The sequence below is a fragment of the Mytilus edulis genome, chromosome 3 (genome assembly GCF_963676685.1).
Source record: "Mytilus edulis chromosome 3, xbMytEdul2.2, whole genome shotgun sequence".
NCBI classification, from domain to species: Eukaryota; Metazoa; Mollusca; class Bivalvia; order Mytilida; family Mytilidae; genus Mytilus; species Mytilus edulis.
The window spans coordinates 78,217,059-78,289,147 of NC_092346.1; the positions used below are offsets into that span (position 1 = coordinate 78,217,059).

Consider the following 72,089-nt stretch of genomic DNA (forward strand, 5'->3'; position numbering starts at 1 on the left):
ATAACAAAATTCATAGTTACTTGTAATTAACAACACTATTAAGAAAAGAAATTTTCATTTGACCAAGTAGGTCATCTTTTGGGGATTTTCCGTTACTTGTTGCACCCCTCAGTTTCAGAATCGACTAAGCTCCCTATCAGGATATTTATATGTAAACCATCAAGGTATTATATTACAAATTTGCTTTAAATAATGATGGAAAGATTTGAAATATTAATCCCAACAGGTTTTCTTTCTAGTTCTGTAAACATTTTCGAAAAATTCCCTTTTGACCAATACAGACGATTAGCACACCCTTCAATTTGAGAATTGACTAAACTCTCCGTCTTGTAATATAATAAAAGAAAATCCATCATGTAAATTGCTATGATTGTTTGTAAAAATAACGGAATTTGATGCGACTGTCATAAAAGTGAGAGGTTTAGCGCTATATAATCTGGTTCAATCCACCATTTTCTACATTTGAAAATGCCTGTACCAAGTCAGGAATATGACAGTTTTTGTCCATTCGTTTGATGTGCTATATCCTTTGATTTTGCATTTTGATCAGGGACTTTTAGTTTTGAATTTTCCTTGGATTTCAATATTTTTGTGATTTTACTTTTTTTTATTAGGACATATTTTTACTGTTGCCACAAATCAAGATTGATATGATTGTTTTTTATCAATAAAAAAATATTGATCATTCTCTGATGAAAGATGATATGAAAGCAAAAGGACTACTTTTTAATTAAAAAAAGTATATCTTAAATATATCAACTAATTTAAATACTACGTATGTATAACGTGACCGGGTTAGTATACTTGTATTTTTGATGTTCTACTAGCAAATGCCAAAATTTTCTATAACGTATGATACAATGAAAAAACCCTTCAAGGATTTATAAACAAGTGTTTGTAGTTTTAAAAGTTGGAACGAAGAGAGCGGGTGAATTTATTCATTATACCAAATTCCTTCACGAAAACCATGATATTTAGACAATTAGAAAATGAGTAAAGCATATTTGTTTGAAACAAAGTCAAGGAAGTTTAGCTTTTTAACACATTACATGACTTTGCGACATAGATTAATTGTCATCTTCCCACGGAATAGCCTACGTAATACACAATTACCTTCTGTAATAACTGATTGAGTGTCCTGCAGACTAAAAATATAAAAAAAGGTACACAATTCAAATTTGTTTCTGAAGATATCGTTTAAATTTATCTAAAATTCTAACAAACGATTTGAATAATGTTTGAAAACCAATTATGTAAAACCATTATTACTAAAGAAGATCTAACCATGATGTTAAGATGTTTATCCTAATTTCCTAATAATCCTTACTGTTGTTATTATGCCTGTCTTTTGTCAGGATTTTCAGAAAACATTGGTTGTCTTTGTTTGATGTCTGCCGTATTTGTATTCCTTAATTCTTTTTTAACTTAAATCAGGCTGTTAGTCAAGTAAGGGTCTTTTATCACTTACTCTACGGTTTTGGCGTTGTTAATTTTGTAAGGTCGTACAGTGACCGAGAGTTGTTTACATCGTTGTATTTTGGGTTCTGGGGGCTGATTGTCTCGTTAGCAATAGTATTACATCTCTAGTTATATGTCTTAAATGGTTATTTGTAATTTTTTTAAGACAACATTTCCCTTTATACCAACAATATGAAACGGGTATGTAAATATAACATTCATATCTTAAGAAACCTGTTTCCTGCAATATCAAATGTAACAGAGCTTACAAAAATGTTTTTACAGGAGTTGTATAGGGGTTTGTGTTGCTAATCATTAGGTCTCTGTAGTATTTAGTTTGTTTTCTTGTAATTGTTCATTTCTTATTTCGAATGCACTAAACTCGCTTATACACTTGGTTCTGTTGTTTCCTTTTTTTTATCTTCTACCCTTTAAAACCGTTACGATCTACTGATATTAATAACCCACTGCTGTGCATATATATCATAACTACTCTACCTTTCAGTTGTTATAAAATCGCAACCATAACCAACACGACATCTCAAACACAAGTAAACCAATTTAAGAAATATTACCAATTCTTAATCGTTTTTTTGTTTATGAATTACTTATTCATGTGCCTAAGTAATTATTTTATGTAGAACAATTCAATTTTTATCGATTTACAGCATCCATACTTGATTGTATGATTAAAAGTACCTTGGTTCCTAGCTCAACCATACACTTTTTTAACCTTCCAAAACATAGTAAAAATAACAAAAATACCGAAGTCCGTGGAAAGATCATTACGAAAGGTCTTTTATTCAAATGACATAACCACAGTCACCTTATTGTTACATTTAGGCTTAACTATAAGAATTTTACTGTGTTTTACATTTACGACATATCATTGTTAATATCAGTTTTCCGATGTATCATTTATGTTATCTGAAACATTAAAAGAGGGACGAAAGATACCAAAGGGACACTCAAACTCATAAATCTAAAACAAACTGACAACGCCATGGCTAAAAATAAAAAGACAAACAGAAAAACAATAGTACACACGACACAACATAGAAAACTAAAGAATAAACAACACGCACCCCACCAAAAACTAGGGGTGATCTCAGGTGCTCCGGAAGGGTAAGCAGACCCTGCTCCACATGTGGCACCCGTCGTGTTGCTTAAGTGATTACAAATCCGGTAAATAGTCTAATTCGGTAGGTCATATTCATGAAAGGGAAGGGGATTGTAGTTACGACGTAAGGAACATATCCGATATCATTTGTGAAACGGTTATTCCATAACGGTCAACCAACTCGTGATGGCGTCCGTAAAATTTACGAAGGGATGATTTCAACTTCACCATTTGGAACTCTTGGTTTAATAGCTTCATAGTGTGTTTTTGCATTTAGAAATTATGTCCCCAGTCTTTGGTTTGGTTCGTGTTGCTCAGTCTTTAGTTTCCTATGTTGTGGTTTGTGTACTTATGTTTATCTGTTTTTTTTTTTTAAACAATTGAGTTTGATTTAATTCCACTTTAGTACCTTTCGTCTCTTCGTTTCTCTGTTTCTACCTATTGTATGTGTTGACGCCGTTATATTATAAAAAAGTTAAAATCTGTTATAAATAAAAAGTAAAATGACAAAAGTACTCAACTCCGAGGAAAATTAAAACGGAAAGTCCCTAAGCAAATGGAAAATACATAATAGCTCAAACGCATCAAACAAATGGATAACAACTGTCATATTCCTGACATGGTACAGGCAATTTCTAATGAACAAAAGGGTGGATTAAACCGCTAAGTAAAATTCATTGTAAATTTGTACATTTTATATATTACGGATGCCATCACGAGTTGGTTGACCGTTATGGAATAACCGTTTCACACATGATATCTGATATGTTCCTTACGTTGTAACTTCAATTCCCTTCCCTTTCATGAATGTGACCTACCGAATTAGACTATTTACCGGATTTGTTATCATATAAGCAACACGACGGTTGCCACATGTAGAGCAGGATCTACTTACCCTTCCGAAGCACCTGAGATCACCCCTAGTTTTTGGTGGGGTTCGTGTTGTTTATTCTTTAGTTTTCTATGTTGTGTCATGTGTACTGTTGTTTATCTGTTTGTATTTTTCATTTTTAGCCATGGCGTTGTCAGTTTATTTTCGATTTATGAGTTTGACTGTCCCTTTGGTATCTTTCGTCCCTCTTTTAAAGGAACAATTACAACTGCTACAACCAACATTATAATAGACTTCTTTGCGTTGATGTTCGAAGTTGGTACCAAATGTTCCTAATGAACATTCTGAATTAAAAATGTATGCAATTATGGTGCTTGTAATGATTTAATGTTGCTTAAATATAACAAATGGTATATGCATTTTAATTAACTGCTTGTCCATTAAAGCATGAAATAATGCTGATAGAAGGAATCTTATTTCTTTAATTATCTGACCGATTGTTTTTGCAGGTAAACTACTTGCTCTTTCCAAGTGAAGTTATATAATTGTAATATCATTAAATTGGTATCAATCATTGTGTTTTTAAATAAATTGAATGGCTTTTTGAATTTCAACACATTCTGCGGATTCATTATCAATGCATATATATACTATTTATTTACACTAACCTGTGCAAACATCCTTCTTTGGATTTTCAATGTAACCTTGGCAGCAATAAAGAAGTTTCATTCATTCGGTCTGAAAAAACACCCGGGAAAAGTGAAATAACAAAAATAACGAACTCCATAGAAAATTCAAATTGGAACGTCACTTATAAAATGCAAAATAAAACGATACTAAAAGCACGGAGTAAAAATGTATTTTCAACATTCAAAAGCACAACAATAAAATCCAGAAAAATAGGATACGATGAGCTATAAATCTGTTCTTGCCGAGTATATATATGCAACACATCTAATGTATTTCATCCTTGTTATTGTTTCTTTTCATTACATGTTGTACTTGTCAACAACTAAGTCCATCTTTTCTTTCTCTGGCTTGCGTACAATGCGGCCATTCTAAGAGTTCTCAGTTTGAAATAAGTAACGGCCTCGATTTTCCTTGACGACATCCATAAAGACATGTATGTTAGGGTGGTGTGAATATAAATGTTCGTTGAAATACGAATGATACAATTCTGGGCTGTTATAAGTCCTCTTTCAATTTTATGTATGGCCATTATTAATCAAATAATTGACTCCTCGGCCTTAAAGATATTCGTTTGTTGTTTAATTCTGTTTAAATATGAATGTGTATTAAGTGTTGATATATCATAATAATATTTGTTCTTTTAATTTTCTTTAAAATTATTATTTTGTAGACAACTTTGGTTTATTAATTAAAAAAACTTACAAAATTTTGTCGCAAACACCTACACCAATTTCCTTGAGACTATACATCATTAACTCTATTGATATATGAATAAGCAAAAAGACAACTTTTTCATTGAAAAACATAATCGATCTGAAGTTTTAATTTATAATTTTCATTTTACTGTGATTCATAAACGATAACAGAGATTAACAACAGGATTTATTCTTGGTAGTTAAACTAGGGAATATTTCCTTGGTTCCAAACAATTGTCACACATATTAGTGTGGCTACCTAATTGGTTGACCGTGTGTGCCAGTGTTTGTTTGGCCGAAAAATCGTTCTACGAGTATTTTTCACATCAGACCTGTACCAAACACTTAAAATTAACAGTGTCGTTATTTGCTTTTTGCTTTAAATGTTCAATGTTGGCATATTGGATACACTATTAGTATGAAACACATGAAACACATTCTGCATGATGTGATTTAAATATGCGAGATGAGAAGGTTTCTGAGAACCGCTATGTGTGGTCTTTTTTCTAGTTCTTTCTATGTTTTAATGTGGTGACCAATCCTAATATAGGTTTGTCCATAAAAACAGTAAATCTAGGAGCATATTTTCATCAATGTATCATGAGTGAAATATTTCTTTAAATGTTCGTAACTGCTTTTTAGAAGATATCTTATAGTTTCTATGTGATGAAAATGTCTGACATGGTGCTTGTGGCTAGATGAAATAGAAATTACACTATTCGAGGTCTTGTTAATTAAACAAATAACCTTGTAAATCCAATTAATTTGACTTAAGTCAAATAAGAATTATTTACACAGTATTTGAATGGGAACAGGTTTTACAAACTTATTCTTGTTCAAGGGTTTTATTATGTGGATAGAACATAATCGAACCATGTACGATTAAGTTGTGTTGCTGTACGAAAATACAAATATAAATACAAATTAAAACAAATAACAAATGATTGATAAAAGTTGTCTAGGCCTTGTGAGTTTTGTCCTTTTCAAAATGAGAAACACATGCATAAATGGATCACCAAGCTTACGCAATTCTATCTAGTAAGCCGTACAGATGTTTTGAAATTGTTTTGCGAAACCACTTATTGCTAGTAGAAAAAAATTGGTATATTTGAATGTGTCTTTTTTATTTGAATATCTTGGTTGAAAATGTTTGGTTAAAATGTAAATAAATTTATCACCATTTAAAGAAAGTTGAGAATGGAAATGGGGAATGTGCCAAAGAGACAACAACCCGACCATAGAAAAAAACAACAACAGAAGGTCACCAACAGGTCTTCAATGTAGCGAGAAATTTCCGCACCCGGAGGCGTCCTTCAGCTGGCCACTCAACAAATATATACTAGTTCAGTGATAATGAACGCCATACTAATTTCCAAATTGTACACAAGAAACTTAAATTAAAATAATACAAGACTAACAAAGGCCAGAGGCTCCTGACTTGGGACAGGCGCAAAAATGCGGCGGGGTTAAACATGTTTGTGAGATCTCAACCCTCCCCCTATACCTCTAGCCAATGTAGAAAAGTAAACGCATAACAATACGCACATTAACATTCAGTCCAAGAGATGTCCGAGTCTGATGTCAGAAGATGTAACCAAAGAAAATAAACAAAATGACAATAATACATAAATAACAACAGACTACTAGCAGTTAACTGACATGTCAGCTCCAGACTTCAATTAAACTGACTGAAAGATTATGATTTCATCATATGAACATCAGGCACAATCCTTCCCGTTAGGGGTTTAGTATCATACCATCATAACATATATGAGAAGAACATAACCCGTGTCATGCCAACAACTGGTTTTTCAATAAATGTGTTTAGTTCCGATGCAAAGACCCTATAAGTGAATCAATATTAACGCCAAAATGTGCAATCTTTAATGAAAGAGGGACGAAAGATACCAAAGGGACAGTCAAACTCATAAATCTAAAACAAACTGACAACGCCATGGCTAAAAATGAAAAAGACAAACAGAAAAACAATAGTACACATGACACATGACACAACATAGAAAACTAAAGAATAAACAACACGAACCCCAACAAAAACTAGGGGTGATCTCAGGTGCTCCGGAAGGGTAAGCAGATTCTGCTCCACATGAGGCACCCGTCGTGTTGCTTATGTGATTACAAATCCGGTAAATAGTATAATTCGGTAGGTCACATTCATGAAAGGGAAGGGGATTGTAGTTACGACGTAAGGAACATATCCGATAAAATTTGTGAAACGGTTATTCCATAACGGTCAACCAACTCGTGATGGCGTCCGTAAAATTTACGAAGGGATGATTTCAACTTCACCACTTGGAACTCTTGGTTTAATATCTTCCTTGTGAGCAGTAACCCCCTATCAAGAAATGACCTGACAACATAAAAACTGTTTACATGGATGATGCTTCAAATCTTGGTGGTGATAGTTTCAATAATCTTACATTAAAAGTTTATATATAGATGTGAGTTGTCTGTTTACTCATCTTCATTTCACAAAGAATGCATATATAATTAGGCTATAATCGTTTCTCATTTGAATATACTACTTGTAAACTACATTCAATTTCTTATCATTAACATTTAATTTCTTTGTGTGGCTTTATACTTAAAATAATTGCCTGATTGGTTTTCAGTTTTAAGAAGTCAAATATACGCTTCACAATTTTGTCTTGCTCCAGAACTATCTAAATAGAAGTTTAAATATATAAGCTCTGCTTATGAACATAGAAAATAAGAAAATTTCAAACTAAGATGGAAAGAATACAGTTTAAAAGAAGGTTATTTTAATTATATAACACTAGATACACCCATCAAGAATGCTAAAATACACATTTTACACACCAGACGAGCATTTTTCTAGAATCAACAGCTCACGTCCCTGCATTGCAAACTGCATCATATATTCCGGTCATTTCATGAATTTGGATTAATATAATATATGGTTCAAGGACAACTATGCCTAGGTATATCTATATTTTATATTGGATGGTTTTCTATCAGGATGTAATTCCTACGTCATAACTGAATCATTTTGTTTGAAAGGATGAGTTCAAGTTTAAAAAAGGAAATAATTTGTGTTGTATGTTATGTTCTCTATGCAAATTATTATTGGAAATACCATCCGTAGTGAAAACATTGTGACTATATCCTCTTCCAATTCAGCTCTATTATGATAAGGGTGCAGGAATTTTTTAATGTCACATCAAACAATAATTTTTAGAGAAATAAATGTATTGTCTTTGAATTTTACCTACGTAAAAAGTGGGTTTTGCTGTCTCAAAGTGAGTTAACCTGACGATGCTATTGTAATTATAGATCGATTCAAACAAAATATTGTACTCTGATACGCATTGAAATTAATCTCTTAAACATAATTTACACGTGTTGGGCTCTTTTTTGGTATTTTCCTTTATCAAAGTTATTTGATTGTGCTATTCGTCTAATTGTTGGATAAATGACTGATGAAAGGCATCACATAGTCTAATCCTATTAATAATACTAGATCATATCGTAAATAAATTTCCCTTTTGAAAGGTACCTGAAAGTGAAAAAACTGTACTAATCTCAATCAAGTTTATTCCATATCTCATTAAAATTCATACTGTAAAATTAGAACCGGTGGTCTTTTAGCAAATCACGTTATTTTAAGTGAACATTTTTGCCTTCAAATCCGAGGCTAGATTTTATGAAATTTTGTCACCTGTTTTTGTATATATGAAAGGAACTAATAAAATTGAGATTAGAAACGGAGAATGTGTCAAAGAGACAACTGTGTAACTCGACCATAGACATACAACAGCCGAAGGCCACGAATGAGTCTTCACTGTTACGAGAAACACCCTCACCCGAAGGCGTCCTTCAGCTAGCCCCTAACCAAATATGTATACTAGTTCAGTGATAATGGACGTCATACTAAACTCCGAATTATACACAAGAAACTAAAATAAAAAATCATACAAGACTTACAAAGGCCAGAGACTCCTGACTTTGGACAGACGCAAAAATGCGACGGAGTTAAAAAGTTGCAAGAGAACGCACTTACTTATCATTATTTGTTTTTGTTGTTGGACATTTTTGAATTAAATGGTTCTAATAGTTTTTTGAAACTACAAATTTAATTGATTTTATGGTTTTCGTTTAAGAGTGTTTTAGTTAAAGAGATTAATAATATGAATAGAATAATCATTTACAAGCAAGGAAAGTTAGGAAATAAAATCTTTAACCCTGTTTAGCTAGTTTAAAAACAATTTAGAATAAAACAACTTTCAAGTTGCGATAACTCCATCTAAAATGGTCAATATTATGGTTTTAATTCAAGTCAATTACAACAAAAAACAGACATGTATTTTATCGTTTCTATTTTTAAATGAAATTGTCGAATACCGAATGTCTTTTTGGGGACGCCGAGTAGTGTCATTGATTCACCTTTTCTTTAAAATTATATATGCAGCTGTAAATAGAAGTTCTTTCATTTTAGAAATAAAGGCAACAGTATTATACCGCTGTTCAAAACTCATAAATCTATGGACAAAAACACAATCGGGGTAACAAACTAACACTGAGGGAAAAGCATTAAATATTAGGGGAGAACAACGACACAACATTAAAATGTAACACACACAGCAACGGACTAAGCATTAGACAAAGTCCGATGAAAATAATCAATATAACAACAAAACCAAATACATGAATTTGGGATATAAAAGTACCGTGACACGTCTTATAGTAATGTGAATTCACACTCAAATATAGGAGAAAACAAACGATACAACGGAAACACAAGGTAAAAATGTTACACACACAGAAAAGAACTATGATATAACAATGGCCATTTTCCTGACTTGGTACAGGACATTTTTGAAACAAAAAATGGTGGGTTGAACCTGGTTTTGTGGCATGCCAAACCTCGCACTTTGATGGCATTGTTAAATATAACAATATAAATATAATATATAAACTCGTTATCAAACTTATTTCGATGATTGATAATTTTAATTTAAAAAAACTAGAAAATAAATATATGGTTCTTTTCCTGCCAAATTTTTTTAAAATATTTTGCCACATATTTCATGTTTATCAAACGCTCAAAAATACTCACTCACCTTCGTTTGTCAAACCAATATAGAACAAACATAGTTTACAATTGTCTCTCAAAGCAATCTAGACCTTGAAATAACATACTTTCGTTAATCAAACAAATTTTATGCGACTGCCAAACAAATGAGAGAATAAACTAACTTCAAAACCAGGTTTAGACCAACATTTCCTGCATAAGAAAATACCTACACCAAATCTAGAATATGACAGTTTTGATCCATTCGTTTGATGTGTTTGAGCTTTTGATTTTGCCACTCGATAACAGACTTTCCGTTTTGAATTTTCTTCGGAGTTAGGTATTTTTTTTATTTTACTTTTTTTCTAGAACATAACAAACAGTACAATCGTCAGCTAAACAGACCTATAAAATAAACACTGTACCAACATATCTCAAAGCAATCTAGGACTTAAAATGATATTCTGTCGTTTGTCAAAGCAATCTCCAACTTAAAATAATATACTTTCGTCAATCAAACCAATCTAGAGCATCAAATACTGTATCATTATCTGTCAAACCAATCTTAATATGAAATACTGTACAATCTTTTGTCAAAGCAATCTAGAACTTGAAATAATAAACTTTCGTCAGTCAAACAAATTGATACATTATATCATCTTCTATCGTCTATCAAAGCAACATGATTTACTGTACCATTGTCTGTCAAAGCCGCCTAGAACTTGAAATAATATACGTTCGTCAGTCCAACCAATCTAGAACACGATTAACTGTGTACTCTTCTTTTTCAAAGCAACCTAGAACTAGGAATACTATACCATCGTCAGTTAAACCAATCTATAACATGATATCCCGTACCATCGTCTTTCCAAGCAATCTAGAACTTGACATAATATATCGTGATCAGTCAAACCAATCTATAACTTGAAACAATATACTTTCTCAGTCAAACCAATTGATATCATGAAATCATATACTTTCTTCAATCAAACCAATTTAGAACACGATTAACTGTGTACTCTTCTTTTTCAAAGCAACCTAGAACTGGGAATACTATACCATCGTCAGTTAAACCAATCTATAACATGATATCCCGTACCATCGTCTTTCCAAGCAATCTAGAACTTGAAATAATATATCGTAATCAGTCAAACCAATCTAGAAGTTTAAATGATATACTTTCTAAGTCAAACCAATTAATGTCATGAAATGATATACTTTCGTTAATCCAATCAATCTAGAACACGAACAACTGTGTACTCTTCTTTTTCAAAGCAACCTAGAACTGGGAATACTATACCATCGTCAGTTAAACCAATCTATAACATAATATCCTGTACCACCATCTGTCAAAACAATACTATACCTTCGTCAATCAAAGCAAGCTAGAACATACAATACTATTCTTTCGTCAGTCATAGCAATTAAGTATATGAAATACTATACCAGACGTCAAGGCAGTCTAGAACATGAAATACTGTACCACCGTCAGTCAAACCAATATAGAACTGGGAATAATAAACTATCGTCAGTTAATATAATGGAGAATGTGTCAAAGAGACAACTGTGTAACTCGACCATTTTTAATAACAACAAATGAATTCCATGTGTGAAACAAAATAATGGTTTTTTAATAGTGTTGTTTTATGTACAATTACATTTCTATGGTAATGTTTTGTTTAATAGACAACTCGTTTGTACGTTGACATTTTGACCATCAGCAATATATCTATATAATGTCTTTTTTGATGATATGAAATGTTAATACTTCTTCTGTCGTTGATTGTTGTTTAAGAATCATGACATTGGTTTTTCACAATACAAGTGGTGTACTGACAACCTCTGTTCTGCCAATTTTCCTCTAGAGTATTGTACGGATGGATGTAACCGTCAGTATCCTCAGATGCCACTCCGCTGGCATTAGATGTTTTGCTGTCATTGCTTGAACTAGAGATGTTAGTTTTGCGTATTTCAGATCTTTCATCACCTATTCCAACGTTTGAGATTTCCATCATGTTTGATTCGTCAACTGTTTCATATTGGGACTCGGGAAAAGCACTTGTCTGTGTAATTCTAAGATGTTCTTGAGGAATTGATGCCTGTGCTCTTATGTCATTATTGGTGAAAATGACTTCGTTAGAAATGCCTGCACTTTCAGAACGTTGTTTTTCACACAATAGTCTTCGAAGTATCAATACGCATATAATAACAATTACCATAGATACCACAGTACTTGCTGATGATGCTACTATTATAACTATAACATGCTCCAGAGAAAATGCAGCTTCCTTTTCTTAAAGGAAATTAAAAATAATTATATATATATTAACTATATGATTAGACTGCTATTAGTGCTTTGTTAATATATGTATCACTGTCATTTTACGTAGTTTCTTCTGTTAATTATCATGAATTTTACAGTGCGTTTTGCCTTGTGTTCGTTTATTTCACATTCGCTAGAGGTATAAAAGGGGGGGGGGTGAAATCACACAAAACATATTTTTATATATATTAGACCGTTAGTTTCCCCGTATGAATAGTTTAAACTTGTAATTGTTGGGCCCTTTATAGCTTTTATGTGTAAACCTAGGCTCCGTGTTGAAGACCGTGCCTTGACCTATAATGGTTTACTTTTATAAATTGGATGTCTTGGATGTAGAGTTGTCTTATAGGCAATTATACCACATCTTCCTATATCTATTAACCCCGCCGCATTCTAGCGCTTACACAAGTCAGGAGCCTCTGGAATTTGTTAGTCTTGTACGTTTTTAAAAAAATTTATTTGTGTTCATTTATAAGCTTCGGAGTTTAGTGTGACGTCCGTTTTCACTGAACCAGTACAACGTCCTGATACGGGAATTTATCGCTGTGTTGAAGACCTATTGGTGGCCTTTGGCTGTTTCGTGCTCTTATATCGGTTCGGGTGGTTGTCTTTGTTAAAACTATTATATTGAAAAGTCTCCAAAAGTGACTGAAGGATCGAAGTATGGTCTTCTGAAATTCTACCAACCGTCAATAACACCAGCAGTGGGGCTACGTCCCTTTGTAAAAATAACACGGTGTTGGGTAAAATCAGCAAGGTTCAATAAACGAAGAAATTGATGAGGATTTATTGAAATACATTTATAAAACATATCTAAAGCTGACAAGTTGTTATTGTAGGCATTTGTTTTAGTATAGACTAATGGATGTAGGTTCTTGGTATTACGTATTAAAAACTTGATCATTGTGATATGCCATTAGTCTAAATATCACATGTTAATATTGTCGGTAACATAAATTCGTTACACTGTGTACTTGTGATCTTATACGACATAAATGGTGTTAGTCCATTCCATATGGGGATTCGATCATCACTCGCATCCAATATAAAAATAACTGACCTCATATATATCGTATTATGTCACTAGTACAGTGTTTAACTAATAATAACCAACGTTGTGTCAGAAGAGGACGCTGAATTCAATTGTATGTTGGCTGGAACTGGATTTGTTTTGAAAACAGTCCACGTTCCAACACATCTAAAAGTTTCAATGTTTTTAAACGTCCAAATATCATGGTACTTCTACTTATGCGAGGCTTTAGATTCAACCCCGTATTCGACAGGGCATAGCTGTGAATTAAAGGATTCTGCACAGCCAATGTCACGCTTCTATTCAACATGCAGGTGTTCAGATGACACTGTTTTAATTCGAATCAAGCTTTTGATCTTAATGAAAATAAAGTATCTAAATATTGATAATTTAAAAAAAAAAACAATTCCTGCATAAAATGGTGACTACCTTTTTCATATTTTGGTGAAGTAACTTCTTTATTCCATTCTTTCGTCATTTCTGTTAAAGAAATGTCTTGTATCAATTCTTTAGTCACTGTAGGTTTTCTGTGAATGAAACTAAAATTTTCTAATGTAAGTCTTCGATCGATTATTTTGTTCAGCCTAACCGTCTTATTTTTTTCTTAACTTATTTTGAACATCAGAAGCAATTTGATCATTGTACTGCCCGGTCAAGTTTATCTGAAGTATTACAATAAGTAAAAAGTAAAATAAAAAAGCTACTGAACTCTGAGGAAAATTCAAAACGGAAAGTTCCTAATCAAATGGCAAAATCAAATGATAAAACACTTCAAACAAATAGACAACAACTGTCATATTCCTGACTTGGTACAGGCATTTTCAAATTTAGAACATTATTTCTTAAATACATCTCTCCGTGTTTTTCTTTCAATTGTGCTCGTGAAATAGTGGTGAAAGGTGTGGAAATTTTTTCGGGGGATACCAAAGGGGAATTTAAAACTCATATGTCGAAAAGAAACTGACAACGCGAACGAAAGTCGGAGAGCTAACAACAAACAAGTGCACGATACACAAAATAAAAAAATAAAGCCTGAGCAACACAAATTCACTAAAAACTGGGGGAATCTAAAGGATACGAATATACTGCTGGAATCTGTCATTTTGATCGAGATACAGATTCGGCGATAAGTCTTATTTGGTGATGTCGATAGCAAGAAATTGAAGACAGAATTGAAATATATCCGTCGTCATCTTGGACTCTTATATTCCAAAACGGTCAACCAACTCGTGAAGACGTTCTTAAACTTTTTAATGTACGACTAAACTTTTTGGAATCCCTTGATGTTATACCTTTTTTGTTATTAGCAACACTCAATCTCAAGTAAATTATGGTAAGGATATATGCTCCTTAAGCTATAATACGTATGCGCTTCATGGATGTTGCTACATAGAAATGGAAAGTTCACAATTTGGAATTTGAAATAATCCCTTTTGTCGGCTTTTTTGTATCGTTACATATTATTTAAAGATTTATAATGAGGATTCGACTTGTTTCTCCATTTCAAACTAGAATGCATATCAATGTAAAAAAAAATAATAAAAATTTCCAATGTATTGTCAGTTCATCACCTTAAAGAGTAATGCGTACATATAAACATCGACCTCATAAATTTCGAGGAACCGTACGTATTCATATGGAAATAAATGGATGTGCACTTGTAAGCAAATGTGAAAGTTTGTGGTATAAGCCTGAAATTTAAAAAATCGGTTTTGGTCCTTATTGGTCCTATATTCCAAACCTTGCACCGTGTTTACACACCAATGGCTTTTAGATGTTAAGGTTTGAGCGTTCCTGATAAAAGAAAATTTCAGAACACACGAAATTCTCCAAAAGGTATGGATATAAAGTTCTAACAAACAATCAACTAAATGTAAACGGATTTATTTTAAAGGTAGAAAAAACTGTTATGCAAACCATCACGAAGGAATAAGGAACAAAGAGGTTTAAGATGATATGGTAGTAATAGGAATAAGGAATTGCTATACAAGCTGTACCTTTCTGTTGTTGACAATCCGCCACAGCCGAAAATATAATGACACCTGGAACATACTAAAACTTATAAATTAAAGGCAATATGCCAGCGAAAAATCTAAAATGATTTTATGTTTTATATAATAAAATATTAGGAAAGTCTGAAATATAAACAAGAACATATTACATATCAATCCCGATGCTTAGTATATTCTTTTGAAGCTGTTGGGATAAATCCTATTCAAGCAAATCGGGGTTGTATGTAAAGAATTTTAAACTTAATGTGAAATATAAACAAAACAAAACAATATGATATTTATAGCTGCTGTACACTTCAACACTACACGAGTTAAAGTAACGATCAAAGCAAAGATGGATAATCGTACCGACTTTAACAATAAATGTAAAATAGTCAGCTATAAATTAATGGCATTGTCATGACAAAAGTGAAACAAAATAAATGTGACATGTTTCAAGCGATCGACTCTCTCACTAAGTGGTGTAACAGCTAATCATAAGAACAAACTGTCAAATTCAGTAAACTTAAATGAGTTTCAGTTTTGGTAAAGAATATTACTCGTATTAATTATGTCTTCTATTTTTTATCAGCAAAAACAAAATATCGCAATAACTCTTCATTTCAATATTGAGTCGAAACGAATAATTGAACAAAAAACAGTATTATAACTATATCTAATACTTTTAAAAACCACATTGAATTGAATAAAAACTTATGCCGTGTTCACATCGACTTAAACTCGGTGTTGTGTTAGTGTTATTCACACGTAAACTAAACACAATTGCGTTCCCATTGATAAAACTCAATATTTACATGTAGTTTAATGTTCATCATAACAAACGAACAAACATGGCTGTATTTACATGCCAAAAACTACTCTGAGTACAGACTAACCTGTGAAGCTGGAAAAGTTTTAATGCCTAGCATCCACTAGTTATATTAAAGTGAAACACATTTTGTGTTTCAGAAAGATAAAAACTCTTTTGGATTTTGATGGGCATTTTTTACCTTCATGCAGAAGGTGTGAAAATTAACTTAGTTGTGGTACAACTTTGAGGTGCTCCCTCAGGTAAAAAACCGGTTTGTATTGTTTTGATTGTCCTTAATTAACATGGACTAGAGGTATCTTTAATAGTTATCCCACTCGGACTTGGTGTGTCAGTGTTATTATTTGGTATTGACTTTTTCAAGGACAGGTAGCTTTGCAAGTACCAAAAAGATATTAGTTACTAAGGCATACCGTGCCATGTACGATGTACTTAAGCAGGGGAGAGTTCATAACCTTTCGGTGAGATGTCAGTATGATTTGTTCGATAAGATAGTGAAGCCGATTTTACTTTATGGGTGTGAAATTTGGGGGTTCATTAATATGGATATTATAGAGAGAGTACATTTGAAATTTTGCAAGCTACTACTGAACTTGAAGAAGTCAACTCCAATCTTTATGGTATGTGGTGAACTTGGTGTGTATCCCATGGTAGTCTATGTTAAACTGCGTATGGTAAATTATTGGTGTAGAACCGTCAACGGTAAAGAAAATAAGTTGTACACATTTTGTATAACTTTATGTTTTTAAAATATTCACAGAATAATTGTAAGTCTGAATGGGTTATGTTTATAAAATATATTCTTGATACATCTTAGCACAAACTGGCTTTAGTTTCTACGATATTCTTTATCATTTGACAAAATACTATGCATCTGAATTAAATTGTTTACTATTTGAAACAGTGCACCTTCTTAAACTTTAATTTACCTCCCATTATTTCACATAGCAACAAAAATTAAAAGCTGCCAATCTTTTCTGCATATCAATTTTTTTCCCCGATAAAAATATGTATCATGCAACATAATCAACTTTACAAATTGGGAGAACAATCAAGGTATTCCGACCATTGGATAGTATTTAAAAAAAATAATGAAAGGATGGCATGATTATAAGTTTGATCCCTGACGACACTAAAAATCGAAAATTCACACATTTACCTATCATATGATGATACAATGAGGTGATAAACTTAACAAGAACTAATTTACCTGATTCGTTATCATATTCACATTATGTTGACACGTCTTAGGCTGTGTTCACACTGACCTAAACTCGGTGTTATGTAAGTGTAACTCACACGTAAACTAAACAAAATTACGTTCCCATTGATAAAACTTAATGTTTACATGTAGTGTAAAACATGTTTTGTCTACATGCAGTCGATACTCGATGTAGGCCTTGTGTAGATTAAGTGTACGCAAAACTAGGCATTTAAAACATTAGTTTCACCGTGTATAATTAAGGAAGAAACAATTTTTGAATAAAATTGATAGTTATAACAATTATTTATAAATTTCTTCACAGAAATATTTGTCTAAACTTGATATATATTTGGTTTTTTTTTTTAAACTAAACGTAGCTTTGTTAAGCCCTCATCAAGACTCAAAGCAGCATCATTGCCGAACACATAATTCATTTGAAAATTAAGGTCTTTCCGAATTGACTTGACTTGCACAGAAATGTTTGCCACTGGTCTGTACTCAAACAAAGATTCACTTATAAATGCATTACTTAAAAAGTGTGAGATAAATGTATTGTTTGTCTAGTACATGTATCTCAGATCCGTTAAATTACCCTTCAAACTAAAAAAAAACCATTACCCTCTCCCTTTGCCAAATACTCCTTGGAGAAGACACACCATTTGAAACAAACAGAAATGATAGGAATATAGTGATCCCTAATATATCATTCCTTCTTCTCCTTCAATCTCTGTACCGATGTAATGCATTGGCTTTATGAGAATGAAAATATATATTCTTCGCCTGTAAGCACGCTGCTGTAGCCAACGTTTTCTAATGCTTATTCGAGACATCTTTATTATTTTTAAACTACTGCAAATCATCAAAACGGCTTTCATAAAGAAGCAACCACTTAACTTAAAAAAGGCGGGGGGGGGGGGGGGGGGGGGGAGGGTTGGTATTTTGTTAATTTATCTGAGCAAGAAATTTTTCCGCGCTGGTAATCAATTTTTTTTTCAAAATTAAACACTAGAATGTATGGGGAAACTCTTGATTTAGAATATTTTTGTATAATCTGTAGGACTTTTTTTTATCCAATTGGGGTTCGGAATATTTCAATCGACCCCCCCCCCCCCCCCACCGCCGATTTGAAGTCTAATAGTCGTTCCCTTACTGCTAGAAAACTTTGCATTCGGTTATACGTAATGAACATTTAAATGACAAAGAGTTTACAAGTGTGAACAAATCTTATGTACAGGTAATTAAACAAGGTGTATAGATGTGAACAAATTTAATGTGAAACCAATGTCCAGTAACTTAAACTAATTGTAAACAAGTTTACTGTACATGCACGGCTGGTAATCTACACACGCAGAACATTTGGTTCTGCAATGAAAACCGTGAGAGGATTTTCCGGTTGTGCTTGAGTGGAGTAATTGTCACCGCTTCAAACGGTATGTACATTTCTAAATCTGAATTTTCTTATTCAACTGATCAAAATATTGAAAATCAGAGAATGCTATGCTGTGGTGAATACTTTAACGAAGAGATACATGTATCATTTACTGTTGTACGTCGAGTTGAACTCCTACAAAATCAGTTGCCGCAAGGGAAATTGCTTAAAAAAGTGACATTTCAATTTTGAAATGGTTCTATTTACAGACCTACAAGTTCAAATTTAGTTTTTTTTAGGGCAATGGGTATGAATGTTGTTTTTGGCGGCGTGAACGCTGTCCGGTGTTGATAGACGTCTTAATAATTCCAAAAACTACATTTTTTCATTAAGTCATGCGTGAGGGGATCGGTTCTGATTGAGGACATCGTGAATGCGTGAGGGGAAGTACAAATTATATCTTTATATTCAAGCTATGAGTCGTTGAAACTTACCTAAATTAGGCTATATTGTTCATTAAAAAACACAAAATAATTATTATGTAACACATAATTATTAATTATTATGTGTGCTTAGAAAAATTTATGAGATTGAAATATGAAATAAATTGTGGGAACCTAGGTTTAATAATTTGTTTCACGAAGAATAAAAACAAAAATATTGTCAACGATAACCAAAAATACTGCAGAGATGTTGGGGAGTATCTTATTCTTCTTGATTCGACCTTTTCAAACCACTCAACAATGTCCAAAAAAACAGGTCGAATGCAATGTTGTTTAAAGGAAAACGTCCACTCTGTATAATGAAAAAAAATCAATCAAAAATCTTCCCCTTTTCCATACGTCTGAGAGTTTATCTAAAGCACTTTAAAAAACTTTATATTCTTCCTCAAGGTCTTCCATGTGGTCTTTGTCGTGGTTTACTACGTGGTCTTCTTCTGTGACTTCTTCGTTGTCTAATACATGCTCTTCCTTATGGTCTTCCTCGAGATTATCTTTACTTTCATCGATGTTCGTGAATAATAAATTCTGTATATCTGCCTTTTTTTGTTTCGAAACTTTTGTGATTTTTGGTGAACAGATTACGTCTAATATATATAGGTGTTGAAGTTTTGATCGGCGATATACTTTTCTTAAATATATGTGGTGATTTCTGTGACGTATATTTGACGACAGGACTACTCCCAGCGGGTTTAGTTCGCTTCGAGGGCGGGGATAACTTGTATCTCCATGGCTATTTGTAGAGAGTTAATTTTAGTCCTCTTTTCCTTTTTCCTTTGAACAATAGCATTTTCTGAAATTGAACAAACAATTAATAGTTTGATTTCTGTTTCTCATTGAATCAGTGACCAGTTTTTATCTATTAAAGTATAAGGATAAATCTTTGCTTTTTAATCAGCATTGATCACATTTATTGAGTCAACAAAAGTCACAAAGCCAAAGATTAAAAAAAATGTTTGTCCTTCCCCTCACGCATTCACGATGTCCTCAATCAGAACCGATCCCCTCACGCATGACTTGATGAAAAAATGTAGTTTTTGGAATTATTAAGACGTCTATCAACACCGGACAGCGTTCACGCCGCCAAAAACAACATTCATACCCATTGCCCTAAAAAAAACTAAATTTGAACTTGTAGGTCTGTAAATAGAACCATTTCAAAATTGAAATGTCACTTTTTGAAGCAATTTCTCGTGCTGCAACTGATTTTGTAGGAGTTCAACTCGACGTACAACAGTAAATGATACAAGTATCTCTTCGTTTAAGTATTCACCACAGCATAGCATTCTCTGATTTTCAATATTTTGATCAGTTGAATAAGAAAATTGAGATTTAGAAATGTACATACCTTTCGAAGCGGTGACAATTACTCCACTCAAGCACAACCGGAAAATCCTCTCACGGTTTTCATTGCAGAACCAAATGTTCTGCGTGTGTAGATTACCAGCCGTGACATGGCGTTTGATGTGAACACGGCCTTAGTTCGTTTATGCTAGCTCATTTTAAACAAGCTAAAAAATTACAGCATCATCCGGTTTTTTTTTTACCGATTACCTCTAGTCAGAAGAGCGCACTGTTTACAGGGGAGGTAATATTTTGTAACCAGTTCGCCCACTGCGTTCCCATTGATAAAACTCAATATTTACATGTAGTTTAATGTTCATCATAACAAACGGACAAATATGGCTGTATGTACATGCCAAAAACTACTCTGAGTACAGACTAACCTGTGAAGTTGGAAAAGTTTTAATGCCTATCATCCACTAGATATATTTTAAGTTAAGCAAATTCAGAAAGATAAAAACTCTTTTGGATTTTGATGGGCATTTTTTTTCCTTCATGCAGAAGGTGTGAAAATTAACTAAGTTGTGGTACAACTTTGAGATGCTCCCTAAGGTAAAAAACCGGTTTGTATTGTTTTGATTGTCCTTAATTGACATGGACTAGAGGTATCTTTAATAGTTATCCCACGAGGACGCGGTGTGGCAATGCAAGATCACCCCGATGGCCGGAGGCCAGAGGGTGATCTAACACTGACACACCAAGTCCGAATGGGATAACTATTTTATTTCCCAGCTGTTTTAGATTAGACGAAAAACCATTAACAATTCATAAAATCTAGTTTAGAACACCACACAACCATTATAATATACTTTATATAAATTACTATATAATGTATACCTTTAATGACCCCCGAACACGATGAGTAGATATCAAATAGTGTAATTTCGCCCCACTGGCCAATCGGCCCACACTATATCGCCACTTTATAAAAATACCGCCCCACTTATAATAATATCTTGCTTTCTTTAAGTATGCTAAATTACTGATAGTTCGTATCAAGTCGTCCTGGTGTAGTGGAATGTGTCATGGCTTGATATACTAAAGGTCTTGAGTTCGAATCCCAGCATATACACTGGATTTTTTCTACGTGAATTTTGGTAGATAGTCTTTTCCGTATAATTAATTATGTGGATCTGGCATATCCGCCAAAATGTTACAAAACAAAGGAAAGCATACATAACAAAGAAACTAGACTGGGGTGATCTGGTAGGGGTGATTCGGCTCAGATCACCCCTGCTAGAGCATTTGCATTATTCACGTATCAGGATACATGCACGGATCGACCTATACGTATCGAACAGATTTGTTTACAATAATGATTTTACCATCTCAATTAAAATTTAATGCATTATATAATATTTTCATCGGGACTAACTTGACTTAATTTATCTTTTCCTCATATACGTGTTATACGATACGTCGATACGGATACGCCAGCAAATACTTGATTAATGCAAATGCTCTGTTAGAACAAAGGAGCTGGGATGTAATCACAATTATAGATGAGTTAAAGAGTTTATCCGAGTCAGTGAGTGGACAGTATCAAAGTAATTCAGGTGTTTGTTTATTTTTACACCTTCTACAGAAAGGAATAAAAATGCCCATCAAAAACCAAGAAAGATTTTATCTTTCTTAAACACAAAAGCATTTAACTTTTATATATCTAGTGGATGCTGAGCCTTAAAACTTTCCAAACAGCACAGGTAAGTCTGTACACAGAGTACTTTTGAGGTGAAAATACGGCCATACTTGTCATTTTTTATGATGAACCTTAAATCATGTTTTGTCTACATGCAGTCGATAATCAATGTAGAACTTGTGTGGTTCAGTGTACACAAAACAAGGTATTTAGAACATGCATTTTACCATGCATATTTTAAAAAAGAAACGTTTTTAGAATAGAATTAATATTTATTAATATTTATTTAAGACTCAGAATATGGTTTTATGGAGAGAAAAAAAAACAACATTTTTTTAGTTGAATGGTCATTCCCTTAACCCCTAATCCAGATTCAAAGCATCATCATTGCCAAACACATAACTCATTTGAAAATGTCTTCCCGAATTGACTGGACGTACACAGAAATATTTGCCACTGGTCTTGACTCAATCAACGATTCACTCATAAATGCATTACTAAAACACCTTAAACATCTAAATCCTTCTTCTTCGTTTGTAGCCTACGTGATTTATTGTGTAATTAGTGGTGGATTCAGATGGGGCGGGTTCCGGGGGTTGGAACCCCCTTTTTTCGGACGATCAATGTTTGGAACCCCATGCATTTTAAAAATGCCTTCATCCGCCACTGTTAATCGAGACTTCTTTAGTATCTTTAAAGTAGTTGCAAATCATCAAAATGACTTTCATCACTGCTAGAAAAGTTGTCCAAGAAATTTTATTTCGATTCAATGTAATGAACATTTAAATGACATATAGTTTATAAGTGTGAACAAGACTTATGCACAGGTAACTAAACCAGGTGAAGCTGTTTAATATTATATTTGACAGTGGCATTATTCCCGAGATTTGGTTATTGGGAAATATTATACCAATATATAAAAACAAGGGTGACAAATTGGATCCCAAAAACTTTAGGCCTATCACTATTATTAGCTGCTTTGGCAGATTATTTACCTCTGTTTTGAACACAAGATTAAACAAATTTTCTGATGATGTATCAGATTATTTGTGAAAATCAGTCAGGGTTTACGAGTGGAATAGTACTACAAATAATTTATTTGTTATTTACATGTTATTTAGTTTAATGAAAAGTAAAAAGAAAAAAATGTATTGTGCCTTTATAGACTTTGCTAAAGCATTTGATAGTGTGTGGAGAAATTGATTGTTTCAGAAATTGCTTGGAAACGAAATTAACGGTAAAATTTATAACGTTATATTCAATATGTATAGTAGTATTAAATCAAGAATTGTATATAATGGACAATCATCAGACTATTTTCCTTGTAATATTTGGGTAAGACAAGGTTCAGAAAATCTCTCTCCTTTTTTATTCTCCTTATATCTGAATGATTTGGAATCTTTTTTACAAATACATGATGTTTTGGGACTAGGTGGCGTATCTGAAGAAATTGAGAATGAGATGAATATTTATATTAAACTTTTTGCTTTATTATATGCAGATGATACAGTTCTATTTGCAGAATCAGCTGAATCTCTTCAGTCTCAACTTGATACATTAAATGAGTATTGTAAACTTTGGAAACTTAGTGTAAATTCTAGTAAAAAACGAAAATCATTATTTTTTCTGGTAGACGTTTATCTCAAAATCCTCATTTTTTTTTATAATATTGAAATAGATGTTGTCAAAGAAATGCCTTATTTGGGATTGACTTTTTCAAGGACAGGTAGCTTTGCAAGTACCAAAAAGATATTAGTTACTAAGGCATACCGTGCCATGTACGATGTACTTAAGCAGGGGAGAGTTCATAACCTTTCGGTGAGATGTCAGTATGATTTGTTCGATAAGATAGTGAAGCCGATTTTACTTTATGGGTGTGAAATTTGGGGGTTCATTAATATGGATATTATAGAGAGAGTACATTTGAAATTTTGCAAGCTACTACTGAACTTGAAAAAGTCAACTCCAATCTTTATGGTATGTGGTGAACTTGGTGTGTATCCCATGGTAGTCTATGTTAAACTGCGTATGGTGATGTTGTACCCTTTTTGACTTGTTATATATTATATTTTGTAGTGTACAGAATCATATTACATGATCCATCGCCCTGTAAGATTGATCGTTGACTATTTATTCAGTCATTTTATATTTAGACGAGTTGTATATATATATATACGTCTGAGTCAGTGACAACTCTACAACAGATTTATCCATCGGATCGCCATCAATGATGGTGATACATGGCTGTGTACATTATGTATATACAACTCGTCTAAATATATAGAAATAGTAATGATAACATTCCTATCTTGTCATGTGCACAATTTATTTTGTACACTATGTATTATTATTTCATTCTTTGTACCAATGTGTATACAGTGGTTTTAAAGAATAAGATTGGCTTGTCTTGTCTTGTCTTGCTGATTATTCCCAGTGTAACCAAAGTTCACTCCAATATTTGTGTTTTTTTGTTGTATTACTAGTGTTTTAAATGTTCTGATCAGTCACTTTCCAATTGATTTTAACCGTGTGTTCTATGGTTTGCTACTGTCATAAAGTATAGAATGGTTGCGCGCTCACGTATATATGTTAGAACAGCCATTTCAGGTGACTGTCCGTTGAAAATGTAGTTTATGCATGAGCTAATGTTTTTAAATATCGTTAAACATAGGGGAAATACAGTAAAAATTGTATAATTTATTTTCAAACAAACGAACTAATTGTTGCATGGAGGCAAACGTGAATAATTCAAATCATCTACACTAGCAACATCACAGCCACTACCAGCCACAAGGGGGATTTGCAAGTTTTTACTGCAACATTTTATTAAACTTATTCTTGCATTGGTAAACAGTACAATTGATTAAAAACATCACTTTTCAAAACGTTAATTACGGTAATTTTAAACATTTATTAGAACTTATGACATGTCCTAATAAATGTTTAAAATTTGAAAGTGCACTACTTATTGCAGACATAAATCCACATAACAAACCAACAAATGTCGCAAAACCAAAATTAGGAACGCTTGTGCATTCCGTTGATATTTTTATAATTTAACGAACTTTATTATTTTCGTTCCATTGACAATCTATATGAATGCTATACAAAGAAATGTCAACTTCGAAAACGATAGAGGTAAATTTATGAATAACGAATTACCAAACTTGGTTTGCCAAATCAGAAAATTGATTTCCCCTGAAGTATTGATGGACTATGTTGTTAAATCTTTAAGTTTTTGTGTAGTGTTTTGTAAATTGTTATTTGTATTTTCAATGTTTTTCTTTTTGTTTAACTGTTTTCTTCGATGTGTCCATTTTTATCGTTTTCCCCTTTTAAAGCATGCTGTTCTGTATATGATGTCTGATAAACTTACCTTTCGCAATTACATTCGCTGAGACATTGTCTTCCATAAAAGTTACCGGTGCAATTTAAACGACAGTTTTTACCAAAAGAGCCAGCTGGACATTCTAAAAAAAATCATTTAAATGTAACCAAGTTAATACCAGTAACATTCAAATCACGAGCGTGCATCGGATGTGTACATACCGCTCAGGTTGGTACTTTTTATTTGGTGGTATTTTTCTGATATCTTTGTCGGTGATGGTGAATATTATATGGGTTATCTCGGCAGCCAACTTTTAAGAGAAACACATCAAATTAATTTTAAATATTCAACAAACTTTGAAAATCTTAAGCACATGCTGCCCTTCTTTAATGTTGTTCCTAATCGTTAACAAACAATCAAAGAGAGCTCAACTCTAGTAGGCTTAAACTCCATACTGACTGCCAATCAAACATAAAATCTTCAATGATATAAAGGTTTCTATGAGGTTTAGAATAAAAACGTTTATCATTGTCTTTTCTTTTGCCAGTCTAGGCCAATAAGTAAGTTTATGACAGAAACTAGTTAAATAAATTGACAAATCAGAACATTTGAAATAAAAAAAAAAGTTGTTTCAAAGGGCAATGGCATGGTGTAAATAAAAAATATTAACATAAGGATAAACAATTGTATTGCTATATTTGCTGAGACGAAACAGAATATTAAATTTGCTAACATTGTCAAACCTTTTACTGGAAGCACCTACATTTGATTAACGTCATTTCATTTTTACATGATCATTTAATGACATGTAACCATCCACTGCTAACTAATGTGTCACATAAAAAGTCATAACTGATCTACCATACCATTTAGATAGTTCTAATTTTCCTACAAACTTAACCTTTTAAACCTCAAATACTAGGGTCTTTTTTCTTTTTTCTGTTTTTGTGTTTAACAGATTTGTCAGATTTATTTGTATGTTTAAGTGAGATGTGTTGATTTGATAGATATACAGAGATTTGGCTGATGGATCAAAATTATTGTCTCTTCGGGTTTTGTTTGCATAATTTTGTTAATATAACGTAGCTATAAATAACGGTCATACCAGTAGAAAGTTTAAGCTAGCTATGAAATCAGGTTAAACATGTAATTTCTTCGGAAAATGTATGTACCAAGGTGAAGGTAGGACTATGACAGTTGTTTTCTATACGTTGTGTTGGGTAATATAGTCAGGCCTTTAATTTTTTCAGGATATTTTTTATCAACTTTTGAGTTCGGTATTTTTCGACATTTTATACGTTATTAAGTCAGGATAAAGGTTGGTCCATTGAATTTGATCAGACAGGCGCTGTGCGAACAATAATCAAACAATATATCTGATTCGAAGCATTTAACAAATAACTGTTATACCCAGATAAAATGAACCATTTTATTTTATTCCTTATATAACTTCCGATAAGCTTTTTTTATTCTTTTTTTCTGTAGTCAATTATAAACAGTTGTAGATTTTTTTTTAGCACATGCGAATCGTAAAAGTCCTCTACGCTGTAATCTATCATATAAAACTACGTCGAAATCAGGAATCCAGCAAGCAAAATATTGTTAAAAAATAGAAAGACATCCAAATGATAGACACATAAAAAAAAAACCAGGGTATAAGAGTTGAAAGAACTTAGTATCTTTCACATTTGTGTATCTATAGGTTTTATAATTTTCTTTCTTTATATGGAATAATTTGTTTCTTACCTGTACAATCACCGTTTGAACCCTTGTAGTAATTATCGCAACAGATTGCTTCACGAAACTCTTTACCATTTAGTAACCTTTAATGAACATACATATTGGTTAGCTAGGTTACATCCCCATTATAATCACGAATTTATATCAGAATAGCAACTCTACAACGAAATCAAGCTTAGTTTTTTTTTGCCATGGCTGATCAATTAAATATTGTCAGTTTATAACTTCCCTTTGATGCTCATAGAAAAAAAAAGTATTTTTAATCGATTATTCCAAAGCCCATATTTTTAATTTTTTTATTTAGCACTTATTTGTTTGAATTTTCTTTGCGAATGGCTAAATTTTACATTTTGATGTTGCTTATTTTGCCTGTGTCTATACTAATATTATATTTATGTGCACGCTTAAAAAAGTAAATTGAGATATAACACCCCCTTTTCTTGATGATAGATACAAAGCAACTTATTGCTTCTCGTTTAAGAAGACAAAGGCTAATCTTTTATCCAAAGGCATATGTGAAGGTGGGTTTTATCATGGCAGTTATACAACTCCGTTTATGCTGACATCATTTATTCGAGTCGTAAATAAGAAAAAGTCCTACAAAGACACAATAGCAATAATATAAAATAGAATTACATGAAATGAAAGTATCAAAATTACATGTAGCAAATAATATAAACATTACATATGCGTCAATAAACAACTATCAATTAGCGTGAAATAATCATCGATATAATTAACGGTTTATCTGTTCCTTGAGTCAACATAAAATATTTTGTTTCTAACTAAAATTAAACTAAACTAACTATAAACTTAAGAAATCATTGTGAATATCAAGTACATAATACCATCCATTTCTTAACTCACAAAATACGAAAAATACAAACAAACACACATTATTTGTTTAATTTGAATAAAAGTAATTCTTCCTATTTCAATTACTCAACTTCATACAGTTATCATAAAATCATGAAATAAAACTACAACATAAGTGATATAACCAATATGTTAAACACAAACATGGCCAACTATTGTGTAAGCCAGTACGAGTTATCGCGCATGATTTTGATTTCTTATCCGTCTAATCAGTCTTTTCTGTGTATGATATCTTATCAAGACAACATGCTGAGTTTGTAAAGACAATGTTGACACTCGTAAATAATTTGACAACCCTAAGTAAACAATATTATAAATATATGACACTGTAGCATGCTAGGTTCCGCGGCATGAATACGAGTTGTATAAACCATGTATAAACTGACTTTATTTCCGAAAGATATACAATTCGATTTTACCGAATATCAAACCATGCATACAAAATAAAAAGTCGAAAAAGGACAAATATGAGATCATGATTACCAGATATATATATATCTTTCGACGTAAACCCGAATATGAGACAGCGTAGAATTTGAATACACAAACACAAACACAAACTCATTGCAACATTTTGCTTTTTTATCAAAAAAATAAATTCAGTCTTTATTAAAAGAATAAATTCAGTCTCTGCTTTTACTCTTTAGTTACCTCCCAGAATTGTTTGTTTATCAATATTTTCTCTAACTTTTCAGCCATGATTTCTGAGAGGCATTTCAAAATTGGCCTTCGACACTAAATGCTTAATAGTACGTTTGCCCGTTTAATAGTACTTTTGCCCGCGACGATGCAGTTTGTCTAAAATAAATCACAATGGAAAACACGCTACAGTACATAAACGTATTGTCCTTTAAATAGCTTTAATTTTGCTATGTGAAAAAAGACAAATGTCGTATTAATAATGAATAAGTATAAATGTACAGCTAAATTTTCAAATTTCTTTAAAAATGTTAAGACAAAAAGTTTAACGATGTGAAAAGCAGCGTCTTCTATATAAAAATAAATTTGCAGATTTTGGTACTTCTATCACATTCACTGGCTACCTATAGAACAATAGACAATTTTTCAAATTGGATTGTTTTTTTAAAGTTTGGATGTTCCGAAGTGACAAAGTTTTTTCTAAAAAAAAGATCAGTTTGCATCTCATCTTACAATGGACACTCTATCAATACATGTTTCTCAGTTTCAACAATATTTATACACGCTTCACATGTTCGTTGATGGATGGATAGGTCTCTCACTTACAATAATGATATAGTCTTAGGTTACTTTTTCTTATATAGATATAAGCCAATCAAAGCACATACTAATGAATTTATGTACTGATATTCTCAAATTTTCCCAAAACCGTAAAGAAAGTCCCACAGTAAAAGTGTTTACAATAATGTTCCGAGTATGATATATAAAAAAGGGGGGAATAACCTGTCTGGAAAATAATATTACTGATATGTATAGGAAAGTTTTAACCACGGATTTGACTGAACTTGATAGTGTTATCTGAAATTCACAACAGGTGATCAAATAAACGATGAAATTCGTGAACTTCACGCGGATATCTTTAGAAAACATGCTAATCGAAACAACAGGGGTCTCAGGCATCTGTTTGCATGTATAATACTAAATTTTAACGATTCCAACTATCTCATTCATTCGATAAATAAAAAAATTAAAAATTCTGCAAATATATGTACAATATAAATGCAAGAAGATTTGGTATGAGTTGGTATGAGTTCCAATGAGACAGCTCTCCGTAAACTTAACATTAACAGTACAATAATTAAAATAAGTTTCCTTTTTAATACAAATTTTACATAAATGTTCAAGTATAAAAATATAATATATTTCACTATAGAAACTTCTGAAAGGACGGAGACAAATTAGAATTAATTTTATTTTGTTCTATGCGATTTTTTTTTTCTAACAATTAAAATGATAAAAGGAGAATGTACATCAAACAAGCAATAGACTTGTATAAATCACATGTACGTGTAAGATAGTACAGCGATTCATATTGCCAATCAAAAGCAGTGAAAAGGTATAGAATTAATGAAAGAAAATTTGACGTATAAGATTTTATTCCAAATCCATCTACTACAAAAGATCTTCTGAAAGTGTTACTGCATCTGGAAAATTTAAGATAATGACACTTTTCCTGTTCCATCAAAACTAATTGGTCTTTTTAGAACATGAGAATAATATATATAAAATATATATCTATTACTTCTATGTAAATCAGATGAGCATGTTTAAGTATCAAAATTGTTTAGTCACGGCCGCCTAATTATTTAAAAACAAACTTTTAAAAAGATATGTAAGAAAATTGCAAAAAAAAAAAATCATTTTAGATGGGATTTCATTTTTTTTTTTTAAAATATGTTCAAGAAAAACATCCAAAAGTCTGAGTCAATGTAGTAGTGAAAGATTTTATATTATCAAAAATAAAGAAAACTGACGGCTGGACAAAACTATTCTTTTGAATTAAAAGTTACACTTCTTTTACTAATTTACTCAGTGAATTTTTAAATTCATGATGAAAAACATTGTATTAAATGTATAAATATTTATGTACAAATAGATTAAACTTTGTTTTGTGACTTGTGAGCGATTTACTTGGTAGGACCTGGGAACAGTATATCTAATATAATACTTCCATGGACTTAGAATTTTTTTCGCAATCTTCAAACAATGACAATAACTCCAGTTTTGGATAAAAAAGGCCCCGATTCATTAAATTTTCTAAAATACCAAATATATACCATTGGAAAGATTATAAAGCAAAGAATATATATTTATGCCAATGAATTTATTTCTAAAAATAGTGAAAGATGTAATCATATATGAAAACTCCTTTGCAAACGTTTTTGGTTTTGAATTGTATGAAGTAATAGGGAATGAACCACTTTTTTAAAAATGAAAATGGCCGTAACTTCTGATATCCCGATTCAATTATAGAATATGTCATTAGAAAGCTAAGAAAATGTATTTTCTAATGTGATGCCAATGAAAAAGATATTTATTTTTGTTTACTGTCAGCTAACCAAAATTCAATATTTCCTTTAATAATCTATAGTAAATTTATCGATATCGATTGCGATCAAATTTAGCGCAGGCGCACTGCGGGTGCTGATAATAGTTGCGTATGACATACCCTCAGCGTATGGTACAATTGTTGTTTCAACTGATTCCTGGTCTACTTACATAACTTAAAAACTCTTTCCTGTTTAAATAATTAAAACAAATCTTAATAAACTAAACATAATTTATTCCAACTAAATTACATAGCTGATAAAATAATACAATAGAAATCTTTAAACTTCCATAAAAATTCCTAACAACAAACGCACGTGCGTTTATTTACAAGTTACCGGATGTTTACAACAATCAGCTGATGCACGTCACAGCCATCGTGACGTATCACATTCCTAACATACCAGAGTTCAGAGAAGGTTTCAGTGTTATCACATGCTGTGCGCATGAAATCGGATTACATTAATCATTACAAACAAGCGGTCGTGAGAAACAATAAAGATGCAGAATAATTATTGAACATCGGGAGATAATACCTATCATTGTAACGTTAAGATGTGAAAATAATCGATTCCGCTTAATTGGCAATACACTTAATTGAAAGTAATTAAAATTGATTAATTACTATAAAAAACTCATTGATCTATATTTATAAATGAAATTTCCTGAGAAATTTCCAATTTTACTGTTAACTATTTGAGCAAAGTAAAGTACAATATAATTCACTAGTTTTTAGAAACATATTCTAAAAATGAAATTTACATAACAATTAATTATAAGACTTCAAAAACATTGTTTCTATAAATTTAACAAATATCATACAATTTCTAAAACATAATTAAAGAAATCATAAAACACTATGTAAACTCTTCAAATACTAAAATGACAAAGTAAAATACAAAAATACTCAAACTGACCTTTTTATATGAATTTATCCTGCTGACAATTATATGTCTGTATAATACAGTGGTCAGCGTGCGTGTGCCGCAAAGGTCCAAATGCAAGAAAAATTATACTTTAACCACGTGATGTTTTCCCGGGAAAATTATTTAATGAAACAATTAAAATAAAAATAAATTTGAATTTCATAATTAATAGTCTCTTTTTTATCAAAAGGTTACTTTAAGTGTACAAACAAAAAATAATAATTTTATAAATATTTAATTTACTATAATGCATCCGTTCTAATTCTGGAAAATCGTCTGCAAGTCTCATATTCCCTAATCTACACATGCTAAGTAGTAAAGCAATTAAAACTTGCATACACCATAAAATTTGTTTGTTTACAGTGGAGCTAATCCCGTGAAGCTAATACATGATATCTTCCACAAAAATCTTATCATATGTGATTGTACACTTTAACCTACTACACATATAATTGAAACAATTTATTTATATTTATATATATAAAACTATAACCTTAAAACATTATTACAAAACAAAATAGTTAACAATTTCACTCAAAAATATTGACGTGCAAATTACTATTTTACACATATATGGACTCAGATTTGGCAGATTAATACTTTTCTGGACAATCGCGAAATCAATATTCGACATACGATGATATAAAAAAAAAAATCTATTTATTCCTTTTCGGTTCACGCATGGAACTCATATGAGTGATATAATGTTTACAGCAATAACTTTATTATAACTTATAACATTCAACGGTTCGTAAAAATGCATCTACAGTGCATGATTTATAGTAGTTCCTCCTTCACTATTGTTTATCAATGTAGTTCTGGTATGTGTTTTTTGCTAGGAATATAATTATAAAATGAAATTGATAAAGTATGTGCATTCGAAGTGCTTATCTAGATTGACCACTCTTAACGAAGTACTTGTATAAGTAGGGGACGTTTGTGTACTTTGATGAACTATAGTGTTTGACGGAAATTCAAATCTATGGAGTCCAATAAGAGTTTACAACACAAGATATAAATCACTTGAACTCTAAAGGTCTCCAAACGGAGCGTATCTGTTAACATGGACAGTAAAACAGTTTCCTTGTTTATTAATCTTATATTAACTATTTAAACTGTTTAATCAAGAAAGAATAAAACAGCTTACTTGTTTTCGTAGCAGACGCCATCGGGTTTTCCGTTAATCTTTTGAAAGCTGATGAAAATTAAACAGTTTGCAAGATTAATCATCCCTAACTTCATTTCATGTCATGTATATTATAAAATGTGTATAAGGAAGTTATTTCTACTTCAAAACTATGGCATCCATTTTAGAAAGGATGAGAAACAATAGTTTTAAAACGGAAATTATTTTAATTCAAAAGCCAATTGATATTTTAACATAACAGAAAATTTGAAAAAAATCTCCTTAGCAAACCATTTTGATTTCATTCCGTTCTTTGTTTTGTAGTTCGAAAACTTTTGATAAATATTAGGCTCCTAAAACTTTTAAGTCCCGAATGTACCTGATAAACGCTATTCTAGAACCATGTGACAATATCGAATTTGATAAAATTTGTGTACTTTTTCTTAGTTCATCTATAGCATTTACAGACTTGAATGAAAATAAGAATATGTGGCATAATAGGATAACTAAGGATATGGGGTATTTATCCATGACACAAAATCCGTACATTGAGCGGAATTATTTGCAAAAATAATTTTGATAGACTTTTGATGTAACAGCACCTGCTCGGACACGGTTATAAAAGAACGCACTTTATGCAGTAGTACATATTCAAAATAGTTCCTACGCAAACGGGTAAATAAACTATGTAGCAAACATTTTAAGTAAATAAGGTATCAGAAGAACGTGGAGGACTGGTGATTTTGTTTGCCAATGATACAACTATTCACCAGATACAAAATTACGTATATATAAGCAACAATAGGTCACCGTACTGCCTTCAAATGTGATCAATTATAGAATTAGAACATATTTTCTTACTAATTTATGGTCCACAAGAGGCATATAGATTTGATTTTTGATTTTTTTGTGTTTTGATACCGTTTTTAAGCACCGCATTTATGCTATTTCTTGGCGGCCAGTTTTTATTGGTGGAGGAAACCGGAGTGCCCGGAGAAAAACCCCGACCTTCGATAGAAAAACTGACAATCCTAGTCAATTAAGATTGGAGTCGAGTGCACCCGCACAATCGGGGTTCGAACTCACAACCTCAGTGTTGGCTGGCTAGTGATTACAGTAGTAGCTACTTAAACCACTCGACGCCGAGGCATATAGAGAATATATGTATAAGGAGAAAGAACATATGCTGTGGTATGTATTTTATTTTAGAAGAGCCCCTTAAAATATATTAGGTATGCATTTTTATGATTTAAACTATCACTTCTTAATGGAATACTCTGTCTGTTTCTGAAATAACTTCTCACATACTTTTGATTTTTTAACCCTGTATACCACCATTCCCCATGTGAATGATAATATTTTTGAAAAAAACATTAAACGGCAAAATTATTTTATATTTCTTCCTATGTGACGTTTACATTTTATGACGTCAAACACGCGAAACAAGGAATGCATGTGGTTCTTAAATTTGATAGATGATTTTTGTGCTTTTTTGTTAAATATTATATTGTTTTGAGATTGTGACACAGTGATGACTCAGTCTATGGAAGAAGCGATTCGATAAAAACTTTTCTTATATCAACGAGCGATATTGTCTTATATCAACGAGTTGCATTGTTGGAAATTTCAGACGAATGTTAGCATTTGTACGAAGAAAGGCAGATTTTTCGGCATAAAGTAATGACTCTTTTCTTAAAACAGGGTGACATTTAACACAACATACGTCTGGTGTATAATTTCCATGAATTATTTTATGTAATAACAAGCAAGGTGTATTTAAACGAGAAAATTAAATTGTTGAATAAATGAAACATAAATGCACGATTTATCATTTGTAGATGTACACATTCTATAGATATCATGTAGCAAATTCAATTGTTTGCTAAGCCAAAATCACCTATAAGTCAAAGACACTGCTATATTTTATTTATTATATCAATGCGATATTTGTCTTATATCATAGCGAAGATTTTTTCATATAAAAAATTTATGAATGCGATACTTTTCTAATATAACTGCTATAGTTTTCTAATATATAATGAATACGATGACACGTCACAATGCATGTCAAGAAAACTGCAAACATAATTCCATAACTTAGAGACCGGATTAACATTTTAGGATCAATATCACTATAATTTCGTAGCTGTAACACAATTAACGCTTACATGAACTTATCATTTCGAAAATTTGCTTGACCCTATTGATAGTTGAAAGTGCTAAAAACCTGTTTAGTCTATTGTTTTCAATCACATGGTTTAACCGACTAATTCTATTTGAAGCGATGATGCAATGACGGAATTTAAATGCGGTTGCAAATAGTCTACCGACCTATTATATTCTAATATACTGCACACACATTGCCTATCCACCTTGGTAATATCGAAATAGACAAAAAAAATCATTACTTAAAAGAAACATTCATTCAAACAATCCAATCCAATACAGCTCCAAATTAAAATAAATATTCAAATGGTAAAATAAATAATCCAAACAAATTAAAATGTACAAATACTGATGTCGCGAACTTTGAAGATACCAACTGAGGTAGCCTCAGACTATAAATTGGACAACTTCAGATACAACGAAAATCAAAAATCTTGTCAAACAGAAAATGTATTCATTATTAACATAGAAAAAAATATTGAGAAGGAAAACAGTTCTTTTTGGATATCAAAGACTTTTCCCGTTGGTAAATCGATATCTCTATGAACATAATCAGCTCGCCGCGTGGACGATCTTTTACATCGCGATGACCGTGAGGGCATTCCGATGTATTGTTGCCACAGTGATTTGACTTTCGTTTTTGCCTAGTAATCGATCGTATAAATACGCGAACATTTCTTGGTGCAAAATAACAATCCGTATCGCTTGTTATAAATTAATTTCTTCAATGAGTACTATAAAAATTTGTTAAAAACACAAATAAATAAGATGTAAATGTCTTTTGACGTTAGAAATGTGTATATATCTTTTCTATATTTATAAATTTAGATCGTTCAGTTGGAGGACTGGAAAGTAGCTACTTATAAGGGGAAATTTTAAAGATTTATAGATATAAGAAGATGGTGCATGAGTTCGAACTTTCCATCAGAGTAATAATTTGTTTAAAGTAAACCATTATATATCAAATTAGGGCCTTAAATACGGCGCCTTGGCTCACAACGAACACCACGCTATATAGGAACAAAACATTACTAGTGTTAAACCATTCAAACAGGAAAAACAACGGTCTAATTTGTATAAAAAAGGAGATTCAAAAGTACAGGTCAGATTTTGTCGAATCAATCTGAACGAGGACAGTATGATTCATCTCTGGTACAAGTTAGTTTCATTGTTATCAATAAAGAAAGTCTTCCATGCCTGCGTTGCGAGCATATCGGATATATATTATTTCGGTGCGTTCATCATAAAATTTGCTAAATCATATATATGTGAACAATCATTTTGATACTTAGTTATTTGATTACGACATTGTTTATTAAACCCTTATTTGATTAGCTTTGCTTCCAAAACCAATTGAGAAATTTGTAAGATGTTACCAAAAACAATTTGAATTTAAGCAATGGTCTTAAAACTGCTTATTTACATACAATACTACTAAGAAGTAAAATCACAAAAATACTGAACTCCGATGAAAATTCAAAACAGAAAGTCCCTTATCAAATGGTAAAATCAAAGGATAAAACACACCAAACGAATGGATAACAACTGTCATATTTCTTACTCGGTACTGGCATTTTTGACCGGATTTTTGTGACAAAAATGCCGGTTATTGATTTGGGGATGTACGCCGTGCATTTACTCATGAACCGTTCCACCAAAGCTTTTTTTTAAATATGTTGTTACTGACAATAATGACGATTTTCACTTTTACCGTTCAGGAGTTATGGTTCTTGAAAGATTGAAAAATGGTGTTTCCAGTCATGTCCGTGCATTTACACATGAACTGTTCATCAAAGCTTCCCAAATTTTAATATGTTGTTACTGATGACAAAATGGAGGTCAAGTTCAATAATGACGATTTTGACCTTTACCGTTCAGGAGTTATGGTTCTTGAGAGATTGAAAAATGGCGTTTCCAGTCGTGTCCGTGCATTTACTCATGAACTGTTCCACCAAAGCTTTTCAAATTTTAATATGTTGTTACTGATGACAAAATGGAGGTCAAGTTCAATAATGACGATTTTGACTTTTACCGTTCAGGAGTTATGGTTCTTGAGAGATTGAAAAATGGCGTTTCCATTTGTTATAAAGTTCACCTCACTTTATTGCCGTATCATCTGTTACAGTAATTATAATTGACAGATCAGCAACTCTCACATGTCTGCACATTCTTAAATAAACATGTAATTAAATAGATCAATTGAAGTTCTTATACACATGTTGTCATTCTGTAGTCTGACCATGACAGTTGTGTTGCATTCGTTGTAGGTGTTTGAGCTTTTGATTTTGCCAATGTATTAAGGACTTTTTCTTTCTAATTATCCTGTGAGTTTGGTATTTTTTGTTATTTTCCTTTTTTCTGCCTCATCACATACATTTGTAAAAAAGTGATTAAGAATAGGAAGGGATATAATACCCTGTCATCAAATTTTAAAAAAAGCTATTGAATAATTCAAGAAATATCGCTTTATTTAACTAAAAGAACCACAAAGTTACATAACTGCTAGAACAAATATGGCGTAATATATCTAGACCAATTGATTTGTTTGTGCATTATGGAGCAATGAATAATAGCTGGAAAGACATTCTGTCACTCTTTATGGGTGTACCTTCTTTTTCATGGAGGGTTTCCTCGCCTTCTATAAAAAAAAGTTGAAAGAAATAAGAAAAATAGAAAAAAAAAAAGTATTCAATGATGTCTATTATATGATCATTACAATAGGCAAAGAGAAGGTGTTGTTCACACGCAAGTGCTTTTGAGTTCTTTCTACTTATTGGGATAAGACGGTGTATTTTGTTGGGAAAATGCCAACCTTGCAACAAAACAATTTTGTATATGAAGTTTGATGTATGAACTTGTCAAAGTATTCAAATTTTCTAATTGGTGCAAGCATTATGCGTTGGTCAAAATGTAGAAAAAAAAACATCAAAATTTCTATATTTTTGCATATTTGTCCAATTATGGGGTCATTTGCAGCTATTATTGTAACTTCATTGAACCTTTTTTTTGGTTATAAAAAAACCATTTTCTTAAACATTGACTCATATACTAATAATTTATAAAGAAAAATCTACGCTGTTTGCATTTTTATTATTTTGTAAATCTTAAACCATTCTATGTCATTATAGCCTCTACTCCTTTTATAAAAAGTCAAAGAACAAATGCACCGAGTAAAAGATTAGATAGTTTTCTTAATTGTTGATTTTATATGCAGTAAAGATGATTTTCCATTTCATCATGACGCATTGTTTTTATCTTGACCGTCAGCAAAAATATCTACATTATATAGTTCATCAATGGTATACAATGTCATATGTATATCAATCATTGTGAAAAACAAAACAGAATTTTTTTATCATTCCCATTGATTGCCATTTGTTTTCAGGAATAATGATGAAGTGTCTTGTTTGTCTGTCTTGACAGTACATGGGCTGTACTTATAACCTTTATTTTGCCAATTTTCCACTAGAGTATTATATGGATGGAGATAACCTTCAGTATCCTCAGACACAAATTCACTGGCATTAGATGTCTTGCTGTCACCGCTTGAATTTGATATGTGAGTGTTGCGTTCATCTGATTCTTCCTGACTTGTTATAATGTTTGAATTTTCTATCATGTTTAATTCGTCAATTGTTTCATATTGAGAATCAGGAATGTGATTTCTCTGTATAACGATGGATTGTTCTTGGAAAACTGATTGCTGATCATTTGTTTCACTACCAGTGGAGATGGCTTCAATAGAAATCACCTCACGACCAACTCGCTGCTGTTTACATAGAAATCGTTTCGTTATCAAAGTAAAAATGAAAATCATTATCAGGAACACGGTTGTACATGCTGACGATACTGCTGTAATTATTATCACTTGCTTCAGAGTAGCAACAGCATCGTTGGGCTCTGAAATAAAAATTTAAAGGGCATATCATATGTACATTTATTTAGATTTACACTTTTTTTTGTCATTCTGAAAATTGTTATATAGAAATGCTATAATTATTTATGTGATACTTCCATCACTGTGCACCAATCGTTATTTTACATGCTTTAGTGCATAGTTCTCGGTTGATATTAAGACTTTACACATTGGAAAATTAACGTACCTTGGATTCATTTTTTTATGGATACCAATATTCGTGGATTCAGGAAATATTGTACTTCCATGGATATTTGATTTCGTGGTTTGGCATACATGCATATAGAAAATGTTTATTTGGTTGAAAACTTAAACAAAAACGTGGTTTACAATAACCCACGAAATCTACCGAAAATGTGCATCTTTGAAATAATAATGATTATACAGTATCAGTTTACACATTTGAATGTATAACTTAAAAAAAAACTAGTTACAAAGTAACGGTTGTAAAACAACCTATTAATAGTTTAGTTATCTAGTTCAATATATATGAACTTTTGATTGTAACATTTTTTTTAAAACACAATCAAATATATTGTTATCGGCTCACTGGTTATTATACTGTTTGTTTTGTGTTACAGGTTTGAAGATGTCAGTTCGTAAGAGGTTTTTCGGAGCATTCAATATTCATGATAAGAAAAGATCAACATGGAATACTACGAATGCAAAATCATATTTTAATCCAGAATTTACAAGTGTGCCTTTAGTCCGGAAAAGAAACCTGTCGTTGTAGTGCTTTCTAAAATATGGCATAACGATGTTATTTTTGGTAACCTGTATCGCAGCATTGAGATTTCAAAAAACGTGAATGCATGAATATCAATCGAAATCTTATATATGCGGAGTTCAATTATGCCCGCGTCACACTGTCCCGATTTTTATATACGATGGACACCCGAATGCGAAAATTATAAGTTCGTACGAAGTTGGTCCCGATCTCGTTAAAATACCAAAAAGTGACCGAAGCAAGTACGATGAATAACGAAGTCTATACGATGGTGCCGAAATTATATACGATAGCAAAAGATGGACATACGAAGGTTAACCGAAGACGGATATTTAAGCTTCATATCTCAGCCGAAGCCTACACGATGGATCACGAAGGCTACACGATGGATTACGAAGGCTACACGATGGATTACGATGATGGCGCGATGGCCATACGATGTCTAAAAGACGTCGTGTACAGCTTACAGGGGCGGATTCAGCAATTTTAATAGGGGGGGGATTCCCAACCCAGGACAAAGGGGGGTTCCAACTATATGTCCCCATTCAAAGGCATTGATCGGCCAAAAAAAGGGGGGGTTCCAAACCGGACCCCCCCCCCCCCCCCCCCCTGGATCCGCCACTGGCTTACGATGCATTTTAATTTACTAATCTATCTTAAAGGTAAGGTAATGGGTTCGTTGTTCCCTTTTATTCAAAAAGAGCTCTTTCAAAGAGAATATCATAATAATATAGACAAAAGGAAGGATGTGGGGAAAGCAACAAATGCGGCAAAATATGACATATAGAAAACAAAATGGTTATGGAGTAAACATTCGTGTGACAACAACTCAGACGATACATAAAAAATCAGAATAATGAAGAAAAAAGTTGGTTTCCCTATATCCGTGTACCTGCGTTTATGATTTTCATTATATTTCTTGATATGAAAAATTGACAAAAAATAATATTTTACTTGTAAAATTAAAACCTGAGCCTGTAATAGCTGCTCTTCTTGTTCCATTTGAATTAATAAAAACAACGCTGTCGCCTTTCTTGTTCTCATATAATCATAATTATGATATGAGCTCCATGTTTTGTGAACGTCTTTCTTAATGCCCGCGTCACACTCTCCCGATTTTTATATACGATGGTAACCCGAATGCGAAAATTGTAAGTTCGTACGAAGTTGGTCCCGATCTCGTTAAAATACCAAAAAGTGACCGAAGCAAGTACGATGAATAACGAAGTCTATACGATGGGGCCGAAATTATATACGATAGCAAAAGATGGACATACGAAGGTTAACCGAAGACGGGTATTTAAGCTTCATATCTCAGCCGAAGCCTACACGATGGATCACGAAGGCTACACGATGGATTACGAAGGCTACACTATGGATTACGATGGTGGCTCGATGGCCATACGATGTCTAAAAGACAGCTTACGATGCATTTAAATGATATGCCGTAAGTTGCGTGTAGATAAAATTGGTATGGACACTCTAGAACCAAAATGCTCAAAACTTGGTATGGTGTTACTCGTTAAGAATATCTTGAGCGCTATTGACTTTAAAGTTCAAAGGTCAAGGTCACAGTGGCAGTTGTAATACAAGACAATATCACCCTTGTGGACATTCTAAAACCAATATGCTTCAAAAGATTTTAACCACATTTGGTATATTGTTCCTCCTTGTAATGATCTGACATTTTTTACGTTCAAGGCCAAAGGTCAAGGTCATGCAGATGGACTTGTTTTTTCTCCTTGAAATAGCATAATACACAGGAAATTGGTTCCTCATTTGTTTACCTGCTGGTTCTAAAGACAATATTAAAGGTATTTCCAGTTACTGAATGTTTTGGTTGATTTCTAAAAAAATAGTTTATGTATCAAATATGCATATTCAATTTACCATTTTCTGCATGTGTCATATACAAATATAGTGTCCATATTTGTCCCCAATATGTTACATACGAGGGGATGCCACACTCGGCATTGCCTTGTTTGAACTGTAAAATGTGTGCACTAGTCTGAATAATCACCCATAATTATGCCCCTGTTTACTGATCTATCTTAAAGGTAAGGTAATAGGTTTCCAGGAGAATATCATAATAATATAGACAAACGGAAGGATGTTGGGAAAGCAACAAATGCGGCAAAATATGACATATAGAAAACAAAATGGTTATGGAGTAAACATTCGTGTGACAACTCAGACGATACATAAAAAATCAGAATAATGAAGAAAAAGTTGGTTTCCCTATATACGTGTACCTGCAGTGTTGGTGTACGAGGCGCGTTTATGATTTTCATTATGCTACTTGATATGAAAAATTGACAAAAAATAATATTTTACTTGTAAAAGTAAATCCGGAGCCTGTAATATAGCTGCTCTTGTTCCGTTTGAATTAATAGAAACAACGCTGTCGCCTTTCTTGTTCTCATAGAATCATATGATATGAGCTCCATGTTTTGTGAACGTCTTTCTTAACTGTCGTATTAGACTGACCAGTGCATATCGCATGGCACTTTAAATGTATTTTAGCGCGAAAATTAACTTACATTTAGCTGGATTTATTGCCGTCGTAGTTCCATCTTGTCGCCTTCGTACTTTTATTCGATGGCAACACGACGGGATTACGAGGTCTTCACGAAGTCATGTTGCCATCGTAAGACCTTCGGGTAGCTTCGTGATTCATTCGTGTAGACATCGTAATGCCAAAACTGCCCGATGGAAACGATGGAAACACGAATGCAATACGATGTTCAAAGATGCATTCCGGGTGACATTACGATGGTGAGGATGGTGATACGAACTCAATACGAACCCTCAACATCGGACGCACCTTCGGGGATTTTTTAACATGTTAAAAAATTTAGAACCCTTCCCGAAGTTGTCCCCGAAGGTTAGAAAAAGTGGCCGCTGGTTCTACGATGGTTAAAGATGGCACTACGAATAGCCCGATCTGGATTCGATCAGTCCCGATTTTGAAAATTTTCATAATCGTGTTGCCATCGGCGTAAAAATCGGGACAGTGTGACGCGGGCATAACTGTCGTGTTAGACTGACCAGTGCATATCGCGCATGGCACTTTAAATGTATTTTAGCGCGAACATTAACTTACATTTAGCTGGATTTATTGCCGTCGTAGTTCCATCTTGTCGCCTTCGTACTTTTATTCGATGGCAACACGACGGAATTACGAGGTCTTCACGAAGTCGTTTTGCCATCGTAAGACCTTCGGATAGCTTCGTGATTCATTCGTGTAGACATCGTAATGTTAAAACTGCCCGATGGAAACGATGGAAACACGAATGCAATACGATGTTCAAAGATGCATTCCCGGTGACATTTCGATGGTGAGGATGGTGATACGAACTCAATACGAACCCTCAACATCGGACGCACCTTCGGGGATTTTTTTAACATGTTAAAAAAATTAGAACCCTTCCCGAAGTTGTCCCCGAAGGCTAGAAAAAGTGGCTGATGGTTCTACGATGGTTAAAGATGGCACTACGAATAGCCTGATCTGGATACGATCAGTCCCGATTTTGAAAATTTACATAATCGTGTTGCCATCGGCGTAAAAATCGGGAAAGTGTGACGCGGGCATTAAGAATAGCAATAACACATTAAGGAACCACGTGTAAACACAAACATGCCTTATTAAATTTAGATATGACGAATCCAAACATAAATCGGATTTTATGATATCTTCTTGAAATTGATGAACGATTTTAGTTTACCATCAACGATTGTTCGACAAACCCTTGCCAAAGTGTGGGGTCCGTTATTCTGTGCGAAATATACAAGTACAGCCAAGTCCGGTAAAAATAGGGACGATAAATCCGATGCCTCGTGTAGAGAGAACGCATCGCTCTCTGCACATAAAGAACCCTTGTAACAAATTTTTAAGTATTCCGTAGGTGACCTGTTCGAAGTCAAAATGTCTATCCCTATCCAATACTTTTTACAAAGGCAGTCCATTTTCTTGTACAAAGATGATGTCCGTTCACAAAATAATTGAAAATTTGGTGACTATGTTGAAAGCATCTATGACTATGTCGTCATTTTAATATCATGACTATGTTGTCATTTAAATATTATGACTATGTCATTTTAATATTATGACTATGTCATTTTAATATTATGACTATGTCATTTTAATATTATGACTATGTTGTCATTTTAATATTATGACTATGTTGCCATTTTTATGTTATATTTAACATTGCCATAAAAGCGGGAGGTTTGGCATGCCACAACACCAGGTTCAACCCACCATTTTGTTCTTCAAATGTCCTGTACCAAGTCAGGAAAATGGCCATTGTTATATTATAGATCTTTTCTGTGTGTGTTACATTTTAATGTTGTGTTTCTGCTGTGTCGTTGTTCTCTTGTATTTGATGCGTTTTCCTCAGTTTTAGTTTGTAGCCCGGATTTCTTTTTTTTCTCTCTATCGATTTATGAGTTTCGAACAGCGGTATACTTTTGTTGCCTTTATTTATCCCACCGAAATAGAGATAAAGGATACAACATATACAGTTAAGTCGGCCTCATATCTTGGCTTACATCTAGAAATTGACAATTTTGAAATCAAAACTTTACGAGAAAAGAGATGATTATAGCTTTCCAATTGTGAACTTTTTCATTTCTAAGTAGCAACATTCCAGCAACACCTGCATACAAGGTTTATATCTCCCAAATAATACGATAGTTCCGGGCTTGCATTTCCTATCATGATTTCCTTGATATAGGGTTGCTGCTCACAAGGAAGCTATCAAACCGAGAGTTCCAAATGGTGAAGTTGAAATCATCCCTTCGTGAATTTTACGGACACAATCACGAGTCGGTTGACCGTTATGGAATAACCGTTTCACAGATGATATCGGATATGTTCCTCACGACATAATTACAATCCCCTCCCTTTCATGAATTTGACTTACCGAATTTGTTATAACATGAGCAAAACGAAGTGTACCACATGTGGAGCAGGATCTGCTTACTCTTCCGGAGCACCTGACAACACCCCTTGTTTTTGGTGGGTTTCGTGTTGTTTATTCTCTAGTTTTCTATGTTGTGTCATGTGTACTATTGTTTGTCTGTTTGTCCTTTACATTTTAGCTATGACGTTGTCAATTTATTTTCGATTTATGAGTTTGACTGTCCCTCTGGTATCTTTTGTCCCTCTCTTACTAGATATTGGGAGGTCTTGAGTAATTGTATACCAAATAGATCGGTTTTAAAAAACATATTGAATATTACGTTAAATAAAAAAATCTTATAAAAAGTGGCATATTCCTTGGTAAAACTTACCTCTTTCATGTTTTATTGAAGAAACATCATTATCCCATCTAATTGTAGTTTCTGAAATAGATATAAAGATTTCATTCTTTCTTTTTTTTTTTTTTTTATCTTTTTCTACATTGTAACAAAACGTTATGGCTCTTAAATCAATTGAATATTAAAAAACATTAATATATTGAAGGAAATCTTCATTTAATCTTATGGAGGAAATGATTAATTTACACATTTTCATTATTAGATTGGTAACTTTACATTTTTTAAATGATCAGAAATTAATGTACTCTATCCCTTCAGATTGAACCTTTGACATGCAATATCTTTTATTTACATTCACAGAAAATATAAACAAAGTGGCCTAGCCCTGCAAAAATATAATACATATCAAATCAATTTACAATGGAACATTCAACCTCTATAATAAGAAAATACACATTACCTTCTGAAATAACTAACTGTCTTTCTTTCAGAGTTGCTTTCCTTTGTTCACTCGATAAGCTAAAACTAGAATAGAAACCTACAATTTGAAATCGACTCTTCATTTTTTTCATGACACATGAATAAATTTCTACTAAATACTTAGAGTATACAATTCTGATATCAGTTTTAGAGAAGGATGGTATTTTTTAGGACAATAAACATAAAATATAAGTAATAACCTAGCTATTCTGGTCATTCCTGTATGCTTTTAGTTTACAGAAACATTTTTTCCTATTCAGGAGTCGACCTGAAATTCACTTAGATGGTTGAAAGAGTATTTAAAGGTAATGGTATGTCCAATGAAAAAATGTTGAAAAGCTGTTACTAGTACATAGCAAAATAATGTATTTGAAAGTGTTGTGTACTATTATTTGTTCTTTGTACTTATTTTCCTTTTCGACAGTCTCTTTTAGACTTATGATTGCATCCATTGCATCTTCTTCCCTTTCTCAAATATTTTGATTATATAATAAGAATACACTACCGATCTGTTGTTGTTACTACATCGCAACCATACATATAATGACACCTAAAACATATCGAGTAAATATATCTAAGAAATATGTTCAATTCAAAATTACTTGTCTCATTTAGTTACATATGCCTAAATATTTCATTTTTCCAAATTTAAATGTGATATTAAGTAACGTTGGATACTTCTGTTAATTGATATGGTTATTTTGGTTGGTGTACAAATCAAGGCAATAGTGGATTACCAATGTCCAAATCACACAAATCAATTAAGTAGTTAACAAACAAGTAGTAAGGTAACTGCTTCAACTCTTAGGAGTAAGACCGGATGCAGCAACATATAAATCGTCTCCAGTCAATCCAAATTCAATCAAAACTTTACTATCGAAAATATCACTAAATTTAAGACGAAATTTCGAGGATATAATGAAAAAAGTATTTGTGTTGAAAACAGACACCTGTGCTGTGAAACCGTCAAAATGTGATAAATGTTGAATGTTACATCGGGTCTGATAGACTATTGTTTAAATTGGACAAAGAGTACTTTCCTTGAATTTTACTTTTTTATAGAATTAATCCTGCATTATATTATAGAATTTTCTCCGGGGTCAATTCTGAAAAAATATCTTGTGGGATCTCATGTTTTATTCTTTTCTGTAATTTGGTGTTCATATATAATATATCTGGAAAGCATATGGCTACTTCTTTGCTACTGATTATTAATGTAAAACAGTAATTTGAGAAATTGACCTGTTTGCTGCCTAGTAAGTTTATTGTCTTATACTAAAAATAAAATACATTGCATGCCAATTATTTCCTTATTTAAAATAAAAGTGTTTTTCTTTAAAAGTTCTGGAAAAAAATCAATTTAACAAAGACATTTAATTGTAAAAAAAATAATGGTATGATCTTTATATAGGTGAACTTCATATGCATTTTCCATGTATATGTACTCTCTTTTCAAAATTGAATGCTATTTCACTGAAATACTGCAAGTAAGAAATATTCTGAGTGAATGGAGTCCCAAAAACACTTTGAGAAAAAAAATGCCTTGTTATAGCAATTTTAATCTGTCATAGTTAGCGTTTCGGTGATTTTCCTTTGATTATTTTAAGTATATCGCTGAGAAAAAAAGTAATAAGTCAAATGCAAGTTTGACTTAAAGCGTTATGGAAAATATTTGGGAAACGTTTTTATATAGAAAATCCATTTAGCTTTAACACTTGAATAAATGCATTTGAAAATACATCTCTGTCATTACTTGTGATAGTTTAAAATATTTGGATATTAGCGTTAAAATTCAAAATTTGCGAGGAACAATAGATTTATTATTTGCAAGTTCCTTGTAAGGAAAAGAACTGGTACTTAACAGATATCTATCATATTAAAGTATCCATTTGTATTTAAAAAAAATGTTTTAATGAAAATAAGATGAAAATTTTATCATGTATTTGTTATTTTACCATAGTATGGCGTGATTTTGGAATTTTCTACAGGCAAAGTATTACAGAAACGATGGAAAGTATACACAATTAGACATACTGTTAATATGTGTGCATGTTTTTCTTAAATTTTGAAAGAGACATTCGGAAGTTTGAAAGTATATATATATATCTATTTAAACACAAACACGAGTCGTTTGTCGATAGATTTCGAAAGGGGAGGGGTTATGAAATCAATTACGAAAAGAAGACCGAATATTCCAACGTAATCCAAATATAGTGCCATATATCTTAGATGGAAAAAAGAATGCAAAGGGAAACGTGTCAAAGAGACAACAACCCGACCAAAGTGCATCAAATAATGCAAAGGCACCAATGGCTCTTAAACGCTGCGGGAAAATCTCTCGACCGGAGGCGCGATTCAGCTGCCCCTAAACAATAATATATACTAACATAAACACAATGTCATACATTTCATATACTTATGTGTTATGTCTTATTATAGCGTATAAATGCACTGTAGTTTGAACACCAACAAGATCATCACACAAACATACCAAATAACAATAAAAAAAATCACGCTTATATTTACAAATTATATTCCTTGCTGGTAGTAAAAACATGCATATCTTGTTGCTTAACATAAATCTCTGACTGTCACTATTACAGTAAATCTCATATTAAATGATTTTGGTTTCTTTTGGTTTCGAATATCTCTGAAGAGACATAATTTGTCTAAATGCACATCTGGTAACATAAAGTTGATACCGTAACAGTTAATGTTATTACTACCTCTGCTAGCGGACTGTGCATTGGTTCGTGTTGTTTATTATTTAGTATTCTATGTTGTGTCGTGTGTACTATTGTTTGTCTGTTTGTCCTTTTCATTTTTAGCCATGGCGTTGTCAGATTATTTTCGTTTTATGAGTTATGTAATGAGTTAATACTTCAGTATCATTATGTATATCTGTTATATTCATTTGATAAAATTTACTGTTTGCAATAGCATTAATTGTTCTAAAAAATTAAGGATGTTCTTATCCCAAGCATACAAACTTAGCCGTATTTGACACAACCTTTTTCAACTTTTGATCTTCAGTGCTGTACAACTTTGTACTTTTTTTCGCTTTCGATCTTTTATATCTGGGCGTCACTGGTGAGTCTTGTGTGGACGAGGCGCGTTTTTGGCGTATTAAATTTTAAACCTGATGCTTTTTGTTATTCATTAATCATGTGTTTCTTTGTCTAATACGTTTTCCTATTTATCTGTATTGTAGTCCTGTAATATTATGTTGTCATTTCTATGTTATATTTAACATTGCCATTAAAGTGCGAGGTTTGGCATGCCACAAAACCAGGTTCAACCCATCATTTTTTCCTTTAAAAATGTCCTGTACCAAGTCAGGAATATGGCCATTGTTATATTATAGTTCGTTTCTGTGTGTGTTACAGTTTAACGTTGCGTCGTTTGTTTTCTCTTATTTTTGAGTGTTAATTGACATTGCGATAAGACGTGTCACGATACTTGTCTATCCAAAATTCATGTACTTGGTTTTGATGTTATATTTGTTATTTTCGTGGGATTTTGTCTGATGCTTGGTCCGTTTCTGTGTGTGTTAGTTACATTGTAGTGTTGTGTCGTTGTTCTCCTCTTATATTTATGCGTTTCCGTCAGTTTTAGTTTGTTACCCCGATTTTGTTTTTTGTCCTTGGATTTATGAGTTTGAACAGCGGTATACTACTGTTGCCTTTATTTCACTGTTCCTCTGGTATCTTTCGTCCCTCTTTTATACTTCCGTGCTTCCGTAATTGCGAGAAAATACGGATATTGATTTTTTTTTAAATAAGCTGTTATAAAATTTCGAAATAATTTTAAATCAAGAAATGTATCTCGCTCATATACAGCGTTCGATCCTCGTCCAGATTTGTTTTTATTATTTATTTTTGTCTCGTTTGGTTTTAAAAGCGTTCAATGTTTATATTAGGTTTGGGAATTTCAAATATTTTGACATTAAGAATCACTGAAGAGACATTGTCAAAATGTGCAAATGGTACAGTAATATTGATACAGTTAATGTCATTACATCACTTCGTCGATATCTTTAGTAGTAGACTATCAGTCTCCAATGGCATCATCGACCGGATAGCCAGTGCTTCGGGTTCGGCATGGAAAAACGGGTATAGTTTTATCTAAATTTACTTGCATAAAATTTCTAAATCATTTTGAACTAAGGAATGCCCTTCATCTATATAGTAGATTTGCTTTACTTTTTGAGTGTTTTCAGTTCTATGATTTATCTGACTGTGTCTTCTTTATTGTTGTTTATATTCATCGACTAGCTTGCTATCCCTGATTACAGGTAGCGTTTCTATTGCTAGAATGGTTGTTTGAGGTTTTTTTTGTAGTGCTGTGTGGACTTTCTGCCAAGCTTTGATTTTCTTTTGGTCATGTTTAATCTGGTTTTTTTCGATATATTATGTTATTGTCCCCTTTATATCTTGATCTTCTCTTTCAACTTTTTCGCTGTATAATTTTGCTGTGCAATGCGTCAATCGATATGATATATATATTTCGTTGTCATATTTTTTTTATTCTCGTCGGATTTTGTCTAATGCTTAGTTCGTTTCTGTGTGTGTTACATTTTAATGTTGTGTCGTTGTGTGTTACATTTTAATGTTGTGTCGTTGTTCTCCTCTTATATTTAATGCGTTCCCTCAGTTTTAGTTTGTAACCCGGATTTGTTTTTTTCTATCGATTTATGAATTTTAAACAGCGGTATACTACTGTTGCCTTTATTTATATATAAAGCAGAATATCTTACCTTTCGCAGTAACATCTGTTTGTACAGAGTCTGCCGAAGAACGGAATGGTGCACTTATATAAACAGTTTTCACCATAAAACCCTATTGGACATTCTACAAAAAGACAATGAAAATGAAACCTGCGTATGTGCAGATCAAAAACGCTATCATTTGTATTGTTGCTGGTGAGATTAACCAGAGTTTATTTATTCTGAAATTTTTTATGTCATTTTTTGGTTAAGAAGATCTTTATCTAAACAAACTTTCACGCGAATGTTTCATATTAGTCATTTACCATAACGTAAACTAGAACTTCGTCCAGACAAACAAAATATCGTTGTTCAAAATATAGCTTTCCCCTATTTTTGCATTTGTCTGAGTTGTTCATGTACTGCTTTTATCACTTCAGTCTTTGTATGTGTATTTTTTTCTCACCTAAAAAAGATTTGTATCTCTATTCCGTTTTATTTTGATTTTCCCTTTTCTATTACTATCTTTACAAACTGAGGAGATAGTATAGTATATATCGATGTGCTCACGGTTACTTCAAAGAGCAACACGTTCTGTATAGTTTATCATTTACATTATAATATATTGATTTGGTGTAGAATAGCTAGATGTGTGTTTGTTTGGAGATCTTTTTAATTTGTTTGTTATCTTTATCAAATGATAGGTAACTGCAGGCAAACCAAACCTACTTTTTGACTTCCGCTTATTTAGCTATGTATATACTTTAGAAAGTTGTTAAATTTGGACGAATTTATGAAGGGGGATTTACCCGTCTGAACCTTTAATTGGTTGTTGTAAAAAAAAAGGTAGAACAAAATACTGAACTCCAAGACAAATTAAAAAATAAAAAAATAAAAACTGACAAACACTTACGTTATCAATCAATGGACAAGTAAAAAAAGAATTTTCTTCAAAAAGCTCGTCACAATTTATCATATTCATATCACTTTTTCTCGGCTTGAATTCTAAACCTTTGTCTGTAAACTGTAAATGCAATCAAAAATTTAAAATATGATATTTTCTTACCTGAACAAACGCCTTCAGGACTTTTATGGTAGTCATGGCAACATTTTTCTGCAAGCACTGTAACACCATTTACTATTCTAAATGGAAATAATGGTTAGCCAAGTGTTGTTACATGCCTTAGTTTAAACATATGTATTGTTTAAAATGAAAAGTGGATCAGACCCAAGTTTCATAACTTAGTAATGTCTTCTCCAAAATGATAAAATACACAAAATCAATTAACGAACACATTAAATATATTATACTTTTCTAAATACGTCATTTTTAACGTTAAAATTGACGTTTTTCGTTATATGATACATTTTGTTTATTTATGACTTCATTTAGTTTCCTAACAAGGATGACCTTGAACTTTGGTAATATTTTTTTCACCATAAAAATGAAGTCTAAAGACGACTTGCTACTATACAAAAGTTTAAAGTCAGGTATAGAGGGATAAAAGTTAATTTCATTGATTTCAGTTTCAATGGTCATGGTGGTTATTTCAGTAAATTTTTGATATTTTTTTGGCAGACAAAAGCTGTCATTAATATTTTTGTTATACAATCAAAATGTATTCATATAAGGTTTATAAAATATGTTAGCATCATATCAACGTTTTTTTTTTTTACGTTTTTTAACATTAGGAATGCCCGATCGTCCTATCATAATAAACGGAAATAGCTTCAGTGTCAAAGTAAACTAAACGTATATGTAATCAACAGAAAAAATGGACAAAAACTAAAAGCAAAACAAGTTTATATATGAATTAGCATTATTAAGAAGTAAATAGGTCAGGTAATCAAGCATAATCATCATCTATATCTGCCAGGTGTGTATTGATGTTTTTACAAAGGTATGATGCTTGACATTGACAAAGTTCAGTACAGGACAAATTCTGTTCAAAACACACACAACTTTTACTGCAAACTGATTTTCCTTTGCATGTGCACACCAAATCTTGAAGGAAGTCAGATGACATTTGACCTTCAAACAAGACAGGTTCAAGACCACACTTTCCTTCTTTCCAACCAAACTGTAGAGGCGATCCGATAGCAGACTTGGCGATATGTGCAGTCATCCAGATTTTGGTTTGGAAAGAAGACCTAAGGACGTGCTGTTTGAAAGATGCTTCACAAGGAGGGAGCTGGACCAAGCTAGAATCTTTACATGTGGCTAATTTCACCCGGAAACTGTTCAGATTATTATGGCAGCATTTGGACTTTCCTTTAGGATCATAAAGCCTAGTTACGAGTTTCCGACTGACGGCTACCGAATCTTCTATATCTAATAAAGATATATGGGACAAGTCATTGAAATGAACAGGCGTTTCTTTTAGTGCCTTTAGCATGGGTTTCTTGCCTATGCCAAATAAAGACGATTTAGTATCACATCCTGTAATAACATATGCAGCTGGTAGGATTTTACACAAAACTGAATTTAACGACCCACACAGCTCTTGAACAGGAATGTAACGCCGACAATCCTTAGTGTTAGTGATCATTCCTGTTTGAAACCACAATTCAGATATATGAGTCATCTGTGGGAAATAATGTATTAAAAGTACTAGCACGGCCGTATTCGTAGACTTTACAATAATGCGACCGTTTACACCGTTTTCCCTGTACAGTTTGTCAGCATTCAATGCATGCAGAATAATACGTGTACCTGCCTCTTCTTGTGTACTTGAAAATTCACTACAATCTGTTATACCATTGGGACTTATTATTTTCACTATTTCTGGATTGGGAAATGATCCAGCAAGGTACAGTTTTTGTCCATCCATTAGACAACTATTTTCTTTCATATATTGCAAAGTGAATTCACCAAGAAACTTTATAAGTGACTGCTGAACTAAGAAATGTTTTCGAGTCTGTAATGATTCTTCCTTCGATTACTTGAAACACTTTTGGATTGAAAATGACTTTGATCGACGTTCCCGTTCAGAGTTTTTAATGGAATTTTGAATGTCATATCTATCAAAAATGTCAGCAACCACTGAAGCATATTGAAAGCAAGCAACCTGATTGCGGACAAAATCTAAAGCCAATTCCCCAAATGTTTTAAACCTTTTTGCATTGATAGATTGCAATAATGCCATGCCATCTCTTATATGGGTGGTTCGGGATATATCAAATATTGGAAGGATTTGACAAACTACTACATCCTGTTCCAGTATGTGAGCTAAATCTGCCTTGCAAGTCTTGCGTCATGGAACATGGATGTGCGGATTGGGCCAATTGGATAGGACAGAACTTTTTCAACTGTTAAATCCTCTCGACAATTTGTTAAAGCCAAGGCACGCCTAAAAACTAACTCTGGGTTGATATGCACATTAACTGTGTCACCATAACGACACTTTAGTTTAGTTTTTTTTTCGTCAAATCCTCGAAAGACTTTAGTTTAGATCTTGATATCGGGTTATAGAAACTTTGAGACTGCCCATTCGACAAAGAACCATCAACAAAGGATTTAACCCTTTGTGTACCCTCATTAATAGAATTCAATAAAGAATCTTGAACTTCTTTAGATGCGTGCATCCTAGTTGAAATGTTTTTGAGAGGAACTGGATACTACCGTGCCACTTGTAAGTTAACATCAAATGGATCTGTCATTTTGTCCCGGACCGTAATTCCGGAATTATATAAATGTGTAACAGATTAATGTGTTCTATTCAAATTAAAAATTTCTTGTAAATCGAATAAGAAATGTTACAAACGAAAGTTGTTTTGTATAAAGTAAATATCGAAGTGTATATTGATGCCAAATAAACACAAATAAAGTGTTTTATAATTATCCTGTTATTAACGGAAACCGGTAAAAATCGTGTTAATCACAACTACTGAAGTAAAACGGTTTTTAAAATGTTGATGGTAAATATATTTAAAACAATTATTGATTATTTTTTATCGTCAGTGATATATTCTTACATTATCAAATTAAAAAATAGCCGTAATAGTGTGATTCGTAATGATAATTATCATTTTAGTGTATCAGTGAATTTTTTTTATACACTACATAACGCTCTAAAAAGCCATTTTTACGGAAATTCGACCATACGATTTTCTTAGGCATGTTTAAAATATAAGTTGAACATGTATTCTTTCATTCAAAAACAAAATCAGGTGTGTGTTCTTTGGGTGCATTAAACTCCTTAACTAAGCGTCTTTTCAGATTTCGCCGCTGCACTATTAAGATGTTTAAATCTTGCGACATAACATAATGGCTGCGAATTAAAAAAAAATACAACGAAAACTCCATTAAGTTTAAAGTCAATATATGTAATGATAAATTTAGATGGCGAAATAAACAAATTGAAACAAAAGATAACAACTATAACATAATCTATAATACTTCAGTAGGTCAACAATATACATAGCCAATCGTTATCAATATTTGAACAAGATATTAAGAATTAAAATACACACCACAAATGTCATTTGTATACACATTTATATTTAGAATTTTAATACAAAACAAATTGAAATTTTCAGATGGAAACTGATTTAGTATATTATTCCTACAAAGCAGTTACTATTAAAAAAATAGAAAATATCCGAGAATGATCAATGCAGTTTTTATTAAAACAGAAAAAGACGATTACTTGCATATTTTTATTCCATGTGCATTTTTAAAGATTTTGTTGGAAGAAAGTACATTATCTTTATATAAAAAAAATTAAGACTAAGCAACACGAACCCCACCAAAAACTGGAGGTGATCTCAGGTGTTCCAGAAGGATAAACAGATCCTGCTGCCAATGTGACACACGTCGTGTTTCTCATGTTATTACAAACCCGGTAAATATTTTTATTCGGTAGGTCACATTCGTGGAAAAGGGACGGGATTATAGCTACGATATAAGTTAGTACGCAACGGTTAGGTAATGAAGAAGGAATTAGGATTAAGTTACAAATAAGGAATAACAACTTGACGTCCATTAAAGGTGATGATGTGACAACCGTACTTTTTCGTTTTAAGTGTTTGGTTATGGTAATTTACCATAATTGAGTTAATAGTTATCAAAGGTACCAGGATGATTATTTAGTACGCCAAACGCGCGTTTCGTCTACATAAGACCCATCAGTGACGCTCATATCAAAATTTTTACAAAACCAAACAAGTACAAAGTTGAAGAGCATTGAAGATTCAAAATTCCAAAAAGTTGTGTCAAATACGGCTAAGGTAATCTATGCCTGGGATAAGAAAATCCTTAGTTTTTCGAAAAATTCAAAGTTTTGTAAACAGGAAATTTATAAATATGAACACATTATTGATATTCATGTCAACACTACTGGGCTGATAATACCCTCGGGGACGAAACGTCCACCAGCAGTGACATCGACCCAGTGGTGTAAATAGTTATCAAAGGTACCAGGATTAATATTAAGTACGCCAGACGCGCGTTTCGTCTACATAAGACTCATCAGTGACGCTCATATCAAAATTTTTACAAAGTCACAAGTACAAAGTTGAAGAGAATTGAAGATCCAAAATTCCAAAAAGTTGTGCCAAATACGGCTAAGGTAATCTATGCCTCGGATGAAAATTTATAAATATGACCACCTTATAACTCTTCAACTTTAATCTTAATCTTTAATAGTTATCCTCACACACTGTTGTCAATATTATGGAATAATATGCTACTGCCATACAAGTAAGAGGTAACGCTAGCTATACAACCATGTTTAAACCACCGTTTTTCTACATAAGGAAATGCCGTAACTAAGTGAAGAATAAAACAGTTGTTTTCCATTTGTTTTTTGCGTTTGGTTCCTTACTTTTGCCATTTGTTAAGGGACTTTCAGTTTGGAATTTTCCGTCTGTATTTTTGTTATTTTACTTCTTAGTATACAAGTTTATTATAATTTGATTATTTTTAGTGTTATGAAGATATACGGTTTTCGTCATGATTTTACGATTCAGTGCAAATGGAAAAAAGGAAAAGAACAAATATTTTCGAGAAAATGTGATAAAGGAAACCCCTGTTAAAGAAGGGCGAAAGATACCAGAGAGACGTTCAGATTCATAGATCCAAAATAAACCGACAACGCCATGGCTAAAAAAGTTATATTACCACCAGGTAGTTAAAAATAAAATTGCAGTCAAATTTAAACTTAGCACATATGTTCATTATTTCATATGCTTTTTACTACTTATTTTTTCAATTATGTTGAATTATTCTCTTTACTTGTGAACACTTGGAATTAAAACAGCTTACTTGTCTTCATAGCAAACTCCGTCCTTTCCGCTTGTCTCAAGAATGAAAATAAAATACACATATTTTGCAAGTACATGCATCCCTAGCTATATTTCTACATATATCTTATATTACACATTTCTATTCTATCAAAATTCTGCAAGGAAGTGATTATATGTCATAAATGAGTATTTTTTATTTGAACAGGATAAATACACTTTCAATAATTCTATAACGGAACAGCTTCAATAATTCTATAACGAAAATAATTGAATTCCATTGACATGTGATGTTTTCCGTGCCCATATTATTTAGAAATATTTTTTGTATAAGATTATTGTGACCTTTTTTTTTTTCCGACACAGTAATGTAACTATTGCGTAGAAATTTGAGTGTGGTTTTTTTCTACATCGTATGTTGATATAATTCTACAATTTAGGCAACGATGACGATAAAAGCCGAATGTTTGGTACGGCATTTTCACATTTAAACCTCCAATTGTATTGGCTGATAGGTTTTAAAAACACTTAAAATAATGAAATTGTATGTTCCACTTTGATTTTAATTGATTTAGATAATTTATTTGTGAGTTGATGTGAATTTGAAATGGAGTATTAAATTTAGAATATATCTTTTTTATAAAGAAGTGTTATCTTCAAAACACTTTAGATGACAATTTAACCCATAAGATGCATTGCATGTTTAAAAAGAATTTATGTATTTTATTATATATGGTTTATTGCAGGTGGCAGTAAGAAGATATTTTACAGATCTTGATACATAATATGCACACGTTTTATCCATGATGTTGTAGAAGACAATGAAGAAATTTATTTCATGAAGCTATGAATTCAAAACTTGACCAAAATGTTATGTTTGTAGACATTCTGTGTATAAAACTAGCCATACCACATCACTGAAAAAATAATACATACAACAACGCATGTCACCTAACAGGAACTCGTTACATCGCGATGATCGTGAGGGCATTCCGATGTATTGATGTCGACGAGATTTCTACTTACGTAACTTTTTTTTTATTTGTTTTTTGTGTGACAAGTACCGATCAGTATGTTGTTTTCAAACGATTTTTTTATTATTTTTTTGTCGATCTCATGGACATGTTTCTCCTATTTCACAACAAAGGGGAGATAAAGTTTTTCGATATAAAATGTTACATAGAAAAATCTCTTATAACCATCTTCTTCAATAATAAAGATTTACAGACACTCATGAAAGTGATATTTTTGAGAAGGTATGCACTTTAGTACATGTATTTGAATGCACGAAAATAGAACAATTTTGGATAGAAATTTTCAAATATTTTTGAATAAAAAAATTGTAATTTTTTGGCGCAGATCATTTGGGCTTTTTAACCTGAAACATAAAAGGACATTTAGATTTTAAATTTAATACACCTGAATCAAAATGAGCGAAATTTCTACATAAAATTATAACCAAATTTACCAGACTGAATTATTATTTTTTTTAAATATGATAAACGAAATTTTTACTGATTGAACATTAAAACATGTGCCCTCATTTTTTTTAAGCAGCTTTATACCATTATTGGTTTGAAAAATGAAAACGTTATTCCTATTATGTTCATTCTATTGTCTGGAAAGGCTGAGTATCTCTTTCATCACAGTTTATCTGAGATTGTTTCAATTGTGAAGACCGAAATTAAAAAATTTTAACCACCCCAGTCCCAAATGCAAAACAAAAATTTCTATAATGATGGAAAATTGAGGAAAACATTGTTTGTAGTGTAAAGTGTAATCTTTAATTTTTTCAAAAGTAAAAGATATCATACATTTCACTTTCACGTCAGGCTCTTTCAAAGATTAAAACTGGACACACATCATTGACCTGAATTGAAATTGTTCCTGCGGTGGGCACTACAAAAGCTTGTTTTAAAAAAATACAATATTGAATTATTAAACTAAAAGGGGTGAGAAAAGCTGGTATGTTTTTCAAGTTAAAATTCTCAGTTTTTAGGCAGTTTTGGGTTTTCAACCATATTTGCCTCGGGCATCACTAAAAAGCCCTTTATTGTCGACATGCGCATCTTGTGCAGTAAAAAATGGTTTTGTTAATGTTATTACCATACGAAAATGTGACTCTTACGTTTGTGAGAATTTGCACGAATTTTAAATGTTTATTGATTGTAAATGGGGTTTTTTCGCACATGGTAACAAACGCATCATTATTTTTGTGAAAAAATTAATAATTAGCTAAGAATTGGTAAGATTATAAAATCTATTGATCAATTTTACGTGTTTTTTCGTGTACAAATATCTATGTGCACGAACGCCGTAAATTTAGAAAGTGTCATTAATACCAATCCTTAGGACATGTCGAGGTTTATTTCTTGTATTCAGAATATGCCCTGCTCTTTTGGTTGTCATTGTGTTTTTCCACATGATTGCAATATAGAAGAATTTCCGAAAAAGAAGAATATCAAATAAACTTGTTTTGCATTTTATCATTGTTGAATAAGTTCCTCTCCTTGCTGAACTCGAGTTCAAAAATCAAAAGTCAATTGCACTTTCCTGTTAGTTATAATGAGGTGTGCCTATGTCATTGCATGAGTTTCTACATAAGCAAATTCCTGCACCAAGTCATGAATATGACAGTTGTTATCCATTCGTTTGAGCTTTTGTTTTTTGTTATTTGCTTATGTACTTCCGTTTATAATTTTCCTCGGAGTTCGGTATTATTTGTTATTTTACTTTTCACTTTTAGTTACTTGTTTTTCTGAAGTTAATGTATCTAATTGCAAGCGTTATCACTTCTCTCCTTTAAATGTCGAGCTGAAATTATGTATAATGATTTGCCGTAAATGTTTGTCTAGATACAGCATAAATGAGTGATTTAGCAATATATTTATTTGTAATTTTCACTATTTACCTAAATAGTTTTTCACATATTGAATCGCTTTTATACACATGAATATGTATAATGTAGATTATATAAACGTACGGGTTAACACACATAGTTCATAGTTCAATTGACAGAAAACTGGTTGTACAGGTAAATTTGAGGCATTACAGATATACATTGAGGGGGAAAGGGCGAGTAATTATCGAATTATTTGACATTTCTAATAAAGGCGATGATAACATATACCACTGTTCAAAAGAGATAAATCGTTTCAACTAAAACAAATCCTGGTCACCGACAAAAACCGAGAGAAACACACCAACTTTGGCTTTCATAATCTTCTCGTTTTCATTTATTTACTTCCTATCACCTGAAAACAAATAAACTTCTATACACATATGCACACTTACACGTTTGATGAGTTAATTTACAACCACTGGGTCGATGCCAATGCTGGGCCAGGTTTCCTCACCGATGGAAACACCAGTCAAGTAGTTAGTACTTGACTGCTGTCATGAATTACCATTAATAAGGTCATAATTCGAATAATAAAACAGAATTTTCCGAAATGTTAATGAATTCCTATCCCAACTATAGATTTAGCTGTACTTGGCAAATCCTTTCGGAACTTTTGTTCTTCATGCTCATTAACTTCGTACGTTATTATGCATGTTTAATTTTCATAGTGTGAGATTTTCTCATCACTTGGCGTCCGTCCTTCGTCGTTAAGTTTTACAAAAATCTTCTCTACAAAATGTTGTTCCAAATTTAATCAAACTTAGCTACATTCATCGTTATGGTATCTATTATAACAAAAAAATGTGTCTGATGACTCTGCCTGCCAAAAAAGACGAACACAGGGGTAAAATGCAAGTTTTGTTTTTTTTATCTCGAAAACTAAAGAATTTCGCTGGAACAAAAATGTTTGGATTGATGAAATCTATCTATTGTCGATAAACTCATCATAGATACAAGGATTGATTTTTTTGTATTTGAGCCAGACGTGCGTTTGGCCTACAAAAGACTCGTTGGTGACGCTCGAATTAAAATATGTTAAAAGACCAAATAAAGAACGAAGATGAAAAGCATTGAAGACAAAAAATTCCAAAAACTTTGCCAAATACAGCTAATCTTAGATACAAAGATTGATATTTTGTAAATTGCGCGTTTTTACTACAAAAGACGCATTGGTGACGCTCGAATAAAAAAAGTTAAAAGGCCACATAAAGTACGAGTTTATGCTCTTAAAGGACCAACTTTACCTGCTTTTTAAAGTTTTGCATATTATCTTATAGTAGATAGATAGACACTTTAAGTAGCACCACAAATTATCAGCATGACAAGATCTGCGAATCAGTCAACGTGGTTAAAATCGTATGATGCCGTCTCATTGGAGATATTGTTCTTTAATGACACTTTTTAAAAATTTATTAAGTGTTTGCATCATATTTGAAAGCTTTAATAGATATATAGAAACTTAAATAAGCAAACATCAGCAGCAAGACAAAATCTACAAATAAGTTAACACGGTTGGATTCGTCTGTTGACTCCTTATTGGAGATGTTCTCTTTGGTGACGGTTTTTTATTACATAGTTTTTTTTGCATTTTCATTTCCCCCCTTTTTTTTAACAAACTATAATATATAGAGACAACTTAGCATAACATATCAGAATGAGTTAGCAAAAAATATCAGAAATAAGCCAACACGATTGAAATAATATGAGGACCTCTCATTGGAGTTATTGCCCTTTTATGACATTTTTTACCCACTTATAGCGTTTTTGCCTTATATCTGAAAAAAAACCTTTAATAGATATGTATAACTCTAAAGTGCGATGGGGACGCTAAAGAACGATGGTCACGATAAAGTGCGATAGTCTACGCTAAAGTGCTATTCCTACATACGCTTAAGTCCGATGGTCTGCAAAAGTATAGACGTAAGAAACGTAGATGAATTATTACGTTAACAGTCGTTTATACAAACTAAAAATGAACACACCGGAAGACAAATAACAAATATTTGATTCATAAGAACTTTTCAACCAAATGTCAATGACTTAATAAACACCTAACTGTGCTTTGTCGACTGAAGCAAATGTGTATTTGTGTCGGTTGCTGAAAGAAGAACTTGTATCCTGCTGTCGACCGTTTTACTAAAGGCCCTATAGATCCAAGTAGTATTCGCATAGATATCCTGTATCCTTCTTTTATTGGAAGCGAGCGGATGTATTCGAATCATTGTTTATGTTGCAGTTTATTGTGCGGTCCCCGTTGAAATGTTCTCACTTTCATTGAAAAGTAACGTCGGCAAAATAAAGACACATCTTTATTGCGTAAATTATTAATTGTCGGCTGAAACGTCAGTTTGTACATTGCAGGAAAATATAACATGGGTGTATAGTCACTACAAAAAAAGGAGAAAATTAAGCTCGGCAAACATCGCTTTTCTCCTTCAACTGTTACATATTACGACAATAATCGAATTTTGTATCTGTAATGTAAAAAGGACGATTGTAAGGGGATGTGTTCCCATTAGCGATAGACTACAACGTGTGAACGTTAACCTACACCTATATAGTACTCTGTGACACACAAATGACATTTTAGCAATTATTACGCGGTCGGTCTTTTAGAATCGTTCCCTTAAGACTACGGTTAAATTATAATGCCTTTCACATATGGTATACATTATAATACTAGATTATAAAAAAGGACTTTTTTACATTAAGTGTTCTTAAACGTTTTTTATAAAGCCCTCGAACCGTACCCTTTTGGTCCATCGCACTTAAGCGTGATAAACCATCGTACTTTAGCGAACAAACAACCATCGCACTTTAGCGTGAGACACTATCGTACTTTAGCGTGAGACACCATCGTACTTTAGCGTGAGACACCATCGTACTTTAGCGTGAGACACCATCGTACTTTAGCGTGAGACACTATCGTACTTTAGCGTGAGACACCATCGTACTTTAGCGTGAGACACCATCGTACTTTAGCGTGAGACATCATCGCACTTTAGCGTGAGACACCATCGTACTTTAGCGTGAGACACCATCGCACTTTAGCGTGAGACACCATCGTACTTTAGCGTGAGACATCATCGCACTTTAGCGTGAGACACCATCGCACTTTAGCGTGAGACACCATCGTACTTTAGCGTGACCATCTCACTTTAGAGTCCCACAGATATATAGGAACTGAAATAAATAAAGATGATCAATAGGACAAGATCCATAAATGATAATGATAACATGGTTTAAATCGTCTGATGACTCCTTATTTGAAAACGGTTTTATTATTTTGTGGGGGTATTTTTACCTTTTATCTGAAATCTGTATTGGAAAGATAGAAACCTTAATAAGGGAAAGTGATCAGCAAGACTAGATAAACAAAGAAGAGATTTTTGTCATGAACTATATTCTAGTCTACAAAGATGGAAAGTGTCCATTGTTGAAGATGCACGCAGACCTGTCTATTCCGACACCTGAGTATTCCAACATCCTGCTTTAACCGACACATTTTCATGATCCAAAAATTGCCTATCATTGCAGGAAAGACCTAAGTATTCCGACACCCTACTTAATACGACTTTTTTTCTGGTCTCCCAAAGTGTCGGATTAGGCAAATTACACTGTATTTAATAAACCATTCAGAACTGCATGCATTCACGACAGTACATTTGTTCGGTTTTTCAGTTTGAGATTCAAGAGTCAGATTTCAAAACTTCTGGAAATGATCGGCTGGATAACTGCTGTTATAAGTTTTCTGTTGCTGTATTATCTCTATATACCAATACCAAGGGAAGCAACCGAACCATGGAAACTGTATTTTACATCTATTGTAATGAAAATCCAGGGGGATTTGGTAAGTCTTGTGATCAGCATGAACAAATAAAATTATCAAATTTTAGTTAATCATACCAGCTTATACACTGTAAGTTGCAGTGAACTTTTTAATAAGACTGCATAACGAAATTATAAATACAATGCTTTTGAATAATGTTTTTCTTAATTTATACACACTGCTATTAACAGAAACTCGTCAATGATAACGTGTGTATCATGAAAGACACTAAACGTACATTAAAACTATATCTGTTTAAAGTTTTTTTAACAGACAAAACTTTGTTTCCAATCATAACGCGTTAATTTTGAAATCTCAATACACGTTTGAAGAACGGAAAAATCAAATAAAAACAATTAAACTTTATTTAAATTCGGTAGATTTTTGTTTTTTAAAGTGTTTAAAGTATTTCAAAAAATATAGGAAAATTGATTAATCAAACTTATATCAGCCAAGTAAGAAGCAATAAATGGTACCATACATTTAACCTTAACGAATTTGAGGAAAATTCAAAACGACAAATTCTTTAACAAATAGCAAAATCAAAGGCTCAAACACATCAAACGAATAAACGGTGGATTGTTCCCTTATGTGTACATTTGTTTACGTAACTATCATAAAGTGGTAGGTGGCAGCTAATTCTTGTTTATTTATATTGTTTTTACAGATAACGATTTATGCTCTTCTAACAAAGAAAAAGATCCATGACGTTATGAGGATCTCACTTCATCGCTGTATATCCTTCTTTGTTTATTTCCAGCCAAAAATTCAAGGGATAGAGGTATTATGTATGTAACGCACTCTTTTGTGATCAAAGAATTAGACTTCTAATCGGGTATGTACTTACACGAGCAACAAGAAGGATGCTTCATATAGAGCAGTATCTTCTTATCATTCCTTACCACTTGAGGTCAACCCCGGGATTTGAAGGGGTTCGTGTGCTCAATTTTTTTTAAATTGTGTTTTGTTAACTGATGTTTGTCTTTATTAATATAAAGCTGAAGGACGCCTCCGGGTGCGGGAATTTCTCGCTACATTGAAGACCTGTTGGTGACCTTCTGCCGTTGTCTGTTCTATGGTCGGGTTGTTGTCTCTTTGACACATTCCCCATTTCAATTCTAAATTTTATGTATATCAATTTTGATCTTTGTTATAGCTCATACAGTTTGATGCTCAATTCGAACTTTTGTCATCGGGAATCCGTTTTTAAATGAAAATAGATTCCAACACCAAAACGTGTTTTACACAATTTTGTAATTTTGTTATAAAAAGCTAAGTTTTAACATCAATATCGACACAATTAATTAATTATTGATAATACACTTTATTTCATATCAATCAAGTCCTGAAACAGAAAAAGTTCCTTTTTTAATTTGTATAATTTTTTTTTCTCTAAACTTTGCTTATCGGAAATTTTGACTGTTGGATTCAATCTGGAGTTTCATAATAGAATTAAATAAAGGCAACAGTAGTATACCGCTGTTCAAAACTCATGAATCCATGGACAAAAACAAAATCGGGGTAACAAACTAAAACTGAGGGAATTAAATTGAAATTGAAATATGAAATGTAACGGTGACTTGCAATTTACATCCTTTTCCTTTGGTATTTGACAGAAATTGCATCCTTAGCAATCATACCGTATCTCCTTGCTTTTATATTTTGCCTACATTTTTTTAAGGACCAGATAAAGAAATATGTAATAAATGCCCTGATAATTACATCAAGAAAATTAACCTTTCTGAAAGGTCAAATAGCCTAAAAATCAGTTTTTGAAATGAAAGTTATTTTTTAAAGGAAGAAGAAGCTAACTTTGATGGTGTCTTGGTCAGAATATTCAAACCAACAAACACTAAAGGCCTAATTCCTGGTATTGTGTATATTCATGGAGGTGGCTGGTATATTTTTAATACAAGTATGTTCTACATATAAAATATTTCCCGTTAATGTTAGGTTAAAGCAATTTAAAAATTAAATTATAAACCAAATACTATTATACAATAAATTAATTACCTCTTATGAAAGAAACATTTACCGTTCTATAATTTACACCTATTTTTAGGATAGATTTCGTTTGTTTTGTAGTTTAATACAATTTTTAATGTTTTTTTTTTAGGGAATATCTGTGAATGAAAGATTTCATTATAAAATCATATTTCCGACAATGGAGTGCTTTCCAAACTGCCAAAATTACAACCATCAAAACTTTGTTCAATTGACAAAAAGAAAAAAAGAGAAAAAAAATAACGGACATTAAACAGAAAGACATCCCCCCCCCCCCCCAAAAAAAAAAAAAGATAATCAACAGTCAAAGGAACATAAAACATTAGATTGGCAATTGGTTCTTTTAAGATCATTAAACATTTGAAAAAAGGCAATCATTTGTATTACTCTAACATTCAATTTTTTCAATCTTTATTAGCCGAATTGCAAAATGTACATATTGGGGATTTTTTTCTAAACCTTTGTCTCTTTGATCAGCTGATTAAGGTGCATAGATCCATATGTAATTTCAGATTAAAAACAAATGTAAATCATTGCGTTTCATTACAGATTTTTTATTTGTTCCATTTTTGGGATAATTTATTTATTGATGAAATACGTTTCATTGATCATTACAGTTTCATTATTAAAAAGCTTTCTTCTCAAATGCGTTTTCAAGACAGGAATTTTAAATTTAGAAATTGAAGTCAATAATTTCATATAAAGTTTTTGAATTTCGAATGGTCAAATATTTACAGCAAATTGTAGTGAGAGGAGTTAACTTGATCGTCCATGTCATTTCCATTTCAGAAACATATTCTTATTTTACCAAACTTTTGAGTAAAAAGGCAAATGCAGTTGTGGTATCAGTTGAGTAAGTACACACATGTTAGTATAAATATAGAATGATAGATTATTTAAGAGATGAAATGTTAAGTACTTGAAGTGTCTTAAAAACAAATTTCAGAACATTTAGAACAAACAAATCATTAAAATTAAAAGATATAATGAGAAGGCATTAACCGAAAAGCGCCTATTCTACAATGTCATTACAGTCTTGTATTTCCATAGTCAGGAATTTATAGGAGGCTTCGAGAATGTTTCTTTTATGGATTTGTCCATGTTATATACTTTTTCAGATATAGACTGGCTCCAGAAAACACCTTTCCTGTACCTTTTGACGATTGCTTAAACGCTACAAAATATTTTCTAATAAATGCACGGAAATATAATGTAAATCCTGATAAAGTTGGAATTGCAGGTAAGACTGATTATATTCAAACTTTAAACGCTTTATTTTTACATCTTGAACAAGAAAATAAATTAGTTCTGTCCAAGAGTCCGATATACTGTGTATTCGTCGAAGACGGACGTTTTGAACCAATTTTCGTTGTGAACACCTTGTTCGTGTTTTGCAGGGAGGGACTACTTTCTATGTGTTGTTGTTGCATAAGGCTAAACTTTTCTAAACGCCTTACCGTATCGTTGACCCAATTTTTTTTATCGATCTCTAGAGGTCCCGTTATGATTGATGTGGACACATTAATCGATGACTTTCTTCCATTCTCATGATGGATATCTGAAAATATAAAGTAAGATTATGCAAAAATGTCAGATGTAAGCAGATACAACTATTTAACTCAAAACAGGAACAAGAAGGATAACGCTTGCCTTCTACGAATTATCATGGAATAATGTCCCTTCTAAAATGTATCTGATTTTTACACATAAAACCAGAAACAAAGATTTAAAAAGAACTTCAAATACTTAGTATCAACACTTTTTATGTATTCACAATGTCCTAGTGAAACTGACAAATCACCAAACATTAAAAACCTCCACTAGATTTTACAACTGTGATCAAGAAAAACAAAATAAAAGATCGAAACGAAATGTCGAGCTATTCAGCAAGTCCTTCTTGAATATCGAACGTCAACAAATTAAGTGATATGGGGAAAATATTGCCAAAAAAAATCACTCACAATTTACACATATGTAAATAAAACTACTATAAATAAACTGGTATAATAGTGATATGATATTATGATATAGTGTATTGTGTATACATGCAGTTTAGCCTTAACATCTTTGGAATAAAATTAACATGAAAAAGAATTATTGTAATATCAAACGCCTATCCATACAAGTATATCAACAACCTTTTATATTTGATCAACTTTTGTTTGAAGATATAATAAGAACATCTTCTTTAATGTACCGGAAATTCAAATACACCGAAAGTTATTACAAAATGGAATAATGTTTTTTTTTCCATGGTAGGTGATAGTGCTGGGGGAAATCTTTCGATGGCAGTTGCATTGAAGTTAGCTATTGAACCAACTCTAGATATTCCAAAATTGGCTTACCAGGTTTTAATATATCCCTGCCTGCAAGCACTTGACTTTAATCTTTCATCTTTTAGGGAAAATAATATTGATAGAAATACTCATTGTGGATTAACACGTAATGCTATGATACTGTTTAATAACCTTTATGCATTTGGAAATTATGAAAACTTTATGGCTTTTTCAAATAATACTCACGCGACAGTAGCAATGAAAAAGAAATACAGATATAGAGTTGACCCAAAATGTTTACAAGGCAGGTATCAAATGGAACCAAACGACGATACAGAGACCGATGATACTGAGTTAGCCAATCAAATTTCAGAAACAATCTTCAATCCATATTTTGCTCCCTTGATGGCAACTGATGCACAGCTTGGAAAACTACCAAATACGTTCTTAATAACTTGTGAATACGATGGATTAAGAGATGAAGGTTTGATATTAAATGAACGGATGAAGGCTATCAATCATCCAATCAAACATTTACATCTGTCTGGATCAGAACACGGAGTTCTAATTTACCCATATTACAATGTATATAAGAGTTCTGTGGACAAGATTGCTTTCTACATCAAGGAAATCACAAAGTGATTGCTTATACATTTGTATCTCTGAAGTTATGTTTTGTATCATTTTTTTCAAAGCAGCTAGTGGTCAGGGTGGCAAATTTAATCGTGTTTCTTGATCTCTCTGTGTACTGCTGTAGTACTATGTTAGTATTTCAATTTTTGAAAGGACATGTTAAAGTCAGATAAACAAAGTTCCGAACTAAATTGAATTAAACAAAAAATTGTTTTAAAGAAAAAATAAAGTTATACCAAGCTTGATTAATACGTCAGACAAACCTTTTTGTCAACATAATATTCTTCGGTGGTCCACAAATAAACCTAGTTTGAATGCTTAAACAATTACGAAGTTTGACAGAATTGAAAAACCCCAAATAAAACAGAGAAAATGTGTGACAATTCTGACAACGGAAAACTCTGTCTAGTATTGAACAATCTTTTTCTGTTAGATATTACTTATCTGTTTATTTACGACAATTTTTTCATACAACGTAAATATGACTTTAAGTAATTGACCGTGTTCCGAACACTATTTCGATAGTCTGAAAGTGTAAACTTGTAGGTAATTCCGAATGCTTTGCGAATAGTGCAACATCGAGTATAAGGTACAAACATTTACCTTTACACACAAGTATGCATTTTGTAATGGTTGTTCCTACCACTATGGTTCGAGTTTATCAAAATACTTTTGATGTGTCCTTATTTGCTGAAAATGGTTTAGTCAAAATAGTTTCCGAAGATTCAAAAGAAAACCGCTGTTTCATTTTAATATAACAAATTGGAAAGAAGAATGTCGATATCGCTGCTTAATTCTTAGTACAGAATTAATGCGATAATTAATGGAATAGTCATAAAATCCAAAATCTGCGGTATTAGTTGTGTCAAAATGGTAAGTATCTGTCCGTTATTCTAATATAAACTATCGCTCTGAGTATAAAGCTTCTGATCGATTTAGAACAAATTAATGACCGTTGGCGATTCGAGACCACAGGGATCTAATACTGGATAGAATACAACACCGGTTCAGGGCTTGATATATTGTAGATAACCAGTCTAATGCTGTAGATTGTATGTTGCCTTCGAAGAGAATTTTGAATATTTAAATTTCATGTGAGCTATGTACTTGACGTCCGTCGTCAACGTCTTCGTAATTTTTTTTAAAATGTTCCATCTGAATTCAACAAACTTAATATGAATGGCACTCAGGGTAGTTAGTATAAAGTTTTTATTTTTATTTCTGTTACTCAACAAACAAAACAACTCCAGAGCTTAAAAGTAATAAAGTTAAAGTTATCCCTTCCTCGAAAGTTTTACGGACGCCATCGCGAGTAGGTTTATCGTCATGTAATATCTGTGTCACAAATGACCGATGATATTTCTTATAGTCGTAAACAACTCGCAAATGATTATCACCTAATTAGACATGTCATCGAGTTTGAACATACAATGAGCAAATTGCCACTACTGGGGCGGGATCTGGTTGTCTGTGACGTGTCAGTAGCATTGGAGTTCTCCATTAACTTTTGGTTGGGTTTGTGTTGCTGAATTTTAAGTTTTCTACTCAGTGTAATCTTGTCGTTGACTTATTTTTGCCATGGATTTCTCAGTTTCTTTTCGTATTAAATATGTTTTTAAATTCTTCTTGGTGTCTCCGGCCACTTTTGATGGACGATAAAAGATTGAATCCATCAATATTTTAAATAAGATGCTACTAATATTCAAATTTCAATATGAACTTGAGGTGGTGAAGAATAGTCACCCACAACGGAAGGACTGCAATGGTAGAACTTTTATATATATATATATCAACCCAACAATGTTAGATCTGTAAATTTGCTTTCAGTCAATATATATCACTTGAATCTCATGGAAAGTAAATATTTTTCTTATAGCTAGAAAAGATAACCTTATAAATATAAATCCGTTGTTCCAGTACAATATCTTATTATTTGAATTAGGCAGCAATATAATTTACAAAGACCTTTTCCTTTAGCGAACACTTTGCTGTTTGGCCTGCATTGACTTCTTATACTTTTTTGGTGATTGGAATTACAATGTGAAAGTCTTAATCAAGACCTGGTAACATAGATAGATCCATCTTCTGTCGTTAGATACCAGATATGAGGTTATGTTTTTAATCATTATTTTAAAAGCAGTGTTTTCTTCTTTTACAGGGGTGAAATTGGGTATAGATTCCGAATCTCTGTTTACTGCTGAAGTCGTATTTTTTTTATGGCATGTCTTAAAATTACATGTTGACTGTCATACAAGTGAGAGGTTTAGCGCTATAAAACCAGGTTCAATCTACCATTTTCTTCATTTGAAAATGCCTGTACGAAGTCAGGATTATGCCAGTTATTGTCCATTCGTTTGATGCGTTTTATCATTTGCTTAGGAACTTTCCGTTTTAAATTTTCCTCGGAGTTCAGTGTTTTTGTGATTTCACTTTTTTCCAGATAAACAAAGACTACAAAAGACAAATGAATCCCCGAGTTTTTAATCCATTTTATTAATATCGTAACATTAAAATTCTAAACAATAACAAAGACAAACTAACAAATATTATTGAAAACTCGTTAATTCCTTGGTTCAAATTGTACATAATCTGTCTTTACGAAAAATTACTAATATACATATGTGTTGAAAAGCAGTCAGCTTATAGAGTAGGCATGTTGTCAAATATGAAAACGGTGAACGGCACAAAATCTAAATGGGAGTTATGTTAGTTTGGGTTTTTAACCTCCCTTTTCACTGTTATGCAGCTTACAAACTTAAAGTACAAAATGTATCTGCGAATGAAAAATAATATGATAATATATGGCTATTCATTTAACCAATTAAAAATATTAACCGACTCCTACTCATGTTTATTGTATTTTATTCCATTTTATTTTCCCCGCTATATATTTCTTATGACACTCATCTCACATGTTGATTTCGACTATCTATGTATCTTAGATATTTGGCTTCAGTTTTCCCCCTTTTTGTTTAAGTGTATATTTTCTTATGATTCTTAGAATATTCTTCGTTCAATTTCATTATGTGAATTACGTTATGTTTTTTTCTCTCACTTTTCTTTGGAATTTGTCAAACTGTAAAAAAAAAAAGAGAATCCGTAAAATATAACACTTATTGTTTAAAACAACGAATGGTGGGTTGACTATTCAGTACAACTAACTCAGTAACTGCTCTCGACCTACTTACAATTTCCACAAGACAACTTCCGACAAACATCATGATCATAGATAGATTTCATATGCTTAAAAAGGTTTCTTTTTAGTTTCACCTTTTAAACCTAAAAAAATACTTGCATTCCCAGAAGACACAGAATTATGCTTCTGGAATTCCAATACATTTAGGATGTATAAATGAAAATATGATTAAGATATATATATTAAAGTATGGATATAATTTAGATAAATAAAAACAACTTTTATAATCTAACTCTCTTCAGATATATGAAGTGAGAATACAATAATGCACTGAAACACATACTCCATAAAAAAAAGAAAAGAAATATTAAAAAATGCACGGAGGTTTGCTTTTGTCTAAGTGCCGTTAACTGCATCTATTGGCAACAAAATTGCTACATCATTATTGTATAATGTTCAAAGAGTTACAATAACACTACAAATATATACATATAACAAGACATTTTAACACTTTCTAAGTCTGTGGTATTTTTAAAAACAACATGATGAATTGTGACCATACATATCCATATGGCACTAAATCTTTATAATATAGCTGCCTAAGAATAATAATTATATAACATTTACAATATTTTTAACTTTGATCAATAATCTGTGATAAATATTGTTTTATATTAACTGCTTCATAACTTAAAAGATAGGTAAAGTTGGAT

General features: G+C 32.3%; 3 protein-coding genes across 6 annotated transcripts in view; 1 reads left to right on the forward strand and 2 right to left on the reverse strand.

The window, feature by feature from the left end:
- Positions 1 to 11,425: 11,425 nt before the first annotated feature.
- LOC139517533 (uncharacterized) lies at positions 11,426 to 33,289 on the reverse strand. Its single transcript, XM_071308725.1, has 6 exons — positions 33,119 to 33,289; positions 27,149 to 27,225; positions 25,451 to 25,544; positions 15,196 to 15,240; positions 13,628 to 13,725; positions 11,426 to 12,138 (listed from the first exon to the last, which is right to left on the reverse strand). Exons 1-6 carry the CDS (start codon positions 33,211 to 33,213, stop codon positions 11,636 to 11,638), a joined length of 912 nt encoding a protein of 303 aa, XP_071164826.1. The 5' UTR covers positions 33,214 to 33,289; the 3' UTR covers positions 11,426 to 11,635.
- Positions 33,290 to 37,599: 4,310 nt separating this feature from the next.
- On the reverse strand, positions 37,600 to 56,754 carry LOC139517534 (uncharacterized). Of its 4 annotated transcripts, XM_071308726.1 has the most exons (7): positions 56,619 to 56,754; positions 51,420 to 51,496; positions 50,405 to 50,498; positions 46,154 to 46,198; positions 45,629 to 45,693; positions 45,202 to 45,252; positions 37,600 to 39,163 (listed from the first exon to the last, which is right to left on the reverse strand). In XM_071308726.1, exons 1-7 carry the CDS (start codon positions 56,696 to 56,698, stop codon positions 38,619 to 38,621), a joined length of 957 nt encoding a protein of 318 aa, XP_071164827.1. In that variant the 5' UTR covers positions 56,699 to 56,754; the 3' UTR covers positions 37,600 to 38,618. The 4 variants fall into 4 exon arrangements, with proteins under 4 accessions (XP_071164827.1, XP_071164829.1, XP_071164828.1 ...); XM_071308728.1 differs by lacking the exon at positions 51,420 to 51,496 and having other exon boundaries at positions 37,719 to 39,163; positions 56,619 to 56,734; XM_071308727.1 differs by lacking the exon at positions 46,154 to 46,198 and having other exon boundaries at positions 37,719 to 39,163; positions 56,619 to 56,714.
- Positions 56,755 to 59,604: 2,850 nt separating this feature from the next.
- Positions 59,605 to 72,089, forward strand: part of LOC139517536 (arylacetamide deacetylase-like) — a 572,982-nt gene continuing 560,497 nt past the window's right edge. Inside the window, exons 1-7 of the mRNA XM_071308730.1 lie at positions 59,605 to 59,630; positions 63,180 to 63,348; positions 63,995 to 64,108; positions 65,125 to 65,242; positions 66,121 to 66,184; positions 66,450 to 66,571; positions 67,591 to 68,418. Coding sequence (XP_071164831.1) covers positions 63,217 to 63,348; positions 63,995 to 64,108; positions 65,125 to 65,242; positions 66,121 to 66,184; positions 66,450 to 66,571; positions 67,591 to 68,249 — 1,209 coding nt within the window. The 5' untranslated portion in view covers positions 59,605 to 59,630; positions 63,180 to 63,216 and the 3' untranslated portion in view covers positions 68,250 to 68,418. The remainder of the gene's footprint in view (positions 59,631 to 63,179; positions 63,349 to 63,994; positions 64,109 to 65,124; positions 65,243 to 66,120; positions 66,185 to 66,449; positions 66,572 to 67,590; positions 68,419 to 72,089) is intronic.

Coding starts and splice junctions, on each gene's coding strand:
- LOC139517533 (XM_071308725.1), bottom strand. CDS start 33,213: ATGAAGTTAGGGATGATTAATCTTGCAAACTGTTTAATTTTCATCAGC. Junction 27,226..33,118: donor GGCGTCTGCTACGAAAACAA/GTAAGCTGTTTT, acceptor TGTTCATTAAAG/GTTACTAAATGGTAAAGAGT. Junction 15,241..25,450: donor AGCGAATGTAATTGCGAAAG/GTAAGTTTATCA, acceptor AGTATGTTCCAG/GTGTCATTATATTTTCGGCT.
- LOC139517534 (XM_071308726.1), bottom strand. CDS start 56,698: ATGCATGTACTTGCAAAATATGTGTATTTTATTTTCATTCTTGAGACA. Junction 45,694..46,153: donor GTAGTAACAACAACAGATCG/GTAGTGTATTCT, acceptor TTTCTATTCTAG/TTTTAGCTTATCGAGTGAAC. Junction 39,164..45,201: donor TTCAATAAAACATGAAAGAG/GTAAGTTTTACC, acceptor TTTTTATTTCAG/AGCCCAACGATGCTGTTGCT.